The sequence below is a fragment of the Crassostrea angulata genome, chromosome 8, assembly GCF_025612915.1.
Source record: "Crassostrea angulata isolate pt1a10 chromosome 8, ASM2561291v2, whole genome shotgun sequence".
NCBI lineage: Eukaryota > Metazoa > Mollusca > Bivalvia > Ostreida > Ostreidae > Magallana > Magallana angulata.
The window spans coordinates 13,070,655-13,132,574 of NC_069118.1; the positions used below are offsets into that span (position 1 = coordinate 13,070,655).

At 33.4% G+C, this 61,920-nt stretch overlaps 4 protein-coding genes across 5 annotated transcripts; 2 read left to right on the top strand and 2 right to left on the bottom strand.

Moving 5' to 3' along the window:
- Window positions 1-1,308: 1,308 nt before the first annotated feature.
- On the top strand, window positions 1,309-12,037 carry LOC128157850 (protein diaphanous homolog 2-like). Its single transcript, XM_052820509.1, has 4 exons — window positions 1,309-1,456; window positions 5,963-6,044; window positions 10,478-10,656; window positions 11,232-12,037. The coding sequence occupies exons 1-4, from the start codon at window positions 1,417-1,419 to the stop codon at window positions 11,408-11,410; spliced, it is 480 nt and encodes a 159-aa protein (XP_052676469.1). The 5' UTR covers window positions 1,309-1,416; the 3' UTR covers window positions 11,411-12,037.
- A 7,613-nt stretch (window positions 12,038-19,650) lies between these two features.
- LOC128157849 (protein ATP6V1FNB-like) lies at window positions 19,651-21,053 on the bottom strand. Its single transcript, XM_052820508.1, has one exon. The coding sequence runs from the start codon at window positions 20,924-20,926 to the stop codon at window positions 20,345-20,347; it is 582 nt and encodes a 193-aa protein (XP_052676468.1). The 5' UTR covers window positions 20,927-21,053; the 3' UTR covers window positions 19,651-20,344.
- Window positions 21,048-44,556, top strand: LOC128157834 (F-box/LRR-repeat protein 5-like). Of its 2 annotated transcripts, none has more exons than XM_052820490.1 (10): window positions 21,048-21,201; window positions 21,582-21,917; window positions 22,963-23,086; window positions 23,267-23,479; window positions 24,134-24,294; window positions 24,586-24,699; window positions 25,144-25,226; window positions 25,739-26,515; window positions 27,658-27,889; window positions 43,601-44,556. In XM_052820490.1, the coding sequence occupies exons 1-9, from the start codon at window positions 21,115-21,117 to the stop codon at window positions 27,884-27,886; spliced, it is 2,124 nt and encodes a 707-aa protein (XP_052676450.1). In that variant the 5' UTR covers window positions 21,048-21,114; the 3' UTR covers window positions 27,887-27,889; window positions 43,601-44,556. The 2 variants fall into 2 exon arrangements, with proteins under 2 accessions (XP_052676450.1, XP_052676451.1); XM_052820491.1 differs by lacking the exon at window positions 43,601-44,556 and adding an exon at window positions 34,314-34,648.
- An 8,034-nt stretch (window positions 44,557-52,590) lies between these two features.
- LOC128157836 (dual specificity tyrosine-phosphorylation-regulated kinase 2-like) lies at window positions 52,591-56,628 on the bottom strand. Its single transcript, XM_052820496.1, has one exon. The coding sequence runs from the start codon at window positions 56,378-56,380 to the stop codon at window positions 54,662-54,664; it is 1,719 nt and encodes a 572-aa protein (XP_052676456.1). The 5' UTR covers window positions 56,381-56,628; the 3' UTR covers window positions 52,591-54,661.
- Between the last annotated feature and the right edge of the window lie 5,292 nt (window positions 56,629-61,920).

Here is a 61,920-nt window from a genome sequence, read left to right on the forward strand (position 1 = left end):
AACCTCTATATTTATCAGTATAAACATTGAAAATGGGAAAATAAAATTTGAAAATTTTAAGTCAAATCGTGTCCAAGTCCCTTTAAACATAAGAATTTCTATTTAAAGGTTGTTAAGTATTAAAAAAAATTTGTGTAAATAGATGATTTACAAATGCTCTTTTTACATTATATCAGAAAGTACCTTACCTGTACCTGTTTGAGTTATTTCAGTATCTGTAATGAACAAAAAGGTCTCGTGTAAATAGATGTTTTACAAGTGCTCTATTTACATTACATCAGAAATTACCTTACCAGTTTGAATTATTTCAGTATCTGTAATTAACAAAAAGGTCTCGTCAAAATAGGTGATTTACAAGTGCTCTTTTTACATTACATCAGAAATTACCTTAAATTACCAGTTGGAATTTATTTCAGAATCTCTAACGATCAAAAAGGTCCCCTGTACAACTAACAGTACAAACATTTGTAATATCTGAAAAAAAATATCTTATTCGCATAGCAAATTCTAACATTGACTATTTAATTTTTCACTCCACTTAAAGCATATTTAAATTGTAGGTCTGAAGCGATGTGGACAAAAATTGTCAGATCGGATTTTTTTTTCGACATTTAACCTATTTATAGATTTCATTCCAAATAACAAAATATCAAATTTTAGAAAAATAAACTACAGGAAACTTTTAGCATATCTGTTTTGTACTAGATGTACCTGACGTGTCACAGCTTTAATTATTGGGTTCATTTAACCGATTATTCCTTCAATTTTTTAACTTTTTTCGACCATAATGCATCAAATAATTATTTATTGTAAGTCAAAACAAACAAACAAAAATAGTAATGAGACAATTCAAATTAAAAATTTTAAAATCATATTAACAAAACGTTTTCGGGTGTGGACAGGAATACCCTTTAACTATGTTCAAAATTTTAGAAGTGTGCTTTGGTGTGTGTTTTTGTATTCTAGATTTCATAAAAAGTAGGGCTTTTTAGACAATCGAATATCTAAACTTTACAGCGTCATTATGTTTCAACGAGGACAACTTATCAAGCGAACAATTGTTTCTACAAGATAAGATTAGATTTTGTTAATATTTTTGTGGAAATCAATTGATATGCACCAGGGATTTCCTGTCTTTCTTATTCTTTTCGTTTTATCAAATAGTTTCTAGTTATATTAAAGTTCTCAACTTAGGACAAAATATTGATTTGAAATTTTAAGAATGCAGCAATAATCAATTATATATACAAACTTAGGCTACATAAAAGTTGGCTGCTTTCTTTAAACACTGGCGTTCAATGTCATAGACTATAAAAAGTGTTTATTGAAATTAAGTTCTTTTAAGCAAATGGTTAAACTGGTGTTGAGATGTTTTGAAACGGGAAATATTAGCTATTGAAACACTTGGCATCGGAAATGGAAACGGCTTTAATTATTGCTGTAATATTTTATTCTTGTAAGTATTTTAATTTGTTTTTTCAAATACATGTTTTTGAAAGTTAGATAGTTTTAAATCATTCGTATCTGTCATTTTTATATCTTTTTATTGATATAAATGTTTTTGTTGAGTGGGGCCAAAAATAATTTTGTGTCACAAAGCTAATAACAGCTTAGGTACCAATAATTTGTCATTTTATCTAACACAAAATGACAGAATTCCAAGAATATTCGATTATCAAAATATAAATTTTTACATCAAAAAGTGTTGTCAATAAGACACCTCATGCATCATTTTGTTTCCTTTCTGTTACCTGTTTAATTTTTGTTTACTTTCCTTTGGTTTTGTTTTATATCAGTTCGATAAATCTGATTATCAAAATTGAAAAAAAAAATATCTCTTCGGTGAAATCTCTTTATTAAATAACACCATCAAAAAAAGGAAATTTGATGAATAGAAACAGTGGGTTTTATTGGATTTTTAGTAGGACATTAGTAGGATGAAATCAACTTACAAATAACGCTTGTTTTAAGTGAAATATGCACCGATAGTGTAGGCACAGCGTAAAAATAAATGACAAATCTTGTTGATTTCAAAAAGCCATGACTGAGTGACCAGTAACGAAATAGACATGCCTACGTCACGTTTGCTGTTTGATTAACATGGCTCTAGGTTTAAAAGGAACCATTTGTAAATATCTGCCGTAGATTTTCGATACATTGAAGAAAAAAGTGATTCCTTTAGCTTTCGTGACCGGTTCTTCGTTTTAGCATGTTCTTTGCCACAAAATAAAATTTGTTCCCGCGAAAATAAAAATGATTTTAGTCGCCATGAATTTTATTGGTGTAACAAAATGAGAATTGAATCAATTGAAGTACTATAAGTACTACAAATAAATACTACTTCGATATATTTCATAAATTTAGATTGTCAACATATATATATATATATATATATATATATATATATATATATATATATATATATATATATATATATATAAGTTGTTTTCTATGAACCTTCATGATATTTGTTTACTAGTATTAAGATTTGCATTTAATTTGTTACTTTTAGAACTTCCGATAGGAAAATCAATATTTAAAATGACCAGGAAAGCATATCAAAATTCAGTTAATTCTTGTTTACTTTTTAGCTTAATACACTTCAAAGGTAAATAGTATAAGGTAGATGAAAGATTAAAGCTCATTGGTTCCAGTGATTCCATTTTCCCGCTGGTGTTAAATTAGTCTGATTGAATATATCATACATTGGTTTTTAACCATTTTTGTTGAAACAAATGTTTTAGTATCAAATGGTACAAAAGGTTCAAAATCTTAATTGCTAATGAAGTTTTTAGTTAAATATAAAATCACTGCATGTCTTACTCCTATATATGTTTTGAATATTAAATTTGAATATTAAATTTTCTTTTTGATATAAAAATCTAGAAAGTTTTCATTTTCATCGAACAAATCAATTACGCGTCGTAATCCTTTGACATACAAAGATTCACAAAGAGGCCCATGGGTCACAACCTTTACTTGTGGAACAATAGCCAAAATAAAATCAGCTTTGATTTATGAAGTCATACACAAAATATCTGGACAATGTATTAGAAAAGATCCCGTATAAAAGGATTTCCAAATTTTTCTCCGGATGCTCTCTTGTTAAATTTTAAGCCCCTTTTGTAACATGATAATACCATTTATCATATTGGACCGCCAAATGCTGTCCAACCCTACCCCCCAAAAACTATGATTTTGACAAATTCGATTCTACATTACGAGGTTGCTTTTACTAAAGTTAAAGCTTTATTTGCTGATTGGTTTTACAGAAGAAGATTTTTTAAAAAAAATTCTGTATATTCTTGTGTAAAAAATATGGACACCCCGCTGTGGCCTAGCCCTACCCCAGTGAATCATAATTTGAGAAATTTGAATCTACCCTTCTTATGAAAGCTTCCACGCAAATACCCTTTTTTCGGCTAAATGGTTTTTAAGAAGAAGATTTTTAAAGATTTTACTCGATAATAAAATCATTACATTCCTACTAAAAAATTCACCCCTCCCATTGTGGTCTCAAGCTACCCCTTGAGATCATTATTTGAAAGAAAAAAACTAACAATACCTGAGGATGCTCTCGCACAAGTTACAACTTTTCTGGACAAATTGATTTTGATAACATTTTTCAATCTTTCTCTATGTATTCCGATGTTTTGATGTGACTCCCCCAACCCCCACCCCACCTTGTGGCAACACTCTACCCCCAAGTATCATGATTTGAACAAACATGAATCTATACCATATGAGGATGCTTCCACACAAATCACAGAATTGTTGGCCAAATGGTTATTTAGAAGAATTTTTCTCTATATATTCCTAAGTAAAACACCAAATTGTGACCCCGCCTTACCGGGAATCATGATTTGAACAAATTTAAATCTACACCACATGAGGATGCTTCCACACAAGTTACAGCTTTTCTAAACAATTGGTAAATGGTTCTTGAGAAGAAGATTTTTCAAGAATACCAACACATTTTCAAAAACTTGAATGCTCATACTTTTAAGTAAACATTTGTTTTTATATCTTATCACATATTGATTTCCATACGAATGGAATTGATTTCTTTTTATTGTGTTGATGTTTTGCTCTTAGGGTTTGGTAAGTTAAGGCTAACAAGTGTTATTCTTCTAAATGGAGTCAAGTGTCGTTTACTTCATTGATTTATTAATTGATTTATCTTCACAAATGTTTTGTTATATCTAAAGGGACTTGGACACGATTTGACCTAAAAATTTTAAATTTCAAATTTTATTTTCTATTTTTAATGTTTATAATGAAAAATATAGAAGTTTATAATGCTATGTCAAATTTGGAAGTTAAATATCAAGTTATAAGCAAGATACAGAGTTCATAATACAAAGCTCGGATATTGTAATTTTTTACATATGTGTTGCATTGGTGTAAGGTTCAATCAAATGTAACTTTTCTTTGCTGATAATAGTATTTATGAAGATTATGAATTAGTTAAAATTGTTTTTTTACATGTCATTTTGTCTAGGACATGGTAATTCTCTTCATTACATTTTTTGTAAACAACTATAAGACTCCAGCTTTGTTTACATAACAATCAATTCTTACCTCTGTATCTCGCTTGAAACTTGATTTTAACATTCAATATTTTGGTCAATCATTTAAAATGCACCGGTAAACCATTTTATACATAAAAAAGTAAAAATAAAATTGTTGATCTTAAATCGTGTCCAAGTCCCTTTTAAGTTTTACCATTTTATTTAAGTCTAAATCATAATACATGTACATGCCTAAAAGATTGTACTTAGTTGTCCTTTGAAAATTCATTTCTGAACATTTTTTTCTACTGAATATTTTTTGTTTGTTTTTTGTTTTGTTTGTTGTTATTTTTTTGTTTTTTTTTTTTTGGGGGGGGGGGGTTTATTAAGAAAAGTTTTTATCCTGCTTGTTACATGAGATAGGTAACCAAAAGAGAATTTGCTAAATTTTTCTGCTTAGATATACAAGTTCTAATCTCTTGTTTTTGTTTGTTTTGTTTTTTTTTTGGTTTCCTTTTGTTTCGTTTTGGTTTTTTGTTTGTTTTTGGGGGTTTTTTATTGGGGGGGGGGGGGTGACATAATCCTTTATTTTTGACTAGATTATAGTCCTCTTACCTTTAAACAATAATTTAAATACCTAACAACAAAGGAGTCTCTTTTATTAGTTGTGTAAATTGGATAGGGATTTTTTCACTGAAGCTCACGGTAAGAAAACAAACGTGAAATGGTATAAAAAAAATTAGATAATAATAAGTTTATCAGTTGTTTTAATTGTTAAAATGAAAAGAGTTTTAAATTGTTTGACACATATTTCTGTGAGGCTGAGTCTACCTTAAAAGTATTAGTCGCATTTATAAAGTTCATAAGGACCTTGATATCATCAGAAACCAACAGCCAGTCTCGCACACTGAATAACCATTGGCCAACTTGTTGAAGTATTTTCTTGTTCTTATAAATAATTCAAACCCTATTCCAGTTGGCTCCTGCACACTTTCGTTAATCTCTAAATACATATGCATACATTTATTAACAGCTGTGCATTTTCTTTGCTTCCATGCCTCCGAAAAGAGTTTGTCTTTTCAATAGTTGACTTTGAAATAAGATAATTTATTATAGAATAAAATAGAACAATTATTATAGAATAAAATAGAACAATTATTATAGAATAGAACAATTGTTAGTTTCTTAAAGTTTGTTAACTTAATTTTTAACTTAGTTTGCTAACTTTTAATACATTCATTTTAAGTCTAAAACAGGAATTTTACTTCAACATTCAAAATGTGAACTAAAGCAGCGTTTACATAGCAAAGAATTGTAAGCTCTGTAACTCGCTTATAGCTCAACAAATGCCACTAAAATTTTGGTTGCACGATAAAGATGCCTTACTGAAGAATTGTAAATAATTTTAATTGACATTATTACTTACCAATATACTTTCTTTTTTTCCACAGTGACACTAACGGAAGCCAACTACTGCTACTACTCCTATTACTACTCCAATTATTATTGTAGCAATGGAAGCAATGAAGCTTTGTAAGTAACATGTACTTTGTGAATAGCCGAACAAGTATATATACTAAAGCGATAATTCTAATATTAAATTACAAGGCAACGTCACTAATTATAACTATCAAATTTTACCAATGGAAAGCAAAATCCTAACAAGTGAGTGACATTATCTCGAAATTATAAAGATTAAGTTGACGGTCAAACATTAGGGGACTCGTATTAATGATGGATTGATATGATGAAATCCTATCCTATGTTCATATTTTGTAACATATCAAAAGCATTTGATAAGGTCTGGCATAAAGGTCTATAAATTACAAAAATATGGAATCAGAGGAGAAATCCTTGGATGAATAGAAAACTATATTACTGATAGAACACAAAAGGTTGTCATCGAGGGCTATTCCTCAGGAATTGAAACCACTAATGCAGGAGTACCCCCAGGGGTCAGTGTAAGGACCCTTCCTCTTTCTTATTTACATTAATGATATTGTTGAAAATATATGCAACCAAATAAGACTCTTTGCAGATGACACATCACTGTTTGTAGTAGTTGATGATAATGATAATTATTCAGCTAAATCATTAACAGCTGATCTTGAAAAAAATCAAACAGTGGTCTAATCAATGGCTGGTGGATTTTAATCCAAACAAAACAATAAATGTTAACTTTTCTAGAAAAAAAAAACCCATCCCCAGGTCTCTTTTGGTAACACTTTAAACAATATAATCCATAACAATTATCATTGTCACTTAGGACTTACTTTGCAATCAAATGGGGGATGGTCACATCATATATCAAATTTCTACGAAAAAAAGCATGCCAAATATTGAACATGCTTCGCATTCTTAAATATAAAGTAAATAGGGAATCATTGATTAAAATTGACTTTGCATTTATTCGCCCTGTTTTAGAGTCTGGTGATGTAGTCCGGGACAATTGTACAGATGAACAAAGTTATTTATTGGAAAGTATACAGATTGAAGCTGCACGAATAATTACTGGTCTTAGACGAAACTCAGCAAAACAATACCTATATCAGGAATTAGGCTGGGAAACACTAAAGAAACGTAGAAATAACCATAAATTAATATTATTGTTTAAAATATTAAACAATTATACCCCTGAATACTTATCTAATATTGTTGGTGAATGTTTCCCCCCACATAATACCTACAATCTTCGTAACAATTTCATCTATCGCACTCCTGTTGCAAGAACAACATCTTACTTCAATAGTTTTATACCATCTACAATTATATTGTGGAACAATCTACCTCAAAATACAAAAAAATAACTACAGTTTCAGCATTTAAGAACAGCCTTAAAAATATTAATAGTAAAAAACTGAATATGCATAAATTATTTAACCATGGCAAAAGATTAGAAAATATTTGGCATTGTCAGTTGAGAAATAACAGTAGTAACTTAAATTCTGACCTTTACTCACACCACCTTATTGCTTCTCCACTATGTCAGAAGTGCTTTCTTGAAGTGGAAGACTTTAAACATTATTTCTTACACTGTCCATTATATGCCTCCAAAAGAAAATCTCTATTTGATTATATGAACGACAATTCCATACCAATCACAATTAAGAATCTACTTTTTGGAAGTGATAAACTAACATTTCAAAATAACTTACTATTATTTGATAAAATTCATTTTTACATAAAAAGTACAAACAAATTTAAGTAAGTCAATAGGTAAAATGTACACATTGTATAAAAAATGTATCAAAATGGGTACCACTGACTTTCCTTACACTCCCTTCTTTTCATTTTTTTTATTGCTTATTTGTTCTCCCCCTCCCCCTCCCACCCCCTCCCACCCCCCCCCCCCCCCCCAAAAAAAAAAACTTTCCATTTTTTTCTACTTTGTTATCAATTTTTGTTTTGTTTATTTTTTTGCACTGTACCTCCTTCCAATGCTATTTATAATATTAATCTATTATTAATGCACAATTCATTTGCAATATATATGTATATATACCTTATATAAAATTATATAATTACTCATATTATACCTTGACTACAGGAGAGAACATAAATAGGCATTATGCCTGCTGTTCAATCCATTTCAATGTATCTATATACTTGAATAAAATACTTCTTAAATTAAAAATTAAATCTTATCGTGAAATGAAACTGGATAATGGATATTTCATTCGTTTTAGTTCCTTAGTTTAACCGATTAGAACATGATTTACTAGCATGCTTTCTTAAAAATTTTAAAAGTTGAATATGATTAGTTGACATCTCTGAATTAAGATGTAAACCGTAGCTACAATAGACGTATCATCATTTCCGTTATGATAGACGTCTCAGAAGTTAAGACTTCTTATATTAACTGGTTTTCCCTCCTGAAAATTAAAATATTAATAAAGTACATGTAAAGGCCTTATGTTAAATGAAAATATGTAAACGCACTTTAAAAAAAAATAAAAGGGCGTTGAGTTGGTCTCAAATTTAACGCACTTTCAAACAAAAATATGAATCAGCGGAGTAAAGTACACCTCAATGCTTAACCCATGCCTTCAATTATATATTGTTTCTATTTTTTAAGACTTGAATAAAACCAAGCAGAAATATCTAGGAAGATAATGACGTATATATCTTCATCATTATTTATATCCCAAAGTACTAGTTCTGACATTGTGCAAATATAGGTTTCCTCTTCTTTTTAGAAGTGGTAGAACTTTCACAAAATACTTGTTTATACTTTTGCGTTTATTAAGGATAATTATTAAGGATAATTTAATGGATGTCTGAAGGTTAAGATGATTGTAGAATCGTGTATATATCGTACGTTGAGACGGCTTCGAGAAACTATACCTTAAAACTGAGAACTGTCCTATGATGAATCTGAGACATAATTATCCAAGTCTTCGGATAGCTTGACGACCAAGGGGTTGATTGTTGATTTTTTCAGGGACAAACCGAGAAGGAGGGAGGGGCCGTTTCCGAAAGTATATATACATGTACAAGGATATCCTCTCTCGTGCAATATTTATTGTAAAAGATCGATGTCACGAAAGAGAAGGTCAAGCAATGTATCCTATTGTTAAGATATCAAGATGGCATAGAAAAATACATCGTCTGATCTCGCTTCTCCTGCCTTACCTTTGGTATACCTTACCTTTGGTATACCTTACCTTTGGTAAGAGAAGCGAGATCGACCATGGGTTTCCTACGATGAGAAAAATAATGAAACAACAATGTTCTACAATCATATATTAGCATTTTATACTAGTATAGAAATGTATGTTGTTCGGTGTATTAAAAATGAAACTTATTATGTTGGCAGTTTTGTGGCGATTAATTCTGCATTGATCACAAACCTTATTTCTTCTCTTCACAACATGATTGCAAAAGTACATTTTAAAATCATAATATCATCAATCAGTTAACTCATTACATACTGTAATGTATGTGTCTTTTTGAACATATTTGAACAACGCACTTTAATTTTATTAATCTTTTATTTAATATATTTTTTATTATTCTCAAACGTACTTGTATATGTAAATTAAATAAAATGACGTCGTGCTCACGTGGTGTAAGCGTTACATAGTAATAATAAAAAAATATAAGTTGGTGAATTTCTGTTTAAAAAAAAAACAAGTATACATAAGCTAAACACTTAAAATGCATCTGAAAGAAGTTTTTAAAGTTAAGGATTACACATGCCCGTAATTTTATACGCGTACATGTCGTTTTCCTGGATTGCGTAATTTCAGTCCTGTTAGTATAATCGAATTTTCTAATTCAAATACAGGAAAATACAACAAAAGGACTTTAATATATTATTTTCTTTATATAGAAAATAAACATGCTTTAAGTAAGTGATCGATGTCATTCGATAAGAACTGTTACTTTGATAACCCCCGCTCTGGCTAACACACAGTGTGTGACAACTCGTTAACTATTCTCGTTTTGAATTTATAATTATGATTTTTTAAGTCACTAATAAAAAGCGGACTAAAATTTGGTACAATAGCGGAAAAGATGTAAATACCTGTAAAAGGGATACGTTGATATAATGACAAGAGTTTGAAAAATTGACAATTATTGCCAACAAAATAAAAATAAACCTAGTACATGTATGTCGTAAATTCAAAAATATTTTGAAATTGTCGCCCTTGTTTTGGATGGACAGCCTCACTCTGTTTAGAATTATTGTATAGTATTGTATAATGTTTAAAAATAGATTACTTCTGTTATTAGTTACACCTAAATTTGCTAGCTTTGTTTAAGCTATACTTTTAAGTGCCATCACAATAATTCGCTATGTCACAATTCACAAATATATACTGATTAATAATATTGCTTATTTCGCAAACTTGTCAATTTGTACATGATTTATTTGATGTATAGTGATTATTTTAAAGATTATAATTTTTACAGAGACGGTCAAGGTATTAATTGAATTTTTCGTAAACTGGTTGATTTTACAGAGACAGCCGGAGTATCGCCGGGATTGTGGTGGGGTGTGTCATTGCCATGGCAGCCATTGTTATAATGGTCATTTTCTGTAAAAAGAAGGAAAAGGGCACACGTGTGGTGGAAATCCGGAGTAACGGGAATACCCAGGTCCACACCATAACAAGCATGCACCCAGCTCCCGGACCCCCAGGTCAGGCATTTACCGCGGGGCGGGGAATCTCAAAATTTCGGCTGAGATTCGGCTCGACTCGGCCCGGCTCGGTCATCAGTCGGGGAAGGCGTCGGTCAAAATCTAGACCCGAGCCGAGTCTTTGTCGAGACTAATTCTCTAATACTGTAAAATCATGAAATATTTGTGATGGTTAATTTTCGTGGTTTGATAATAAAATTCGACGTTTCAACTGTTCATCTACAATGATGAGCATTATGTCGATTTTCCTCCTCTGTTCATTTAAATTTGTGGTAAATTAGAAAGTCTACAGGACAATATAATTGTACACTTCTTTACTATCTTTCATATGTTGTTTGGGGTTTTTTTTTCAAATTCAGTTTTGAAAAATCAAAACGTGTCTAAAAAAATTTCTTTTTAAATCAATGACGGTCGATATTTACAAATTTTTTATGACTAAGAATCACCGGACAATTTTAAGGTTTCTTTTAAAGAGTACAAGCCTGTAAATTGATTAATTCACTATGTATAAAATCATAATTCTGTTTACTTTGTCTCCACTTATACGTTCATGTAATGCCGCAGTTTTATTTCAGGCGGCTTTCCTGGAATGGCTCGACCCCCGGGATATGCAACTACCAACCCCGCCTACCCTCCCGTGGCTCCGAGTATGTTTCCCCCGCCACCAAGATATCCCGCCCATCAGTACGGGGGACCACCTGGCATTTTTTCCGGTCCACCTCCGGCGACTTTCCCCCCGCCCGTGTCAAGTTAAAACCCAGGAATGATTAGCACTTGCAAACAACTTTACAAACAACTGTTGAATATGTTCTTATTGTTAAAGTTAATTGTTGATGTTGCTATGCAAATACTCATGTAAAAACATGAGAAAATATTCATACGGATGTCTTTATAATAAATGTTTCCTGTGTTTACATCATGAACAATTATAACATTTGTTACGTAAAGTCAAAAGGTTTCTAAAAGTAGTTGAACATTTTTTTTCTTCGGACAAAGAATTAAAATTGACTTGTACATCGAGTTATGCTATTACTTGTGTATTTGAGAAAATATTATAAAAAATCTAAATTAAATTTAGGGGTGTTTGATACTACACAAATTCAAACAATAGTCAATAAAAAAGTCATGTTTCATCAATGAAATTCATATATTATATAATTACATTGTACATGCACATGAACTTGAAATGAAACGGGATGTATACATATATTATCATTGAGAACTAACATGAAAATGTGTTCTATGGACCATAAGAGTAACTCCCCTTTGCACACTTGGATAAATATATAATCGATATTAATAACCAAATGTGTAAATATATTCTAAATTTTGGCCTAAAAAAGAATAAGAATGGTAAAGAATTAAAGTCTTACTCTCAGATGCAGTGCTTCGATTAATTCAGTGCCCATTGCTACGACTGTTGTAACCTGTGTATTTGAATCTTAATAATTTACCCTCTGTCAACCGTCCTGCATACCACAGTGTTGTTCTAACAGGTTCACCCACTCACATCCACCCCACCCAAAAAAAGAATAAAAAAGACACTAAAAAAACCGAAAAAATGGGCCTTATCCAAAAGTGTCGGCCGTATACTGCACAACAGATTAAATTTCAATTACCATATGGAAAACGTGGAGATGAATCGTTGCGTGGGGTTGTTATTGGGGTTGTTTAATTTTATAGATGAAAGAAGAGATATGTTTCATAAAGTACAAAAACATAAAGTTTATACAAGCTTCAATAATTCATAGGTGTATTTCTAACGCAGCTTTTCAATTTAGCAAAGATAGATGAATTATTAGCCTTTTTTCTCAGTTCCCGCAACGCTAGAATTTTCCGGATCGAGAAAGCATTATCGCTGTCCAAAAATATTGACAAGTGGTTTTAATAAATTTGACTGGCAAATAGTTACTTCGGATTCTGTTTTCTGAATATTGCACGGGGGAAGCTAGAATACATCGATACACGATAAAAGAACATGTGAGCAGATTGTTGACGAGTCATTCACAAAGTCTTCGACCCGAAAGAAAATCGGAATTATAAAGCAAATCGCCTCAGTGTGTATATTGAAATCAATTTCCTGCATTACGGGTACAAAACCCCAAGTTACTGGGCTAATGGGATAAAACTTTGGACTTCCTCCCCCTTTAGTTTCTCATTTATTGACAAAGGAAAGAACACTCTAGTCCTAATTCTATGAGGTGGAAATTTATGAATGAAGTTAATATTGCTCTTTAAAGAGCTAATACAGAAATAACCGAAGAGTGCAGGTTGCATGGATGCATGTGATTGGGGTTTTTTATTGTCCATATACTGCAAACAAATTTGAGATATTTTCGCGGAGTTTCGCGAGAGCTTATTCGCTGCAAAATTTTCTCGAAGCAAACGCGAAAATTAGTTGCCGTGAACGAGTTATCTCCTGAATATCGCTAGATAAATTCGTCGCGAGTAAAAGTCGGTTTACAGTATCCCTTGGGCTCAAATCAAAGAAAGGGGTACTTCAATAATTGCATTATATACTGACATCAAATTAATAATTACGGATTATTTTTTCTACTTTTTATAAGCATTTAGCAGTGTTCGGGCTATTTATAATTAGTGGCAATATTTATTCAACTCTTTCTATAATGTTTACGTTGTCTACTATTACCCCCACCCCCCCACCCCCCATCTCCACCCCACTCTATAGTACTATACAGTTATATATAGCTATATGGTGTATTATTTTACATACTCCCTTTTACAGCCAAAAAATATATGCTTTTGAGGCCATATTTAAGATAATGGAATCCAAAACATGTGGTCCGATCGCAAGGTGTGTGTCGTTTACAATACTTCTAAACAAAACCGTGATCAAATTCACAAAATACTGAATAAATTCTCTATACATATTACGTAATGTCTTGTTCCTTGTTTGGGCTGAATCTCCTCTCGTAGGTAAAGTAATTACACGGTAAATTTTACTCTCATTGTTTGGCAGTCGTGCGTGTAGAAAGATAGAATTAATATTCCAATCCACTTACGGGTGATTTTAATGTTTACCAGTTGTTCCATATAATCAGCTTAAGCAAATATGCTTAATGTTGGAAAGCGGAGAGAGAGAGAGAGAGAGAGAGACAGAGAGAGAGAGAGAGAGACAGACAGACAGACAGAGAGAGAGAGAGACAGACAGAGAGAGAGAGAGAGGGAGAGAGAGAGATTTACATAATTATATATTACATATGTAGATTAAAGATCATGCATAAATGTGCAGTTATGGATGTTTTAAAATGAGAAGAAAGCCAAATATATCTAGTACATATACTTACCACTAGGTTTTCCCGGTCATTTCTTTTTTAAATAAATGTTTTGCATAGTACATCAGTGGCGTCGGAAGCAAATTGAAAGTGGGGGGGGGGGGGGCGGCTAGACTTATTCTCTCTTGACAAGCAAAAAAAAAAAAAAAAAAAAAACCTTATTCCCAAAATAATCTCAATATTTCAACCTAAATTTAGGACTAATTATCTTTCCTGCGAAAAAAGTGGGGGACTGGGCCCTCTATGATGCTATGTGCCTAATGGTTAGGTCTAACTTTGCAAAAAAAAAGTGGGGGGGGGGGGGGTTTAGCCCCCCCCCCCCCGTTCCGACGCTTATGTACATTACATGTACATATCTATCTATAATCATACCAAACTATTTTGATTAACTTCAGGCACATATTTAGTCCTTTAATTTCGAAACACTTATATGAGCTATGAGCTTTTCCTGTGTCATCAATATATGGCCATATGATTATCGATATTTCATTACTTTAATTAATGTTGTCCCTCATATCCCGTGATTCTTGATTAAGTTCCTGTCGCTCAATATTCACCATCAAAGTTAATCAAGTAATAGGGGGTAAATTAATTTGCCATAAATCTTCGCATGTGCTCTTGTTATTGAAACAAGACTCCTTCCATCTCGTCTCAGATTATATAGAAATTCATGCTAAAAACCGGAAGAGAAAACCTTAAACGGGAAAAACACAACAGCACACGAATGGTGGGGCGATATCACTTTCACATTTTTTAGTCGAACAGCAAATTAAAGCTGGTTCAATATCAGATATCCTTTCCTTTTACTACTGGGGTTTAGTCGGTTGGACCTCGATCTGTTATTACGTGACAAAAAAAATCTCTTGTGTTAGTAATATTGATCTAATTCTATGGCAGTAATTTCGTAAAAACGATCTGTCTCTTTCAAATTTTAGCAGGGGGAAAAACCTCCATTTTATCTCAGAGAAATTGTGTACTGAGAGATTAGACTTTTAGAATTATAACAGCCTTAATCTTGCAGGGATATTTTAAAGATCCCGAGTCTTTAACTATGTCTGGGTTTTATGAAGGTATACTACTTTGTAGGAAGAAAGAGATCGGGGTGTTTTCGGTAAAATTTTGGAGAGCTCTGCACGTATTGCCATTACAAGAGTTTAAAATTCAATACACAGTATCGGCTCCGCGTAATGATCAAATAGTGTATTCAATATGTTTATTGAGATTGTTTAAACAGAAATCATGTGTATAAAGAGTTGATGTAGGGGAACTCAATTATTTTTATAGCAAGACATACTGCGATTTTAAAAATCTCTAAAACACATTTCTTCAGAGATCGATGTCAGTATATATTTATTTTACTTTCCAGCCAGATATATATACTTGTACAGGTATAAATCCTAGAAACACATATATTCAAATGTGATAGATCCCCCCCCCCTTAGTTCTGATTCCAACTGTGTGCGTGTATATTCGAAATTCTCTTTTTAATCCGCGACCTTTGCTGTGTGTGTGTTGAATTATTCAAAAGGTTTATATCAATAATTCTTTTTTAATGTTTAAATAGGTCCATGTATGAACACATTCTTCGAATTCATGTAGAAGTTTTTTCTGTTATAGTTCTTAAGCAACAACCAGCCTTTGTTAAAATCATTGTTTATGCAGCTCTCGTTGTCGGTTTGTTTGTTTGTGTACAGATGAACAAGTTTGGCTATAAACATTGACAATTTTATGACAGAGACAACAGACTCCCATTGAGATAAGTGAAGGGGGGCTTTCAACCAATAGCCTCTCGTTCAGAACAAATTCATCCCAAATCGGCCCAAATTTATTAGTTTAACTTTTTCCGTTTTATGGCAGTGTAATGTCAACTTTACCTATAAAATTTAGATTTCGTCCAGAGAAAGAAGTTTGAAGAATTTAAATGAAACGGTTTCTTGCTAAATATCGACTTAACTCAGTAGATGTCATACGAAATGTATTGTGTGGTATAGATCGGGCTCAAATTCAATTTAGCAAACACCTTTTAAATCTGTTCGCAAACTTTTATTATCGAGAGTAACAAAAAGTAAACATTGAGAAAGCATTGGCCATTTTTGTTTATAAATCGTTATGATTTTTACTAAGCGGACATGTTTCAGTCACCAATGTGCAGGATACTTGTATTTGTTATATAATATGGTTTATATCGACATGCAATATACGAACATGTAAACAAAAACATTAATAACATATACTTTTATGGTTTTAAAATGATTTGTGTGACTTTGGGTTTAAATACCTACACGAACCAATTTTATATTGTTTTACGATTAGTACTCATCTGAGAACCTAAGAGATCGGATCTATAGTTTTACAGAAGCAGAATCAAAATAAAAAAACCGCTATAAAACAAATCTTTTATTTGGAAAATTCCGCTAACTGAAATATACGCCAACTTGTTTAAAATTCGATTTCCACCAAATATCGTACACGCTATATAGAAATGTAATACTTCTACAGTAAATTACATAACTATGCTGAGATGCAAGCAAAAAGTATATACTACATATATGTACATGTCATGTATATACATGTACTACATATATGTACATGTCGTGTATATACTACATATATGTACATGTCGTGTATATACTACATATATGTACATGTGATGTATATACTACATATATGTACATGCCATGTATATACTACATATATGTACGTGTGATGTATATACTACATATATGTACGTGCCATGTATATACTACATATATGTGCATGTGATGTATATACTACATATATGTACATGCCATGTATATACTACATATATGTACATATGATGTATATACTACATATATGTACATGCCATGTATATACTACATATATGTACATGCCATGTGTATACTACATATATGTACATGTGATGTATATACTACATATCTGTACATGCCATGTATATACTACATATATGTACATGTGATGTATATACTACATATATGTACATGTCACATATATACTACATATATGTACATGTCATGCGTGTTATAATGATCGTCTGAAATTTAAAAAAAAAACTATACCGCTGCATGGTTATCATAAATGCATATTAATTAATAGTACAATTAAATTAGATTGCGTGTTACTCTGTTAACACGCGTTTAAAATGACATATAGCATTGTATTTATAAAATATTTTTGTGTTTTGAGAAATCACAGTTTAAAAACCATTTGTTTCACTGGTTTTACACAGCCGTACAGAGTATGAACATGTACATGTATATGACTAGTAATAATTTTACCGGATTTAAGACCATGCACCTTTTTTTTAAACACAGTGGCGTCCTGCATATGACGGGTTGGCGTCCGTGTCTGACAACAAACTATATACACGTGTGTCGTATAACATTTTTGATGAATTCCAAATCGAGACGAGTCAGCTTATTCTGATAACACGACTATCAATTCGTGGTAAAATTGATGTTTTTGATAAACTCAAATGTCACTAGAGCAAAATGTCATAACAACGAAGGGCATGATGAAGGATGTGGCAACAACGTCAGTTACCTTGACAGGTGCGTGATGGGGGGGGGGGGGGGGGCAAAAACAGGATGTCCGCTTCATGGCCGTTGTGGGGAAGGGAGAGGATTAGTCAATATACTTCAGTCAAAAAAATCATTCGCTGTTTGATTTTTCTTTTTAATTTCATTTACTTATCCCGAAATCAACAAGTGCATGTTTTTTTTTAATTTAATGTTTACATTGATATGATATGAATACCAGTATGCATTTCATGAATCGACTACATACAAACGCTTTGAGTCTGAGTCTAATCCGGGCCCTTTATCGGTCGTTAACTGTTAACCTTGTCTGTGTGTCCCTCTGTGCTTCCCGCGCTTCACATCCTGTATAAGTCTTAAGTACTCGTACTCTGTAGGTTTCTTGTCAATTTTGTTTGATATAAGCTGATAAAGGTGTTGTATTTATCAATGTAGCCCCGTGTACTCCGCTGTGGGACGGGAAGAGTCCTATCAGTAGGGGCAAGATTTCCTTATCTAGAACAAGAAGTGTCACAGATACCCGAACGTCGAATATATAGAATCTCTCTCTCTCTCTCTCTCTCTCTCTCTCTCTCTCTCTCTCTCTCTCTCTCTCTCTCTCTCTCTCTCTCAACCCTTCATTCTTTTTATACGTTGCATCAGCCAAACATCTCTCTCTCATCCTTCATATACTTTGCATCAGCAACCCATCCTTCCTTCCTTTCACGAAAAATAAACCCTTTATTCCTTTTCATCAATACTAAACAAATCACACACAACTTTGAAGTTCACTTTTCTTTGAAAATTTTTCAAAGGGACCAAATGAAATTGGATATATTGATTAGCACATCCAATTAGCGAGAACTACACACTCTTATCAGACGTCACCTATACTACCTGAAACTAGTGGTCTATAAGCTAGGCAAAGTACCTTGAAGCGCTGGTGAACCGAGGCGTTGAACATTATAGAAAGTGAAATCAATTAATACATCATTTCCAACTTCTTTGATGATAGGGGAAAATCGATGAAATATATGTAATACACATCACTTTGGGTCTAAAGAACTGCATTTCAATTCGCAGTAATGAAGATATGTATCGTTAATCAGGATTAAATATAGTGCAAGTTTTAATGGTAATTATAAATTGTACAATATTTATTAAAGCATTTGCTAAACGAATCGAATGTAACTCAATTACGTATGTATGAACTCTATACATTTTTCAATAAGAATGATACACTTTTTGTTATTTTTTTTCAGATTGACTTTCAACCGTTCAACCTATTTCTCCTACTTTGTTCACGTCGGCCTCGCATCAGTGGAAACCCAATCGTTTTCCCATTTACAATAAAATGTACCCAGCCCTATTCTACAGTCGCAATGAAAAGTCTACGTTTATAATTTATTCATAGAGTTCCCTATCAGTTGTAACGTACATGGTACATGGCATAATTTATTCATCATTCCACCTGTCCGTTCATATACATGTCCAAAGACGGCAGCCACGGGAAACTGGTATCGAATTCCGATACCATGTACAAGGGGACCTGCATCTACAAATATTACTGCCTGGTGTTTTTTTTTGTCTCCATGAACGCACAATTCGCGTATTGAGTCTTGGTAAATGTGCATCAACGCACACACAAAAAAATCCCTTGTCTATTCCCTGATCGAATTTAAAGAACGATATCTATTCAAAGGCGTCTTGGTAGGGGACATGTTTAAAGCCTCTAGTCTCAATCGTCTTATCGAATTGTAGAAAAAACAAATATAAAAATCAAATAGGTGTATCGGTGGGTAGGTCTGTTGATTACATATACTTTACAATCATGAGCTGGAGCAAATATACCAGTAATATAAGTCTAAGACCAGTTGAGAGCAACTAATCGACATATATTATTTTTTCTGGAATCCGTGCAAAGGGCACCTGTTACTTTGTATGTGATTACCTAGGGCACCTGTCGTTTCATTAGCAAGTTATTTGGATTGTATGGATGTTGCGACATGACATTTGACGCTTGTCCACGCTCCCGATACATTCAGGAGAGGTATTAATTGGACGCTTTAAAGCATACCAATATCACCTGCTGATCAATATACTATTGTATATATCTACCACCCAACCGCATCCCCATCCATCCAGAAAAAAAAATGAAGGAAAAATCAAGAAGTATACGTAAATAAATTCCAAAATCTTTTTAATTAAAAATCTCTTTTTATCAGAAGGTATAAAATACTTGAAAGGCGCAACTCATTCATAAATATAAACATGCATTTGTTTAAAAATACATTTCATATATATCAAAGATCAATAGCCAATTGGACGGATGGCACTGATAAAAGGGCCTGGAAAAGCAGAAATCTGGCTCACTGTTTCCAGCTCACTCACTCAATATTCACACCATTTACTCATCTCACAAACGCAGCAAAGGGACACAAAAAATTAACAAATAACATCTGTATGCATATACATGGGCTAACAGTTTGAGCAACGACTAACTGCAGGTGCAAAAAACATCGGAAAAGTAATATTTTTAAAAAGGGAACAAAAACATTACAATAACATTATGTCATACAGACGATCACACACATAGCAGACAACAGGTCGTTAATACTTCCATGATTTTGCATAAGGTATTTCACAACACAGCCATATAAATCAAAGAGCATTTATATACGCCATCACAAATGATGACGGGAATTTGCAAGACAATCGGAATACTGATGAAAGAGGTGATAATTGAATCCATAATTTTCCCAGTTAAAGAAAAAAAAAGAATACTGAAGAAACGGTGGTCATAATAAAAACATTAATAAATATACAATACTTCAATTGTCTAGAATACAACGATATATTATGACGTCCTGAGTTTGTTTAAACACTAACCGAGGGATTGGCTGGGATTCCTGTACGGGTGTAGAAAGTGTCCGCTACAATTCGGGTACGACCATACGGAGGCTTTTTAATCTCCTCTTTCTTAATCACATCCCCCAACCTCCATCCGTACTCCCAAGAACTGAGCAAGGGGAAGGCGAATTTTTCCTCGGGTCCCTTCTTGTTCCTGGAACACAGGTACTGGTATCTCCCTTTGCCCTCCTTCGTGAATCCATCGTATAGCTTCTCCTTGGTCCCGGCGGACGCGGGCCGCATCTCTGCTACCAGCTGCTGAAGCTTACCCTCAGCTTTGGAAAGATCGGGGAAGGCATTAAAGTCCGATTTCACTTTGTTAAATTTCGGAGGGGCATAATCTTCAGGAAGCTTCTTGAAAATGTCCTCTGCGGGTTTCGGAGCATTTTGAATTTTTCTCCTGGCAACTTCGGACTGTTTGGAGGTGGCAAGTTGTCCGTTGGAATCTTTTAGTTTGTAGAACCACTGTAAACGGGTATCTCGCTCTTTATTGTAAGATTCCTCCAAAAATTTCTGAATCTGCGTGTTCGCCGGATAGTTCCGAGCCATTCTCAGCAGTCAGTCAATTATCTTTGAGTGAAAATTATCGAGTAGTATCAATAAATACCTGCCTTACGATAGTCCTCTATTACCTGGACGGGACACCGCACGAGCGTATTGACATTTCCCATAGCAACTCGTGTCGTCATGATCGCACGGGATTTCACGAGAGGAAACCATTTCCGATCAAAACAAAAATGGCGCTGAACTGTCCAGAAGAAGTAGACGTCTTCAAAGTTCCACATTCTAGAATGAAGGAACTTGTGGACAAATATTTGGCCATGGTAATTTAGATAAGGACATACCATTCTGTATTTTGGCAATATTGTCATTTGGGAATTCTATTTACTGTTATAACATTGCCGTCTTAAAGTTAAACTCGAAATTTGTGAATATATTCTGGTATCAGCTTCATAAACATGCTGTTCATTTTAAACTTTAGAAAATAAAATAAATGTTATTGAAGGTGTGCCGTCATCGAAGTTCGTAATTAATCTCATTTTAAGTCGTGTGACATCCTTAAAATTACTGATGTAATACTACACAGTGACGACTTACGTGTAGTTTTACGGGGGGGTCTTTGATGACTGAATGTTAACAGTGTTCTCGCATGCAAAACAGATTGCAGTTATCATTTTTAAGTTATGCAATTATTTTGTTGCAGGTGACAGACACAAATTTCGCTAATGTCCACCACATGACAAATCTCCTTGAAAATCTTGTGGACGCTTTCCAAGAGTTCCGGGCCCACGAGCAAATTGAGAACAAGTACATAATGAAGAAACTGAAGGCCAAACTGAATGCTCTTTCCATTCGAAGCTCAGCTGTATGCAACTGTCATTCTGATAATAGACTCACAGAAATGTTAAGGCTTCTACAAGATGGCTACCAGTGTCGAGACAAGAGCGAGGTGGACAGGGAGAATTATGGGATAAAGCTGCGATCGGCTCTGGAAGATTTCACACGGAAGTTCATACCTCACATGGAAGAGGAAGAGGAGGTTCTTTCTTTTTATATATGATTTATCTTTATGAATGAATGAAAGAAAGAAAATTTCAAATCATGATAGATTTTGTGTAGGCTTGTCTGAGTAAATTGTGCCTTCTCTTGAAGAAAAGGGACGGAATGTTTTCAACCTATCCATCAGTACTTAGGCGACTTGTAATCCAATACCTAAAGAGTGCTTTAACAGAATATAGGAAGGCCATTACATGCAGATCAAGGGTCTAACAAAACTGGACATTGACAAATAAAAGCTCAATATCTTGAAAACCTTGACTGACATCTTTCACAGGAATGCACAAAAGGGTAGAAGAATCTTAATTATAAAAAGTTCATGATGTCAAAGGCCAAACTACTCTGAAAATCATAGACTATATCTGACTAAAAGTTGCTCACTCATAGATTTATTTTGAGAAACCTTGCTATAGAAAACTGAATGAAGTTGTACACTGATATCTCTTACTAAGGAGTAAATTACCCTACTGATTATAAGAGCAAGGGTCAAACTACCCTGGACATAGAAAGACATGATCAATATTTTTATAAATCGTATGCTTGTCTGCTCAGTACCTTTTGAAAAAAATTACTCCTTTTTAATATGCCCACATTATGGGTAGGGATGGGGACGTATGCTTTTTAAACATTTCTTGTTTTGAAAAGACTTCTATTATATGCCACTTTTAATTGCAAAACTTGTACAGATACCATTTTGTGTAATTCTTCTAAAATTAACATAGATGATAGTTGTAAGCTCATTGAACAAGTGATAACATATTACCATTTTGATTTACTTCCTCAACATTGTAATACATGTACAATATGATAACAATGCACAAGTCAGCAAATAAGATATATCAACAATTACATTTATTATTTGTAAAACTTCCTGATCCAGTGCTGATAGAATAATGTTAATAATTTTGAACAAGGCTTCTTCTATACTTATATTTGCAGATAGTTTCAATAGATTAAATAATTTAGTGTACACAGTTGATTTGTATATTAAGGCGATTAATGAAATCATTTTTTCGTATCTTTGTCAGGTTTTCCAGCCAATGTTGATGAAGTATTTTACCTTTGAAGAGTTGCGGTCCCTGAAATCCAAAGTCATCAGGAAACATCAACAAACCATTGAAGAAAAATTTGATGAAATTGAAGAATGTGTTTGTAAGTCTATGTTATAATTGATAATCCTAAATATGTTATATTTATTATCAGAACATATAAATTATTAATACATTTTTATATGCATAGATTGCATTCAATTATGCCTCACATGCTAACATTGTTACCTATAATTTTTATCTAATGTATGTAAATGACATTTTATTGTGTGCATTTCTTTAGCATCTTCTTCTGATGAGGATGAAAAATGTTTGCGAGAATCGCGTCGTGAACCTAGAGGCGTTGAATTGCTCCCTGATGAGGTAATGCTGAACATCTTTTCTTACCTTAATCCCAAGGAGTTGTGCTTTACTGCGCAAGTGTCCAAGAGATGGAATGCTATAGCCATGGATGGCTCAAACTGGAAAATCATCAGACCGGTGCAGTGGTTCCGCGGTTAGTAAAAATACTCTGATGTATAAAAAAGAGAGGATTTTTTTTTTTTTTTACAGAGAACTGCAAACCTATGGTAAAAAATTGGGCCTTACTTCTGAACCTACTGTAGAATTTTCTTATTTTGATAAAAAAAAAAAAATGATGATTCAGATTCTTAAACAATTTGTCAAAATCTGACATTTCGCTGTTTATATTTTACTTAAAATTAAATCTTAATTAATACGACATTTTTTAGCGAATCACAAGAACATGAATTCATGAGCATCAAGTATCGTTAAAATAAAGGTAATATTTCAAATGCAGATGCGATCGTTATTACGATTTTCTGTGGATATTAATTCCTCACGCCTTATTACAAATTTATAGTATCCTTTTCAAACATATCTTGAAACGTATTTGGTCTACTTTACCACCCACAATTGACATCTTTAATATGCTCAGTGAAAGCCATTCAATTCTGTCAGATCATTTAATTCCACATCAGTTCAAACTCTTCTCTGTCCCCCCCAAAAACAAAAAAACCAGAACTGGTTTCAAAATATACATTCATCTACCCTATTAGTATTATATGATCCATAAATATTGTGCTAATGAGAGATATTAATATTGTTTATCAATTGCTTTTGACTAAAATCTTGTATGTTTTGACTGCAGGAGTCTGGTCTTGCCAAGACAGGATGGATGTAGATCAAGAGGAGGCCAGCCTGGAGCAGGCAGAGTTCTATCCCTTGGATGTCAAATTTGACGAGGACGCAGATGTTGATGAATCTGAGGAAAGTGATGACATTGATGAAATGTCACAGCAGTGGAAGCTGGTAAATACATACCTGTACTTGGATTCTCTGACAGTATTTATAGAAAATCCATACTATCATTCATGAAATTTATGTAAATTAGTTTAATCTGATTGGGCATTTTGATGTTTCTCCTTGAGTGATGAAATCACACCCTAAAGTGATTCAGCATAGCAACTAGCAACTTTACACATATGTTTAACATTTATTTTTCTGTGAGTTTTTGTTTGATTATCTCTGGGTTAGGACAAATATCCCTGGGGCAAATACATTGGCTTTTCTAAATGGAGGTGACTTTTGATTGGCTTGCAGGTCCAGCGGGAGTCCAGGTTATTGACCTCAATGGTGAAGTACCTTTTCCCCAGGGTGGGAGCCAGTGTATCAGAATTACACCTGGGCTACAGCAGGGGGTTATCTAATGGCGTGGTAAGTGTCCAGATTCTGTGTCAATTCATAGTTAATCATTCATAAGTTTGTTTGCATATTTCTTAAAAGAAACACATTATCTGATTGTTACACAAATACATGTAGGAAGATTTTATATTCTGAGTATTGCATAAAAATAAAGATTTTAAGCGAAGTTTATAAATTGCACATTTCTTTTGCATAAAAAGTAAAATTATAAAAACAAAAATGATAAAACGTTTGCATTTGAAATGTTCACTTCTCAGCAATGAAGAGGAAAATATGCATTTGAAAGCAATGAAGAGGGAAAACATTTATTTTTCTAAAATTTCAGTGTTTTCTCAAGAAATCCAAATTTGAAATATTTACATTTACAAATATGCTTCCTTATATGAACCTATATGAAATGAAGTATTCCTCTTTTGAATTGAAAACTGAAATCAACACAATGTTATATATGAACAGCTGTACAGGATGCTGAGCTGTTGTCCTAACCTAGAAGTGCTGGACCTCACTCAGACCAGGGTGTCAGATATTGGATTTAAAAGGTGGGTATCAGGGGCAGGAGGCTGATGTTAATCATTGGTCAGTTTTTTATGTGCAGCTCATTTATTTGTGTAGAACTTAAGTGTTTTACTGCGATATGCTGTAAATCAACTTTTATTTGCAATAAGTTTTGAACAGAAATATACTGGTTCACCATGACTTACATACGTGTACTTTGCAAAAAAATAAAAAGGGATTATTTTAATTATGTTGAAGATAGCTTACAGAGACATAAAAGGACTGGTTCACATAATTGCAACATTGAGGTTCTGATGAACCATGCAAAAGTTTCTAAAATGCAAAGAAAATTTGGGAAACAGCAATGTGTAATTTAGAAAAAAGTTTCTTGATGGGGCATTTTGTATTAATGATAATTATAATGATATTTGTAAAGATTATTCTTTTACGGTAATTCTCTCATCCAGAATATCATACAATGTGTTTTGTATTAAAGCTGCACTATCTTCAGAATTTATACATACAATACACTGTACTTTGGTTTTTATGTTTACAGTATGGGGAAAAATAAATGTGGTAGAAGACTGAAACATGTTAACCTGTCTGGCTGTGTGAACATCACCGACGTGACTTTACAGAGAATTTCCCTCGCCCTGGGTTCTCTCACAGAGTCCAAGACTACCCCTCAGAACAAGGACTCGGACAACACTGCCTCCATGCCAATCAGTGAAGCGAGAGGCTGTTGTCAACAAGGCATGTGTAGATCCCAGCAGGAGCGCAGAATCGGTGGTCTAGACTTTGATTCAGTGGACCAAACTCTACGCAATGCATGTGATGTTGTTGAGCGGGAGATGATGGCCTATCGGTTGATGGAAATTTTAGAAGGAGAAAGTGTGTTCTCTCCTTTGTTGGAGCTTTCACTTCTGCCATCTTTAATGAGAGATCAGCCAAGAACTATTGATTTTAAAAAATGGACGAAAAAGACATCTGGTCCCTGTGATCAGACTTCAAAATCTGTGGATTCTCGGACATTGAATTCATCTACAAGAGGAAATCAAGAGTTATTTCCCTTTCACTGTGTAACTTCAAACAGATATAATAGTTCTGGGAACACCCATCTAAGGACTAATCTCTCATCAGAGAGGTCTCCCAGACAAAGGACTGTCCCCTCCCTAGAGAGGGTTAGTGGTGGTGACCCTCACAGGACTAACAGCTGCGGGGGGAGGAGTGTGGTACATGAAGTCTGTGATAAGAGTGATAATGACACTCCCCAGAGGGCGCTGACGTTCCTGTCTCTATCTGGCTGCTCACTGGTGACCGATGAAGGCCTCAGGTACTGGAGGGATTTCATTGTGTATCAATTCATTACCTGCATGTACATTTTACTTGGAATCATTGATATTTGGTGTTGGCTGAATATTCAAGGATTTCATGGTGAATAAACATCACCATTGAATTATGAAACAGATTTTGATCGTTGTAATTAGAGACAAGTTCATTAAATTTCATTAATTATTCACTGTATTTAAAGAACAACCCATTCAGTTGCAGTGCATATCTGAGGTATATTCACCTATATACATACATATGTGACAAGTAAACATGCCCCCAGATTCTCTATAGATAATATCACAGTTCCTTTAGTTCGCTATTGTTGCAGTCAACTTATTGCACTACCTATCAATTGGTATGTGGGAGGGAAGATCAAATTAAGCAGTAACATGATGATAGAAACTGCTATTTTATGTACAGTGTTATTTAATTTGAGATAGCTGATGGCAGAAATGTACTAGTATATCAAAGACCCCTGTTTGGATAGCAATCAACATAAAAAACATCAAATTTCAGCAAAGTGAAGCTTAATATACTCATGTCCAGATTTTGATTTTTTACAATTCCGTCTTTGGATATTAATGCATTGTTATGATGTTATCATGGTTAACATCGATCTACAAGAACCACAGTTGACACAAAGTCATGTACCTATGTTTATTGACAAAAGCTTTAAATCAGGCAGTTGCTTTGGATATTAATTAAGCTTGTCCTCTGTTTAGGTGTTAAACAGTTATTAGTTGACACATATGTTTTTATGCCTACAGCTTTGTGTATCAGTTTCAGTGGTGGTGTTGGTTGTATTGTACATATAAGCTAGGTACTTTGAATGGTTATTGAGACCATAAATTTAAACTTGTTTCATGCTATCCTGATAATACTATCCTTGTTAAGAATACATATGCATGATGTTATTTTATTACGGTATAAAGTATATTTGGGGGTGAGTGTGCATGAACAGGTACATATTAAACATTAAATATTAAAGGAAACAGTTGCTACTTAAGTCCTCTGTGTTTTTATGGTGATTAAATACTAAAATGTTACATAGCATTCTAAATGTACTATTGTAATATTTCATCTGTCGTTTACAGATTCCAAGATAAATGGGAATCTAAAGCTGTCTTTTTCTATATTTTCAAGGTTTCTAGCTGGAGAAGGGGGTCTTCCCCATCTGGAACATCTGGATTTATCCGGTTGTATGCAGGTCACTGCAGCCGGATTGACTGAGCTGGTCAGTGCCTGTGGGTCCCTTGACCACGCCCATCTGTTTTACTGTGATAACGTGGTGGACGATCCTTACGCGCTGACGGCCAGTGGATGTCAGAATCTGGAGATCAGCTCCAGGAAATGTTGCAGGTCCGGATTCTAACAGGTATTACAGCTCACAGTATAAAACCAAGCTCATTAACAGATCAAGATATGGACAGGTAAAATAGCTCACAGTGGAAAATGAAGTTCAAAGACAGATTCTCTAAGTAAGCAAGTATAATAGCTTACAGTATCCAAAGAATCTCCCTAACAGATCCAAATTCTTTTATGTATTACAGCTTATAATAGCAAAGAAACTCCCTTTCACATCCAGATTCTAACAGTTATGATAGCTTAGTTTAGTTCAAGAAGTATTTTATTCAGAAATATGCATACAAGTATATACATAAACATGGATGGAACAGCAGCAAAAAATAGCCTATATTAGTTCTCTCCATCAGAGATAAAGGTATCAATATTTATAACACTAATGATGTGCTTGTTTTCAAGCAGTTTTTCTTTAAGAAAACATTTAGTACATGCTTGAACAAACAAATTATTTTAATTACAGATGTATTTAGACAAGACTAATAAGTGACAAAAAAAATTGTCACTGTTCAAAGCTTCGCTCTACATTTCTGATTCAAAAAAAGATAAGAAAAATGTGAATTTTTTACTGATTTTGATTGAATTATAAAAATAGCGTCACTTCTGAGGTCGTGTACTGTCAGTGAGTGCAAATAAATTGGTGAAAAATATATTTTATAACAACTCTTCTAAAGAATAATATATAACAATTTATTGTACCCGAAACACTTTAAAAAATGGCGAATTATGGGGGCCAAATTTAACATATCATATATAGTTCTTTATGGATTTCTAGGTAAGTTACCAGAGTACCTGTAATTTCAAAAGCTTTGGTCTGTTGAATGTTGGAAGCATTTTAATTTTAATGTGATACATATCTAAATTATAAACATCATTATTACATTTTGTCTATGGAAATTGGTAGTGAAAAAATTATGGAACTCATCAATAATTGAATGTTCTAGTTAATAGTGGGAAGATTCCTTTATGCTATGTGGTTGATCAATGAATTAACTATCAATGTTCCTATGTATGTGTTTGTCATGCATACATAAATGTTGCAGATGGATTTAGCATTTTTAAAATCTTTTGGGTTGATTATTTTGCTGTCAGCATTGATGATACAATTGAACTGTCTAATTTTCTGACCTTGAATTTTCCTATGACCTTGATCTTACTATTCCTCAGTTTGTGTTTAGCTTAGATTTAAAGAAATAGTGCAGAGATATTTTATCAACTGCATACAAAGAAGCCTATTGGTTAGAGCAAACAATGAACTTATTTCTAGTTTACATAGATGCTCTCATAAGGGTGAGTCCAATTAATCAATGTTTAATAGGGCTCCATGCTATTCAAATAAGCAATTAAAGTTCACTTTTTAATTTGAGGCTATGCTAATGAGACCCACTTTTTTGGTGCCTTAGTGATCAGATTTTCCATCCGTCTAGTTTTATATGACCATAGTAAGTGAACATTTTCTCTCATATTTATTATTAGTCCCCTACCGGTTTCACCGGAGGGGACTATAGCTTTCCTCTGCGTCTGTCAGTCCGTCCGTACGTCTGTATATCCGTCCGTCAGTCCGTCTGTCTGTCCCACTTCAGTTTTCCACACTTTTTTTCTTTATGCATTTGAGGAATAATATGAAACTTGCTGAACAGCTTCAAAATGTCAAACTACAGATCAAGTTTACACTTTTGTAGCGTCTGATTGACATATTTTCGAGAAAATTAATTTTTTATATTCCAATTTTTTAATGTTCGGGTTCGTTATCGGGTTCGGTGTGTAACTGAATAAACGAGGTCAGTATGTAGTCAGTATACTGTGCGTTACTTGTACCATTCCTTTTCCTGTACCATTCCTTTTATCATTTCTAACAAACAAATGAATTCTTTAAAATAGTGTCAAGCATTGTGTTGTAAATTTAATCGGCAGGGTTTTTTTGTATTATTATTACAATCGGGTTCGTTGTCGGGTTGGGCTGTTTAACTGTTTGGTTTGAATCGGGGTGCAGAAGACGGTAAGAAATGATATTGTGCATGACAGTGCATTGTTTTCACAAATTTTTACCAGCGAATACAGAATAGACTTGGCGAAATTACAGGAGATGAAATAAAGAGTATTATTTTACCTATTTCCTATATAATTTCTATATCAACTATATAGTTTTAATTTCCTCTGTTCTTTTATCTCTGATTAAAGCATGACATCTCGTTTACAATAGCTCTGAAATAGTTGTGTGCTTGGAAGCTTTCATAGAATAATACAAACTGGTAGGGGACGTGTATTGCTTATGCAATACTCTCAGAATGCTTGTTTCTCCCTCTGGCCCATGTGGACTTAAACTGCCTCTTTAGATAGTGTACAATTACCTTAACCCATTTATATCGAATGAAGGTCAAGGATACAAAATCTCAGTTTAAGATAGGTACTTGTTTTGTCGAATGAGAATATCTTCTTGCCCCTTGGTCTAGTTTAAACCCATAATTCACTCACAGAGCCCAAAGGGTAGAGTTTGTTCAATGACATTAAACCCATATCAATCTGTCCATAAAAAAAAAAGGATAAAGAAAGAAAAGAAAAAAATACACAGGCAATTTTTTCCTTAAATTAGGGATGAAAATCAACTACAAAATTGCTAATTAGTTAATTGCAATTCGTTCCGACCGATTAACCAGCTACTTGTATTAAAATACAGAATTTTGTAAAGTATTCTTTTTATGAACTTTCATATGTAGTACAGAAATTATGATAGGAATAATGGAATATTCTATTTATTTGTAAATTAGAATAGTATATGAAATGTTTTTAACAAATCCTAAAACTTAAATTTGGATCAAAATTTATCACCTTGAAGATTTGATTTCGCCATCTATGAAAAAGAGTTAGCTTCCATTGCTAATGATATAACTAAATTTTGAAAATGAATATACATATGTATCAATAAAGTTCATTTTTTGTTTAGATTGAAATTGGAAATGTCTTTTATTTTTACTCATTGAATTCTTTTTATATATGATTGTATAGCATGGAAGTCTTTCCTTTTACTATCGATTAGTTTCATTGATAGAAAACATTATTTTTTTAATGAAAGTTTCCTTCATCAAATATTGAAATATATGGTACAATATAAGATTTTATGTTGATCTTTCTTAAAAGAATTTTGCAGATCCAATGAAATGGAATTCTATGAATGTATGTGTAACGATTTTACAGGAGCCTTGCCAGTCATAGAGCTTTTGAATAATGCAATCAATTTTTTTGTTCTAATGGAAGATCTCAAGATCCAAAGGATTTCCATTCTGATTTGGTTTGCTTGAAAATCAATGATAATGTTTGGAAACAGCAAATGCAGGCTATTGTAACATTTTATGACATCAGTGTACTCATGAAAGCACAGCCAAATAAAAAAAAAGGGGTTTTCTATCTCCAATGAATTCTTTTTTCTTCAAACTAGAGACATTTACACAATAAGGTTAAAGTATAATTCAATATGGTTTTCGGTATTTAGTTGATTGATTTAGGTAAGGTGCACTCTAAATTGCACACAACAAAGTGGTAAATGTTAGAAGTAGTAATAATATTAATTAAATGGACCAGAGATTAAGGGATAAGCGATTACAGTGGTAGCTAAATGTTCGATGATTTGATGATGCATGTTTGAGTACAGTTCAAAGGTTTGAATTAAAACTAGTGTTAATCTAGTCTCTTCTGTGCTTTAGATGGGAAGTTAAGAATTTGTGAATTATCAGGGTGTAGATTCAAAGTACCGATACTTCTCATTGTAGAAAATATTGACTTTGAATGAAATGTCAGAGAAATTGCCACAAAAATGTTTGTATAGGAAGGTTTCTTTGCAAGGATTAAGTAATATTTTTGAATCTGTATTTCCATTTAAAACTTATTTTTTCTCTATTTATTAATCATTTATTTATTTGCACATAAATGAGAAAATTAAAAGTGCTGTAGAAAGCACACTTGAGTGTTATATGACCATGACCAAATTTGTTTATATTTAATTTTCAACATTGTGCCAACATCTAAGACCTGTTCACTGGGTGTACGCATGGAACATTTGATCCCAGTTGTACTACATGTACATGATCTTTTCTCTCATTCATTTGAAAAGTTTTGGGACTCTTTCAAAATTGGGAGTTAATGAAGTAGTTAAAAAGATTATCCATTCGTTAATTCGATCTAAATACTTAAATCTCCATTAGACGATACTTTGCACTAATGCAAAAAAAGATGTTGCACATATAGTACAACTAAGGTTTCTGGGAACTGAAATACAAATGTATAATGAAATGTCTGTTTTAATTAACATGTTTAATAGGAATTATTTTGAATTGTGCATATTTTCTACGGTAATCTTTGTTACAATTTTGCATATAAGAATTTAGAAAATATTAGTCTAGATTGATCAGAATGTAAAGATAACAGAAATTGGAACAAATTTAGAAGATATCTTCATTTGCAAGCATGTTATAGCTTCATGATTGATTTCACAGCGTCAGTAAAAAGTCACTTGTCTGTACTTTATATGATATAGGCCATAACTAACTTTGATGTCATGATCTGTATTCCTTTCGCTGGTTCTCAGGGAATGTATTGTAACGTCAGAAGTTAATTTTATAGATATGGTAATGAAAAACCAATTGATGCTGTCATTAACACTAGTTATACTGAAGTCAATAATATCAATATTGTGTATCAAATAATTAGCACCTTTAAAGCTTTTTATAAAGTACATGCCTATTTAACTAAAGATAATTGCTACATGTAAACAAAGAGATATTTTAATGCATTTAAAACACAGCTTGGTGCACCTGAAAGATCAATGCAATTTTATAATAATTTGAGTAAAATTAGTAGTGAAAAAGTAACCATGTAAGTCAAGCTTGGGAAACCTAAAGATTTACCCCAATTTTATGTACCAGTAAATTGCGTTTGATTTGTAAAAAGTGTTTTATTTAGAGGAAAGAGCAACATATTTTAACAATATCTTAAACAAGATATTAAGCAAAAAATAACAAGGTATAAACTACTGTAAACGTACTACATTTGGCTGTGTATCTATTTAGTGCTTTTGGCAGAATGTGGCTTCCGCTAAATCAAGTACATAGCTAAATGCCATGCATATATGTATTAGAATCGACACATTCAGAAATACGCTAATTCAAATCCACGCAAAATTGTTCAAAAACTATTTTCTGCCAAATATAATGCGTTTACAGTATCTTTTTGAAGCCCAAGCAATAACAGCAAAGTATGTGACAAATCAAAGGATTTTTTCTTTAAAATATATTATAATTAAATGGCATTAATCACCTGCACTGATGCAATTTAATTAGATCTTTCGCAATGTTAGGATATAAGCACGTCACATGATTTAGAATAATCATGACATCACAATGCATCAAAATTAAGATAGTATGTCAAGTCAGATTTTTCTTCCTTCAGTTGAAACGTACACTATTCCAAGCCGTATTTTAGCTTTGAGACTGTGACCTAATGATTTAACACTGTGAACAATGATTTAATGTTCATGTTTATATCAATTAAATGTGATTTTTTTTTTCTGAGAGAAAAATTGTTATGTCCCTTTTCGAAGAAGGGAGGGCATATTGCTTTGTATTGTCTGTCTGTCAGTTGGTCAGTTGGTCCATCATCAGTTTTCGTTCATTTTCTTCGCAGAGATTGCACCTACTGAAATGAAATTTGGTATACACATTGATATATGAATATCTAGGTCAGGTTAGATTTTGGGTATGATCGAGCAAGTTTTGACAGAGTTATGCCCCTTGGACTAGGAAAAATTCCAATTATTTGCAGTTTCTGTTCATTTTCTTCTCATAGGTCTTCAAGGGAGGGGACATAAGTGTTTCACGAACATCTCTTGTTTATTTTTCATTTTAAATTAGCTGAAAAAGTATTTTTTAAAAGACTAGTATATACATCAATAGCATCCACAGAAACACCTTTATGAAAATTTACTGCATTAAAAAATTGTTGTTTCAAAACTTATTCTCCCACAATTATTTTCACCCCTTAATTTTTGTACAGGAGCTTATACATGTACTATAACCTAGGTTATGAAAGATGTGTTGAAATTTGGAATTCACTCAATTGAAATTAAACCCCAACATCTCATTTGTAAGTTCAAATGGGCAGTATTTGGTGATTAAGGTGTCAGTCACATACAAAGGAGATCAAAGAAAGGTTGCAGGTTTTTTTTTCATAATCCGTGCATTATGTGCACTTCTGAATGGAGGAACTTTCTTCCCCTAGTTGAGTGCACTGTTCGTCACAGCTAATCACTATATACTTAAAATGCCCTGAAAAAGAGGCCATGGAAGGAAGTCTATCCATGGCTAAGACATGATTGCAACAATAATCCCATGTACGGTATTAGGTCTCAGATTATACAGAGATTGGTAAAATTACTCTTTTTTTCCAAGGTTGATTGCTGGTAGCTAACGTCAACAGAGAAGCAACGAGTATCCTTGTAATGGCTTTTGGATTTATTGGTAAAACTTTAAAGACCTCGTTATGAAGAGGTTCCTCTGAGATGTAAAGAAAATTGCTACAATTAAAATGCATTACAGGCATTTTAAATCCAAATGAACTGATTCATTATGTACATATTTTCTTGAGATGGGTGCAACGTTCACATGCTTTTAAATCACAGCATGTATATGACGCCCAAATCTTGCTTTACCACTTCCACAAAATAGAACCCTTTGTACAAAAAGACTATCATTCATAGCCATGTACTTGTTCATTAAGACATTGATTGAGGAATGGACATGTTCTTTAAAATTGTTGTCTTATATCATTAAAAAAAAATTCAATCGGTAACTTGTTTCTTTTGATGAGTGCAAGGTATCATGCAAGGTATCAATTCATACAATTGCCAGTAAAATTAATTAGGAAATTATTCATGTTTTAGCTAAGGATTCTCTTTGAGGCAGAAAAACTTATTTAATATCCATCAGCTGTAGGAAATGAGCCGATGTGTAATTTGAGATCCCTATCTTAAAGGTTTCTAATAATAAAGAATTCACTTCATTACAAACAATTAATACTGAATTATTTATCATTTAAAGTGCAGTTAGCTCAAGTAACTTCTGATTTTCTCCAACCAAATTTAATACTGTGCTTGGTAGTCTATCTGATCAGTTTGTATACACATGTATACATTCGATGCCCACTTTCAATAAGAACTGGTTGTCTCTGTTTAAAGTACATGGACCATAAACTAAATTAAACATTTATTCTATTGGCTTGTTTGCTGTTCAGTGTTTTAAAATATTGATTACCGGTAGTTTTTTGTTGTACAGAATATGTTCTATGTATGGACTGAATTTTTTTCTTGGTCTGCTAAACAATTTGTCTCCAAGAGAAACAAATCTATATTTAAATTCAGAACGGATCGTTGGCTATAGATATTACCCCATGTTTGGTTTGATTTCAGATATCATCACAACCTCGAGTCTTAGAATCATCTGATATTATTGTTTTGTTTTTTATTTCTGACAAAGAGAAATCAATAACACTGGTCAAATTTAACATGGCACAGCCCTCCCCCTCCCCTAATTATTGGATACAAATTCAAATGAATTGAATCATAAAGCCCCCTAGTATATAGCATGAATGTCCCAACTCAGGTGTGAGGGAACACCATTGAGATTTTTAAAAGGCTTTTGGATTGTTAAAATTGAATCCCTGTCATTTCAGAATGAGTTTTCAAGGATTTAGAATTCTTTATGGCTATTCAAATAATCAGCCTGATTACTTGTTTTTATACCCTAACTGTGAAGTCCGGTTGGTCTGCATGGATTGGTCTGGATGGCAGAGTAACTGGCCAGCTGTGTCAATTCAATACCGTGTCAAGAATTTCTGTCTCCAGTATAGACACAGCTTAGGTTTGAAATTGAAGAACAAAAATTCTAGGATTCATTTAGATTATGTTATGAAACCTGGTTTAGTGCATGGAAGGTCAAATTGCAAGTCCAAAACGCTTATTGTACCAATGTTAAATAATGGTATCCTGTGGATGCTATTAGCTTTATTCATACCCATATGTCCCATATAGAATCATCAATGGCCAAGATACTTTGTATCATCGTTCTATCCCAAAATTGTATATAGATGACAGACCACAACAGGTAGCAAATAAATAAATATATATATATATATTTAGATTGAATGATGATGGTATGATATTTACTAAAATTCTGAAATAGTGTGAATTAATCCAATGGAGCATTTAGTTTTTAGCCCCAATACCTAGGGCGAGTAATAATTAATTCCCCCTACAAGCATTTTTTTTATTTATACTGTAGGAGTATCATATTGATTCCATTAATATTTAGACATGGAAAAGATTTACATCGCTGACTCTGTAAAGGGGATACTAATTATACAAACTCCCCAGTGACAGTAATTAATGCACCTGAAATACTTGAGTCTTATTATGGAGACTCAGGACTATAAGGTCTGTTAAGAGACTTGCTAGACTAGTTAATAGGTTACAGTAAGCCATTGAGGCCAGCATTTTTTTATTTTTAGATTTACGAAATATTTTTCAAATTATTTGGTGAGGAGGAGGGAAAAAAAATAAAAATAAAATTGAAAAATTTGTCTGTCAAGAAAAAAAATGAAAATAAAACAATTTCTAACAATATTTTTTTTATTTTTAAAATAAGAACATGTCCAGGAGCTGCCATTTTTTTTAAATATCTAAGTAATTTTGGTTGTTGGTGATGTTCTTATCATAACATATTTTATCCATGGGCACTGAAAATTTGTTTTGATATATTGTACATGCATGTATAAAAACGAAGGTGTTTTTTTTTATAAATACAAGTACATACTTTACATATACATTAAGACCAAAAAAATAGGGAGTTTTCACTTCTTCCTTGCAGAAAAATAGGAAGAAGTTTGAGAAATAATTTATTTGATTAAATTAAGAATGCTATTCACAAATTCAAAATTTAAAATATTGTTACTGAAAATAAATTGGATTAGAAGCATGTCCATAAATGTCAGTAAAAAATCAAACAAGTTTTTTTTATTTAAAAAAGACTAAATAACTTTTAAAATTTTATTTATTTATGTAACTATACCTTTAATAAAGGAAATGTTTCGTTATTTTGTTAGCTTTAACCTTAATGACAAATAAAATCATTCTCTTTCCTTCAGTCATAAGACCTGTGTTCAGTGTGTTTAGGGTTATTAGTCCAACCCTATGACCCACTTACAACCGTTATGTAGAGGATCTATTTCCAAACGGTTAAATTATGATTATTTTAGAATTTATTTTGCAAAAATGATTTTTTTTTTAAAGTAACTTATCATTTTCTTGTCAATGAGGTTTTTTTTAATTTACAGAATTGTGATAGAAAAAGACTTCAACTTCTCTTTATTGAGGAAATTCTGGCTAAGTTGCCGATCACAAAACTTAATAGGGTCGTAAATTGTAGGGTTGGACGAAAGCAAACAGGAGTAGGCCCTTTGGTGGTTTTTTGTGACTTCTAGTGCCTGTGACTTGATCGGAAAGAACTTGGTCTTTTTATTAAATCAATGCATGAACAACAATAATTCAGACTACACATACGTGATTGCATCAACATTTATTTTTATTTTTACCAGAAAGAAAATTTCGGGTCGGAGGAAAAAATAAAATTAATAGCTAGTTCAGGTCCTTTTATTTTTATTTGAATTTTTAAAAAAATAGGGTCGGCGGGTTTGTAAATCGAAATTTCAAAAAATGCTGGCCTGATTGTCTGTTATATAAAACCCTAACTTCTTCTCAGGAACTGTCCCTATATGTCAAAGTATCACAGAGGAATTCTGCACTGAATACACATTGATTGCAGCAATTCTAAAATATTAGCTTCAAGCAATCAAAAGTTAATAAGGTTGAAGCTGGGAACAGGTCTTGAATGGCTTGAAAGTAATTATGACATTCAGGGAAATTGGAGTCTGAATTCAAAGAAAAATTGGGGAGAAAATTGAGATGGGAATCACACTGAAGTTAGTTATGTGATGGATTTCAGATAGGCTATAAATTTACAATTATTGGCCAAACAATCTTTTTCTCTCTGCCTAATGAAATAAAGCATCTGATAAATGGTTTGAACTGGAGGGTGAAAACTGTTTCTGCAGGATTTTATGGGTAACTTACGGTGGTTGTTGACTTAAAGGGGAAATGGTTCAAAGAGGACTGCAGTTAAGATTTGCCCAGTTATACATATGTAACCCAGCTATCCTTCCCCATTACAATGATAAAAGTAAGTGCCCTCTTAATAGGAGTAATGGTTTGTGGTTTGTTTTCCTATTGTTACAGTTGCTATCCTACATTTTCTCTAAAGTTCTCTAAAGGCAGCCATTTTCTTCACTGTACTATACATTCTACTACAACTGTTGCAATATCTAAATGTGACCCATAACCAATTTGATGCTTGCAGTTCATTGCAGGAGATTTTTATGCTCATTGCTACTTTATCAATTTGGCAAAAATCTATAGATAGAATGAAGCATTGAATTGTCCTAAATGGCTGTATTCTATTTCATAGAGAACTAGTCATGTTTTTATATAAAATTTGAAATGTAATTGGCAGCAAAATGATTCCATCAAAAGGAAAAGACAGATTTTTTTCCCATACTAATCACAAGGATCTGTGCAATGATTCCACCACTGTTCATTATAATATGTTAATATTTTTACCCCCATCTGTTCCTTTGACCCCTCCTGGGCATATACTAATGCATGGTCAGTTTTCATTTACAAAAGTTACAGCAAATGTCACTCAAATATGTCTTGCTTTTCAGAATCAGGTAGCCCCACCACTTTACATTTGAAATATTTCATTTACTTAAGGCCAGACAACACGTTCCTTGAGAATCTTTTTTGTATCTCCTCATAATAAAGAGTTCCAATAAAAAATATTAATTTTATAATTACTTTAAAAATGATCAAAATTTACTTGAATTTGGTTATATGTGTACATAGTCGAGTGGTTAGAACCGTGGCCACTCATTGCCAAAAGCGTATAGGTTCTAGAGGTCGTGAGTTCAAAGCACCGCCCTGGCGGAGATATACTTCTAATTTAGTGAATTTGCTGTGCTGTAGATGTATTTATTTTATATCAGCAATTCAAGTGTATTTTCAAGAATATTATAAAGGAAATTGCATACTCTAGTTTTTTGCAGAAATGCCTGGTAAGGAACCCTAATTTTTTGCAAGAAAGCTAATTGTCAAAGTAGTAGTAAACCACTAACAAATTCATGGAAAAAGTTATCTAAAATTGAGGAACGTGTCGTCTGACCTTAATCCTTAATCCATGTCTATTAGGTCATCCCAGAAGAGATCGACCTATGCATCAAAATGGGAAATTATATCCGATTGGGCAACCCTTAATCCCAACCAGGTACACTGCATTCTACTCAGATGGTTTATTCAGCCCAACGGGCCCCTTGCATGATCAAGGTCTTTTGGTTAACTTCAATAAAATTTGAATTCAACAGGTCACAGAAAATTAGGGGAACGTGGAGTGCAATCCCTGTGTGTATTTCAGTGTTTGATAAAAACTTTACGTCAAGCTAATCCAGGTATTGTTCTCACTGTTGGTTTTGTTTTAGAAAGTAATTGATTTTACCAAGCAACTGTAAAACTAAGTCTGCAAAATCAATGCAGTTGAAAACGTGGAATAAGAAAATAGATAGCAAGAATCCTATCCCCCACTCACATTATAAATGCATGGAATCTTAATTGATTGATCTGCAGTGTGGTTCTGTCATTTTTTCCTAAATGTGAAAAAAAAATTGTGAATTTAGATCATGATTTTAGACTTTTGGTAATAAATTTTTGAGTGGATATTTGATAATTGTCAATTTGATGAATTCAAGTGTATTGCCTGAGTGAAATCCAATTGATAATGACATTAAATCATGCTCTTTTTCTTTATCACTGAGTAGTTGATTTAATTAACAATTAATTCTACAGACCATTTGATGAAATGGTCCACAAGAACTCTGTCGGTAAAACAAACCATTGCGTATGTGGGAGGTACCACTCGAGTCTCAAGCTTTATTTGGACAATGACATCAATGTTTCCCAGCAGGTACATGTACACAGTCCAACTATTTTCAGTTTTATTTGAACTTTGTTTGGCAAACCTTACAAGGGGAAAGTTTAATAATTTCAAACTTTATCTCAGAGCAGAGAGTTTGTGTTACTTGAAAGACATTACAGTCCTAAGATTTTCACTGGTCATTTGATTTTCAACTAGAATGCTTTTGATTATTCAGTCCCACTCAGGCAGATTATACATAAGAAAGACTAAAAAATACCTGGATCAGAGTATTATTTGAATTTTGAATTATTTTGATTTTTGGAATTTTGGGCTTTTAAGAAAATTGCCCGTGGACTATTCATAAGAAAAATTCATGTTAGTTGACTAAGTTAGTTAAAACTAACACATCAAACGAAAAAAATCCATGTTAGTCTTACTAAGGGCAATTTTCTTAAAAGCCCTAAATTCCAAAAATCAAAATAATTCCAAATTCAAATAATACTCTGTTCTGGCCAAGAGTACTTTATAAAGCTCTATAAACCAGTACTAAAATGTTTGTCTTAGTAGCCCAGTGGGCAGTCAATTATTTAGAGACCTGAAGAAGCTCAGGACTATATAAACAAGATCAGAAGCCTCCAATTGGCCCTGAACAGTAAAACGTTGAAGGGTGCTTTCCATTTACATGTAACTGCCAGGCATCGCCGGATTTGTCTGTGTTGCCTTCGTCGCCGATTGCTGGAACGCGCGTCGCCGGCGAGCGATTGTTGCAACGCAATATACCATTGCCAATTAGGAAACAATATGGCGTTGAGGTTATCATATTCTACAAAACCAGTATTTCCAAAACTACAATTAATCCTACTACATTGAAATACGTTAAAACTGCAAATAGCCAAAATTTCTGGATCAAATTTTAAGATAAGTATCAGTTTTAAGCTGCAATTGTCCTCGTTGGATCATTGTGACGTTGCCAACCGTTCCATTAACGTCACCGTTTCCTGATTACGTTCCGGAGAGGCAATGTTAATGGAAAGCGCCTTATATAACCATGATCAGAAGACTATGGCTCTGAACAATAGAACATTGAAATGAAGGTTGCTTTAAGTGGTAAATAAAGACTCTAAAAAAGTAATAAATTTAGATGATCAAGTGCATGCTGTTGACATAAGCTGAACCATAGAGTGTGGAGATATACTTATCTGAAGACTATTTATTGGGCTAAATTTGTCAGAGAATGTTACATTGGTAGATGAAATGACAATCCTTAGCTTGTATTAGATGTTATTACTGGCATACAATGGCAGAATCTAGTCTTATTATACTTCTTAAGTCGATATTAGAACTTTGTTTTTCTGCCAGAATGCCAGGTTTATTATTTCCGCTGGTCATGAAATGTAAATTCTTATGTTGGGATATATATTAAGCTTTAATCTTCTCTTAATGAATAATATTTGATAGTTGGATTTAGCATTAAAAATCCCATTTCAAGGTCAGGTTTTAAAGTATCTAATTATTTATATCGCATATTATCCCCAACCAAATGATTCCTGTTAAAATGATTGTGCATTCCCAAAATGGAAAGCTCTTGACTTGGTTTCATCTGAATTATAGTCATGCACAACTTAATGAATCAAGAAAAGGGGAAAATTTCGGGAACCATCACTTAGTGACTCCAAAAATTTGCATTATAACTATGGGTACTTTGTGTATTGTGGTTATTACCCATTCAAGTTTAGAGGCCAGTCAAAAAAAAAAATTAAAAATACTAGAATATAAGCAATTGATTGCACTTCAATTTATGGATAAATCAATTAATTTTCACCTGTAGAGTGCAAATTCATCCTCAGAAATTTTCTGTTGAGGTAATAAATGGAACGTTTACTCAGTGGATTGCAAAAATCCCAATATAGACCCAAGCTTGACGTTCACTTTGTATTGATCACCAGGGGAGGGATAGAAGTCATGAATGACGCTGTTTCTGAAAGTTGGGTAATTTTTGTGTTATTGAGTGTGATTGTTTGACGGCTTGACGTCAGTTAAACCTTTTTATGAGGCTGAATTTTACAGATTGCATTAAGCAATGATGGATGTCGGTCATCTTCTATCTTTGATTCAATTCCTCATTACGTTAACTGAGGTCAACAATTGCAAAACTGACTGCATGGCTATTTTCAGGGAAAATATTACTTCTTTCAATAATAATGTCTATAGTATTTGCTAAATCATATTGCTGAGAAACTTCCAAACAAATCAAATCTTAGCTACTTTCTATTTACTATAAAGATGATGAATAAGTCAAGTTATGGAGGTTTAGACCTGAACAATTATATACTATATAGCTATATAACACAATGATATAGTAAGTGATAGTCCATATCACTGGAGGAGAAATGAGAATTTTATTAATATTTTCCTATCCAATATTTGAGTTAGTTTTATTTACTTCCTGTAACCATTTTGTAATTTGTTTTTGTTGTTAAATAGAAACATTACCTATAAACATTCATATATAATACAAATTATATCAATGTTTATAACAGACAAGAAAATGACAATCAGATAAACTGAATGCGAGGGCCAGGATTATGCATTAAATGGGTCAGTAGATAAGCGCTTATAGAGCTGGGGACCCTAAGAACTGCATAAGGAAATATTAACTTTGATGGTCTACATGATAACCATTTAAAATCTCAAAAAGGTCAAATTATACTCGAACCTCTGCCTGAAAACTTTAAATTGTCTCTAATCGCTGGATTTCATAGTTGAAGTGTTACCACTCTATCCTGCATAGCTCCCCTAAAAAGCTTCTTTCTTGGTGTGGGGTAGGAAATAGTTGTTTCGGCCTGGCAGACCTGTTTATTGGTGCATCTGTTGACTAGGTTTCTTTGGTCTGACTATATTGCTTGACACCTCACCCAAACCATTGTCGTAAAATTCCAACAGCTAACTCAGTTACCTGACAGAAACAAATGCACTTCGGTGTGTAGTGAGATGTTTAGTTGGAGTGTTTTTGACAGCGAAAGCATGCTAAAAGAATGGTAGCTTGGATTTTAGGCCTGTATCTGATATAGTTAACAATCAAATAACTAAATGTCACCCATACAGAATAGTCAGATGCATATTGGCAATAAACCTTAGGTCGTTATGGATAATATGCTTTATTTTATTGTTGATCATTTTAAAATGTTCTATGATAATGGTTTCTTAACTAGTATAAATTAAATATCCAACCATGAGACACCAAAAGGAGGGTGTTTGAACAATTTGCAAGGTAACCATTAATCTTTTTTTTTAATAAGGTGCAAAATATCACCAAAAAATGTTCTTATAATCTAGTGATGAACGGAACATAGCTGTAGGACAAAATAAATTATTAACTACATGTAGCTCTCCAAATAAATGATGTCGGCTACTTTGGAAGGTGACTGAGCAATTTCTCTTAAAATATAAAAACAACCTTTGAGACAACAGATTTTTATCATTACTATCATTATAGTAATTAATTTAGTGACCTTGACCTTTTGCCCACCAGACACGACCCAGATGTGTATGTATCAATCTTTTTTGATTACAAGGAAATTCACAATAATTCCTCTGAAGCTTTGTTCTTGTGCTTAATTAGATCATGAATTATTTACAAATATATTATTCTTTGCTTTCAGGTTTTCTACAGAAACTGGTGTGATAGAAATTACATTGCCTTGATGGGTGTCTTTTTTTTCAACATATTTGCAGTGCTATATGATGTATATGTCTGATGTTTTACAGTCAATGGTGATTTAGCATGTTTTTTTCTATTGATACTACAATTACTTGGCTCCCATTTACCCAGTTTTTTGTTTCTGAATCAGTTCTACAAATTAATATACAAGTTTTGTTGTTTTTTTTTTCATGTTTTTTGTAAAACTCATTTGATCATTCTTTTGCAAAGTGAAGTCCCAATGGAGAAATACCATATGATACTAAGATCTCATATGACTAGCCCCTAAACCTAACATGGTTTTGAATTCTGGGTATTGTATTATGTATTGAGTAAAGAGTTCTACATCTCTCATCACTCTTCCATAAAACCATGTACCATTTACAAGATGCCATTTTATGCTTGATGTGCTACTCAAATGCAAAAAAAAAGTTCATTTGCAAAAAAAAAAATGTGTTTATATTATCATCAGTCATCAATTAATTAAGAAATTTAAGACATAATTGTATATATTTTGGAATCAAAATACTAATAAGTCCACCTTCATAAACTACCAAGTATTATCTGCTTTATGGTCAGGAAGGAGCGCACATTGAGATTTGTGTTGTACATTGAGACCTTTAACCATCTAAACATCATTATGATTGCTCATCTGTTAAATTATTTTCTATTATTTCACATTCTCCTATACAATGTGTTTACTAGATAACTATAACTTTATGTTATCCTAGAGTTTGCCCAAGCTGTAGACTTGAGGCCTCCTGCAGTCATTATGTCCCCACTAACTGGATGTCCAAACTGAACAGATAATGCTTTACTTTATACAATAAATTTTTGCTTTGTATTTTCCTTTTTCATTGAGATGTTTTATATATATATAACATGTTTGTACATTATCTGCATGTACATACGTTGCGTATAATTTTTTGAAAGAGAACATTTTGAGGGGTACTAGTTTTCCTTAATTATATATAGAACAGCTGCCATGCGTCATTTATAGGCATGGCATCCTTTAATGAGACTCTCATAAACTTTTCCTGTTGAGTTCCAGTTTAGCCTTTGTCTGCTTATTGTTTCATGGGAAAGTTTTATCATTTAGAAAATTGGTGCCAGTTAGGATAAGGAAGTTCAAGAGTTTATTTATACTTTTATGTTGTTTATTTGTGTTGATTTTACAAAATATATTGTCTATGGAAAATGGTACAAGAATTTTGAAGAATTGTATATAATGTACTGTTTTAATGTCTTTGTGTTTTTTGTTTGTTTTTGTTTTTGCTGATGTAAATATTAATTCAAAAGAAAAGGAGAAGAGAAAATGTTGTGTTGAATGTGAAGATATAATTAAAGAGGCTTTAGACTTGTTAGTTTAATCACATGGTGGTCATTGCTGTCGTAGTTGATGATTTGGGGTTCATGTTTGATACATCTACATACATGTATATCTGATTCAGAATTTCACTATTTTGAGGGTCACATAGTAAATAATATACATGTATATTAATTTCTCTTTATTTTTCAACTGTGTTTACTAAAGTGATCATGTTTCCATTTTTTTCTACCCCCAAATCTAATCAATGGTGGTTATGTTTAACTGTTGAAACTATCTTGAATTGAGTACATGTTTTTTTCACAGGTATTGACGGCTAAGGAAAGAAGTGCCAAAAATATGCATTGCAATGGGATTGTAATTGGTTGAAATATCAGTCTGTAAAATGTACATTTTTCTTCTGTTATTTTGTTTTTGTTATATTTTGTTGATTTACATCTTTTTCCCATTTATTAAACAAAAAGCTACATTATAGATGTCTTCATTGTCTTCTTTTGTTATCCATCAAAATGTTGAGGCCCTTTTCTTTGTCTAAAGAGATTTAAAAAACTCTTGAGACTTGCACATCAAGACTGTATTCGTATTCTTTAAATTTTACAGAAATGTATGAACTTTTAAAATTAAAGCTATAATTATAAATAAATAAATTTCATCTGAAGTGGATTGGATCTTTAAATAAATATAATGAAAGTAATTTAATAAACCAAGGAGTCAACATTTTATTATCCCTTTGATTGGGCAATTTTAAAATAAGGTACAGTTTGAAGAATTAGGCCTAATGATACCATGAGAAGTTTTTCGTAGAGTAAAATCACGCTTGCGTTTTACCCTATGCTGCGTTCGTACTGAGAAAGGTTCCTTTTGAAGTGGCGCAGTCGATACTGAAACATAAGCAAAGTAAACAAAGATAGATATGCAGAGAGATAGGTCATACTAATGTGTATTGGTATTACCTCAGATCCTTAAAGAACAGAAAAGTTGTATTTTCACAATTATCATGGTAACATTCAACTGAACGAGAGAAGACGAGAATATGCATAAGAATAGTCGTATGTTAAATGTTTGGATCTACTGGATTGCGCTATTGGTAGAATATCAGCGGAATGTAGTACAATTATTCACATAAGATGATGTAGATTTAAAAGAATAGGTAGAGAAATTTATAATTATCCATATGCTTGGTCGAACCGGTACATGTACTTATTATTAGTAGATTTTTGTAATTGACTAGTGTCGGGCATTGCGACACAAACAATTTGAATTTCGGCACATGTTAACCTGAACATAAAAATCCAATTCATTTCAGGAAAATAGAAAGTGTCTAGAAATAAGGATAAAGAGAGATTTTTCTCGCTCTTATTAATACTGATTACTGTTGAAAGAGTGCAGTGTATCTGACATCGGTGTTGAAAGCTTTTCTCTGTTGTCACGTCCTTGTAGAACCAGACAATTCCAAACAGAACCTGCACTTATGGCCGCGCGGTCTCCTAATGAATTAATTATGGAAAGAAAAGCGCCTACTCGCACAAAAGAAATGACGTTCTTCAGTCTGCTCAATATCAGGCAATGGGAAGGGATCGATTATCGATCAGTTGAGGAGAAATTTACCAGTACCCTTTGCAAAAAGGTCTGCAGAGTTGAGTACTCCAAGTGAAATCGCGGACAATGCCCCATTTTGCAAATACATTGATTTCGAACGAAATTTGAAGTTATCTATATAAAATGTATAATAGTCTTTGGTACCCAACGAATAGAACTTTCGTGCATTTTTCATTAACTCTCATTCGATTGATAAAAAAGATTAGAATGATGCTTTGCATTTTTTATTATTTGATGTCATTGTGATCGTTTAATGACAGTGACAATGATTTTCATACCGATTCAAACGACTAGTCTTGAGATTTTACATCGCATCCATGCTGCTGTTATTCAGTCCTGGGTCAAGGTCAAATGTATGAGAGAGAAGAGGACATTCAATGTCAGAATTAAAGCAATCATACTGCTGATACGTAGTTAAGGTTTGTTTAATCCCCGTGCAACATGACCTTCGTATTTACTTTTAATGTTGCATTTCCCCATCATTTTATTTTTTAAAAGCAAAACACACGCCTAAAGAAAATCGGGACACTCCCATTTTGTAAATTCCTTTTTGAACTAAAAGTGAAATTAATCCCCACTTTGTCTATCTGTTTATAAACACACGCATTTATAGTAGGCAATGCATGTCTGTATCTACTCGTGGTCAAGTCTCTGCAAAATTAGTAGGCAATTCGTAGTCCAATCTCTGTATATATGCATGTACTGAGTTTGCAATTCATGCAATCAACCGCGCGCTTCATGGGAGCCGTTGTAATTCTTAAAAGGACTTACACACGATTTGACTTAAAATTTTCAAATTTTATTTTTCCATTTTCAATGTTTATAATGATAAATATAGAAGTTTATCATGGTATGTCAAAATTTGAAAGTCAAATATCAAGTTATAAGCAAGATACAGAGTTCATAATTCTTTGTTTTGTAAACAAAGCTCGAATATTGTCATTTTTACATATGTGTTGTATTGGTGTAAGTTTTAATCACATGTATCTTTCTTTTGTTGATAATAGTATTTATGAAGATATTGAATTAGTTTAAATTGTTTTTTACATGTCATTTTGTCTTAGAAATGGCAATTCTCTACATTACATTTTTTGTAAACAACTATAAGACTCGAGCTTTGTTTACATAATAATCAATTCGTACCTCTGTATCTCAATTGTAACTTGACTTTAACATTCAATATTTTGGTCAATCATTAAAATGCACCAGTAAACCATTTTATACAAAAGAAATAAAAATAAAATTTTTGATCTCAAATCATGTCCAAGTTCCTTCTAAAGATTGACAAATATAATAATTATTATGGTTACTAAACTTTGAAGACGTACGTGTACGTGCCAGATTGTAACCTACAGTAAATACTAAGGATAACCAGAGCTGGGAGTGTTAATTAATGCTTTAATACTCGTGTTTATATCTAATGGTACTGCAGACCAATAAAACCACGATGATCTTTCAAATGAGCTAGAAATAAATACTAAAATGCTTTTGTTTTACAATCACGTCTATCAAAACAAGCTAATATAACTGAAAAAAAAATGTACATGTATACCCGTCGCATTTCGCTCTTGCGAACGACGCTCTCAAATTCATCAAAGCATGCTCTGCTGTAAAGTTCGGTATAGACAATGTATTACCTCCAAAGTGTAGTAATATTTACTAGATCATTATTAACGCTGTACTAAGGCATGTCTTACTATTAGAATGATCTACTAGACCTCGCATTACATAATCTCTTAGCACCAATTTTCACTAGACCACGTCCTTTCATTGTGCTTCATTTTGTTTTTCCTAGACCATATATTACTTTTGTACTACAATATCATCTACTAAACCATGCATGTGTTACCTCTGTACTACACCATGACTACTGTAACTATGTTTTACTCTGTACGCAGCATGATTTACTGTAGACCATGTCCCGCCGTATTATCCTTGTACTAGCTTCAGCATGATTTCCTGAACTACGCACCGCATCTGTTCTACAGCATGGTCTACTTGATCGTGTTTTTATCTCTGAACACATCGATATTTACAAGATCATGCATTGCCTTTGTACTACATCATATTTACTAGATCGTCATTACCTTTGTACTACATCAGTATTTATTAGATCATGCATTGCCTTTGTACTACATCAATATACAATGCATTGCCCTTGTACTACATCAATATTTACTAGATCATGCATTGCCTTTGTACTACATCATATTTACTAGATCATGCATTGCCTTTGTACTACATCATATTTACTAGATCATGCATTGCCTTTGTACTACATCAGTATTTACTAGATCATGCATTGCCTTTGTACTACATCATATTTACTAGATCATGCATTGCCTTTGTACTACATCAGTATTTACTAGATCATGCATTGCCTTTGTACTACATCAATATTTACTAGACCATGCATTGCCTTTGTACTACATCAGTATTTACTAGATCATGCATTACCTTTGTACTCCATCAATATTTACTAGATCATGCAGTTTCCTTGTACACCAGCATGATCTATTAGACCATGTGTTACTTCTGTACTACATCATGGTTTACTAGATATGAATTATCCTTGTACTTCAGCATGATTTACTAAATGTATCTCTGTACCAACAACAATTTTTACTAGACCATGCTTAACCTCTGCACTACAGCATGATATAGTACCTCTTTAATTACTCAAAAAGTAAAAACTACACTTTGCCATGAATCAAGGAATCTCGTCATGCACAAAAGTGGTCCGGAGTTAACTCGTTCTTTGCAGCTCATTGAAAACTCTGCATGGCCGCCGGCACGTTCCACTGTTGCAATGATCCCTCTTACGAAAAATGAGGTAAATCCATCGTGCACATCTACAGATTAAATTTTCCAATAAACAAACAATATGATCCTGTGGTATAAAATGTGTCATATGTTTTGCTTGATCATGATAAACCGACGTCATCTATTTATTAATATTATACGGTATAGAGAACTATTTTGGTTTGTGATTAGCAAGAATGCTAGGGCTAACAGTTTCTATGATAAATCCAAATGTTTCTGTATCCAGATCGATTCAAAAACTGATAAACTGTTTGCATGTTCTTTGGATTATTCTTAATCGGATATGACCTATATTCAACCAATATTTCATAAAAAGGAAGCTACTAGATTTATTTAGCAATTTGGACTATTATTTGGTACCCTTTGTAAACAAAGTTATCGGTCATGACTGCAGACACAAAACTGCAGCTGTTGATTATTTACATCGCCATCGTTTGATGTCTGCCGCATCCTTGTAAATGGTGATGCAATTAATGGCCTTCTTCTTTCAGGAAGAGACCAGCAGTTTTCGCAGAGAGATTCTGGTCCACTACGTCTTTGAACGACTGGAATACCGTGCCGAACACTCCTTTGCTGTGAAGTGGTGCAATGATTGGACGACGTTAATGGGCGAGGATCAAGTACTGTGTGCATTAACGAGTTTGTCCTACTTTAGAAAATGTTCCAATTAGGTCAAACATCTGAACCATCTACGTACAAAATATCATGCAGCGTTGCAAGGTGGCAAGGCAGAGAAAATTCAAGATCATGATGTACTTGGTGGATATCGTACAATTACATCAAGCTGTTTCCATAGCGAATAGTACATGTAATTCTGTTAAACTTAGAGACAAAACATACAAAACTTGACTGATTCTTTATCGTCGTCAAAATACGACCAATATTTGCCTCTAATGTCGATATTTGCTAAATGTAGTTTCAGCACATAAGAAATACAAGAATATCGAATTTGGATAAATTTAAATAAAAAATGGAAAATCTCTCAACTGTTTTTCTTGTCAATGCATCGATTATGTACACGTTGTGTTGAGGTTTCGATATGCCTGCATGTTTGGATTGAACTGTTTCTTAATCACTTGAGCTAACCTATAGACACCAGTTTAAATCCCCCAAACCTCGTCTAATCCTTGTCTATAAATCAGCTTTTAATTTTGAAACTGGAGATCTTGTTCTTTTGTGAAAGACATAAACCTTGGCGTGTAGTAACTATCAACATATCAACGAATATGAACGCCGGTGTGGTTACATATACGGCAAGTATAGCAACCTTTTGGCGCAACCTGCCTTCAAAGTCAACTTTCAACTCGCTATAAAAAAAGGGGGGGGGAGGGGTCTTAAACCACCATGATATATACCGGTACATATACATGTATCAAAATATTTGCAAACGATTTGTTTCCTTTACAAGTTATTTAAAATTTACGATCGACGTCCAAACAGTATTTAAAGATATCTGATGATTATACGCGATTCATTTTAATTTCATTCAAAACCTTTTGGCAACTGATTGTATATTTTAATTATTTTGAAGACGTATCAACCAGCCATGCGTAAATCCCCAGGATTTAATTAGTTACAGCCAAACATTAACTAATCCTGCATTAACAGAATTTTGAAACACGTGTATTAAAGGTAGTAATACTTTACAGAGATACGTGATCTTATGTACTTTGTATATGTATCCCCACTATGCTATATGAATCCCCACTACGCTATATGCTTACATTTTGCTATCCCTCTATAAAAATTAAAAGTATAAAAATATTTTTTTAAAGTAAATTAGAATTTATAAATATAAAATCCGTTGGATTTTTCAGTTTAAAAAAAATCTTTCCCAACTATGTTTGGTCAAAATAATTTCATGCAAATCCTATACCGATTTCAAGGGATTCCTTAATTTTCGTTCATTACAAAATACTGATAAAAAATTAAACGTCGTTCAATCACTGCATATCGCAGTCAAGATAAACACGATCGTAATGTATGCTTTTGAGTCCAAATTATCTATTTAGTTACAATCCCGGATGTAAAATGTTGGGTCCCCCAGAAGTGTTTCGGGAGAGTTGTCGCCAAGACAGCAAGAGTCAACTCCTAATTGCTAAAAGATGTTCGCGGAGAGATACTTTTGACTTGACTTCGAATAATAAGGAGCAAATGGACATAAGAACGCGTGAAATAGTATACGTACTGAAAGAATCGAACCCTAAACATTTTTGGTCGAACATTGCTATTGGTCCACTTTAAAAAAGTACCAATAAAAATCTGGACCATTAAAAGACGGAGGCGGGGTTTCTAGAATTAAATGTTTCAAAATCACTTTTGGTAAATGTAGCCATGATACAACCGTGCCCCCTGTGTTTACTAACCACAAGAATCATTGATTACGGGTGACTCACGGTAGGAAGTCTCCACTGGAGTCCCGATCACAGGCTACGATTCTTACGTGTGGTGCTATGCTTGCAGATTATTTCGCAGTAATTTCCAATAACTTTAATACAGCTGTACAATTTGTAAGAGATCAATCCTAACAATGAATGTACAGATCATAACAACTGAACATTTGTAGCAGTTTTGTGTAGGTGCTCTGATATATTCAGGCGGACGTTTCAGAGGTTTCCATGTTAGCTAGCTGGTTAATATACGAACAGTCCACGTATTACAATGCAAGATCATGACTATAGCCTGGTAAGAATTAGCTTCTCTGTAGAATAACTCCATTTCTACAAAGATAGAGTCCTGAAAAATTACCATACAAATCATGCAGGCATTCCAAATGTGACAAGTTACAGTGTACATGTACATGTACCATAGTTGCTGGTTTACTTAGACGCATTCTACCTTAGAACACGAAAAACCTTTAAATATCTGTGCAATGTTTGGACTGTTCCAGAAAATGAACTTATCGTCTTTAAATCCAATTTTTGATTACAATGTCCATAATAATCCCTTGTATGAATAACAAATACATACTTTTGGTCCTTTTGAATAAACCTCAAGATGGCTCAAACGATATGTCAAGTATAAAATAGTCATCCATTGCTGTCCAAGATAAACTATGCGATGATAAAACTTGTGATGTTATGTAATACACACTTAATCTACATAAACTGCAGAATTGAAAATGTATAAATTCATTCACTTCAAAGAAATAAATTATAATTCACATTTGCCCCTTTTCACCTAAATGCACAATAACAATGGCGTAGCTTTCATGTGTGTTTTAATATACATAATTGTCAAGTACAATTTTGTAAAAGGACATCTCAACAGGCGTGAAGGTACTGTTTTATATTGAGAACAAACAAGGAGGCATATTATGCATTTTTCAAACACAAAATACACCACTTTAAAATAAGGAGTGAAAGCCCCTTCAATGTCAAAAGGGGATCATTGCTAAGTTTGATGAAGTTCACTTAGGAACAGCTATACATACAGACAAACAGACACTCCACAGTGAATCTTAGAAAAAGAGGGAGAAGATGAAATCATAGAAACTGTATAAACCATTAAAACAAGGCTTTGACTGTTGGGGAGATGATATTTATAATGTTAGTTTGTTCTATATACAATAATGTATGGACAGGCAATCTCAGACCAATGGTTGGTCAAATTTCCACTATTTACAAAATTCATCAAAATGATACAAAACTAATAAAAAATAAACAGTGGAAATATATATAAAACACATCAGATTAAACACAAAAATAAAAAAAAAAGATTTTAATAAAAAGAGACTTATAATTAACAGATCACACTTCAAAAACATTTCTTTAATCTGCAGAAATAACAGTACATAAATGATTTGAAATGTTTCATTCAACAAAATTTTTAAAAAACAAATCAACAATCACGTAGATCACTACCTCAATTATCATAAACTCACAACATGCAATGTAGTAGAGATAAAAAGCTGTGAAGAGTAAAATGGACGACATTGTTTTTCCGTTTTTAAAAGAGTAATTAGGATAAATGGCAGTAAAAAGTTGTAGTTTCACACATTATAGAGCAATATAAAGGATGAAGATTACAGTCAATGCAATACAATATATTCACAGAGGCTCCATTTATTTGGCACTTGGGCACTAAAATTCCTGCTGAAATATTCATGGCAATTTGTACGTAAAGAACTTTGTTCTTATAGACTCTTCAACAATATAAAAATTCTGCAGGCAAAATATAAATTGTGTATACAGGATATTTTTTTCTGTATTGTTTAAAAATATTTCATAATTTAATAATGTTGAAAAGATATTTCCTTCAACAAATAATTTCCTTTAAACTCTTGAAAATAAAGAAAACCATATAACCAACACTGAACAAATAACAATTACCTAAGTGTTTTGAAGTTATTTAACTATAGAAAAAACCTAAAACAATCGATGACCCATGTTAAAAAAATATCCATTAAAGTAAAAGTGTTATTGTTTACATTTTGAAGCTGATCACAGACAGTAGTTCTATTGTCTAAAGAAAGAGAGAAAATAAACTGAAATAAAATTTCTTTTGTGCTAAAGCAAGATTAACTAAATTTGATTTAAAACTCCTGAGGTGAAATCAATACTGCCTCATTATACATGGGAATGTCGGTAATGAAAAATCAATACAACCTCCAGGCAGCTAGCCCCTAGACTAGGTGATACATAGGTGTATTGCATATTTAATTAAGCAAAGAAAAAGGACAGATTCCTTATCAGTAATTGACTTTGCTCATTTCATCTGATATCTGACAGAAAATCATCCTGAGATTGTAAATTGCTTCTTTTTTTTAACATAGTTGATATTAAGCTTTTGGCCAAAAGATTATGGAGTGGAGATTCTGTGCTCAAAATGTTCTTTAAAAAAGATCTTAAAATGAAACATTTTCTTTATAAAATTAAATCTACAAAATGTAAAACAACAAAGTGCAGTATTTTTTGTTTGTAAAGAATGTAAAAACATTGGGCTGATTCTCAGTACTTTTAAATAATGCATCACACAAAATGCATATACACTTCATTCTCTTGTACAGGAAATACTGATAGATTGGATTGCAATACATATTACACTGACAACTTACTCCCTAAAAGGTTTTGTATGTTAATTCATGATTACACATGCAATCCGTCACAAAACATGCTCCAAGTAATCAGATAAGAAGGCCAGATAGTATATTATAAACACAAAAACAAGATTGTAACTTCTTGTAAAACCATGCACAGTCATTGACTAAAAATCAGTTTTTGTGGACGGCTTAAAAAAATATCACAAGAACACTATATCACAAGTAAATTGCTCCTATAATGTGGAACCGATTTGTGGCAGTCGGGTTCGATTGTGCATCGGCGCAGACATGTCATCTGTTATGATGTTATTTCTCCCTTTTCCACTCGATGTGCCACTTGCAAGTTTGGGTATCACTGCGCTCGCGGTGTTGGCGGTTGATTTTCGGCGCGACGCAGAATCTGCACGGCTATCCATTGTAGGGGGTTTTGGCAATCTTCGTCTTAGCCACGGGTGACGCAAAGCCTGCCCTGGTGTCATCCTTGTAGATGGATCCCAATCCAAGCAGCGCTTCATGAAGTCCAGGAAAAGTGGATCTTCACATCCTTTCAGGGCGGTGACCATTTCCTTACTACTTGGTGGCCCCCTTGGTTTGCCTCGTCTTGAGCGGCATCCATTCAGCACGGTGCTGCCATCTGGCAGGGTGGTAACAGTGCAGTACCTGGGGAAGCCTTTGGAACTGATGAAATTCCTCGCTCGTTTGGACTGATCAAGCAACTTCTGAGGTGGCATGCCTTGTAACTCTATTATACAAGCTAATTGGTCCCCTTCATCTTCTCCAGGGAACAAAGGATACCCTGTTAAAAGTTCAGCTAATATGCATCCTAAACTCCACATATCTATCGGCATGCCATATTTGGCTCCCAAAATTACTTCAGGAGCTCTGTAGAAGCGGGACTGAATATATGTATATATACGCTGGTGTTCGTAACAACTGGATCCAAAATCAATGACTTTGATGCCACTTCTTCCCTGCTGTTTAAGGAGAATGTTTTCAGGCTTGAGATCACAGTGAATGATCCTATTTTTGTACAAAGCATCCAAACATTGCAAAATGGAATGTGCAAATTTCCTCACTAGCTGTAAGCTAAATCCTTGGAATTTGTTTTTCTTGATCAGTTCATACAAATTCATGCTCAAGAGTTCAAATGTAATACATATATGGTTACGGAATGTAAAATGCTCAAGCATATGAACGATGTTCATAGCATTGTCCTTATCTTGTTTTTTCAGATGTTCCAAGATACGAATCTCTTCTTGAGCTTGTCGATGAAAGCGTTTCTCGTTTCTCACCATTTTTAATGCTATATGTGAATTAATCTTATGATCATAAGCTTTAACAACTTGTCCAAAACTTCCTTTACCAATGACTTTGAGCACTTCATACCGGTATCCAATATGATCATGAGGTACGTGAATATACGATCCATTTTCATCATCGTATCCATTGTTATTGGCCCCACCGACGACACCCTGACGTTTCTTTGCATTCTGTCCCACAAAGAAGATAGACGGATAGTTAAAAATTTCATGATGCTCAAACGAAGTCAGCTTATGCATGTACTGTTTCATTGCAGACTCAGGACTCATTGAGTTATTCCGGCGAGCTGCAGCTGAGCCTGTCTTACTTCCCTGACTCCCTGCACTTGAGCTGGGTCGCATGTTTTGGGGTACGACTTCCTGTTCACTGGTTCCTCCATGCTGGATGGTGACATGCTTGTCGTGGTGGTGTTTATGGTCCTCGTAGAGTTGCTGGACTTTGACGCCGTGTCCAGAATGGCCAGTAGTTGTGGTAACGTGAGCGCTGTGCGCTCCCCCAACGGTCTGGCTAGCTATAGGTGGGAGGTGGTGGCTGGTGCCTTCTAGAGTATTATGAGTATACATATCTCCGGTGGTTAACATTGATCGTGTTCTCTGCACCTGTACTGGCAGAGGTTTTACCCGGGTAGTCATGTCCCCCGGTTTTCGCTATTGATTTCACAAATTTCTGTTCCTAAAGTCCACATTTGATATTCAGAAACAGATCACATAATATTCTTTTTATCCATAATCGTTAAAATCTACCTGATCTGCTGTAAACTTCTATCTAAATAACGTTATTTCCACCACAGTCTGTTGCTATTTTCCACCATAAGTATGGAGGACTGGTTGCCAAGCACGACCTCTGTCGGTGAACGTCACAGTGTTCCCGTGTGAAGTACGTCATGGATACTGTGGTCACATGATTAGAATTGTTCACAACGTAGAACACAAATAAAAACAAACTACACGTGAACCAAGGGTTTCATATGTGAAAAAAAAATAATTATATGTTTAGTAAATCTAGAGACGTTCCGGGTTATTCGGGGACATGAGTAATTTCCCAGTTGAATAACATTAACTGAACAACATTTTATTATATATTATTCAGTTAGTCTATATGTTATTGATGACTATGCATATGTAGAGATATACGGACCATAATTATATCTAATAAACAATGTAATATACATTGTTTTTTAATGAATGTTTAGTTCTTTCGTTACCACAATCAACAATTTATTTCGGTCACAAAAAATATAAGTAGTGTATGCGTATTATTAAGATTTTAATTTAGTATTTGACCGTAATTGTTTTAATATCATTTTAATTTTTAATTCTAATTATGAAGTATAAACTTTAATTTAATTTTTAAAGTTTTTCTTCACTTCAAATTGCCAGTTTTTCAATATGTGCATCGACTAAACTTGGACTCATTATAAATATATATCGCATGTATGCTGTAGGTTTAAAGCTGTATATAGACTAAAGAACTCGATCACAAGTATATATAGGGACAGCATATTTTTTGTTTGATTTAAATTTAAACCACACAGAGAGACACAAAATATGTAACACCTTCCTCCAAAAAGGTTAGCCGATATTTTAGACAAGAAATTATTCTGCCGTCATACATGTATATATATGCAGCCGTGTCTCATGCATGTAATCTTTTTTAAAACTTCGCGCTATTTCATTATGCAAGCGATTACAAGGCTGAGAAAATGAACTATGATATTTAAAAAGTAAGGAGTACATGTAAATTAATAAGCACGCATATACACGTATTACCTGTACAATACGTACCAGTTGTATATTTCCTTTTAGAGACAGTCACGACCTCTGTTTTAACACTGACCATATAATATAGACTTTATGATTCAACACAAAATTTTTGTTGAAAAAATAATGTATCAATTATGTCATTTCTATAGTGTCGATTGAGTTAGCACTTGCACGCTTAGTAGCTTATATATAGATGGCTGTATGCTCTGAACGTGTAACTGTAGGCAGGATCTAGAGGGAAGGTGGAAAGGGCGGTAGTCCGGACCCCACCCCCTGGAAAATTCAAACTTCTTAAATTCACATTATAAAATTACAAAAAATAGTTATATATAAGAATTGAACATCAAACAAAATTATATCCGCAATCTCCCCTTTGGAAAATATTTAAGGTCAGACGACACGTTCCTCAATTTTATATAACATTTTCCAGGAATTTGTTAATGGTTTACAACTACTCTGACAAGCTTTCTTGCAAAAAATTAGGATACCTTACCAGGCATTTCTGCAAAATACTAGAGAATGCAATTTATTATATAATCATCTTGAAAATATACTTGAATTGCTGATATAAAAATAAATAAGTAATACAGCACAGCGAAATTCACTATATTGGGCCGGGCTTTGAACTCACAACCTCTAGAACCTACGCTCCTGGCAGAGAGCGGCCATGCACGGCTTTAACCACTCGGCCATCTAGGTATATATCCATATCCAAGTAAATCTTAATCATTTTAAAAATCATATTAAAAATTATAATTTTTATTGGAACTCTTTATTACGAGGAGATACAAAAAAGATGCTCGAGGAACGTGTCGTCTGACCTTAAACAACATCGTACATTTTGATAGAGTAATTGTGATCAATGCGTCACAATAGCTGTGCAGACAACATACATTCTTGCTGCTTTTAAAAAAAAATTTTTTTACTTTTCAAGATCATAATGTGTATAAGTACATTTATATTTTAATTGCTATATTAATTAATTAGCCATAAATTTTCATTACAATACATATTTTAGCCTCTGATTCAGCTCTGTTGAATGCACGCATATATTCCTGACTTCTTTCGCAATTTCATGTGACTTTTGCATATCTAATTTATCATAATTCAAGATTCCGTTCTCTCTATCACGGTTTCACCTTTGACCCATTTTCTCCATGCAGGCGGCCTCTATAACCACACATCTAGTTTGGGTTTTTTTTTATAGCTACGCCAAAGGTCGGGGATATATGTAATATATATATATGTTTCGTATGATAAACATTTCAAGAATAACTATTAAAGAGGCTGAAGTTTTTTACGTGTGTAAAAAGAACAAAAAAATCTAATTCAACGAGTGCATGAGCATCTATTATCAATGGTTACATGTATAATAATTCTAACCAGAATGTTTAGATGAAAAAATAGCGCAGTTTATGACAACATGCAGCTGTACGGTGTTCACTTTGAATTGTATGAAGGAGAATGCATCCTTATTCAATACAAGAGGCCAGTTGGCCTTAACGGTCACCTGAGTAGCATATAACGCATACATAAACTTGTCGAGGAGTCTCATATATGCATATGATTAATTAGGTTTCATTCCAGAGTTGAAAAATTATAAATTTGTAATGACGACCACTTCCCTGCCTGAAATATTTCAAAAAGAACTGTGAAACCTATAATTTTTGCGACCTTTCAGGTGTGTGGGAGTAAAGAGGATAATTTTTTAACATTATATGCATTAACATCTATGCATCCATTTTGGCCGTGCCCTAGAGTAAAAACCCATACTCCAGGGGACATGAAAATTCAAATTTCAGTAGAGGACTTCCTGGTAAACATGATTGTAAGTCAGTTTTTTATACAGAAGTGTGAGAATAGAGAAGAAAATTTGTTAACATTATATGCATTAGCACTATACATGTATTGCCATATTGCCCCCCCCCCATGTCCTGAACCCCTGACCCAGGGGCCATGAATTTCACCATTTAGGTAGAGGAGTTAGTGGGCATCATAACAATGATTGAGTTTTTTGCCCAATGTGTGGGAGTAGAAAAGAAGATTTTTTAAGATTTAAAACATTTTTACTATATGACCATATTGCCCCACCCTAGAGCCTGAACCCCTGACCCAGAGGTCATGAATTTCACAATTTTGGTAGAGGGCTTCATGGACATCATAATCATTTAGTTTTTAACAAATATATATGGGAGTAGAGAAGAAGATTTTCTTAGATTTAACACATTTTAACTATATGGCCATATTGGCCCCACCCTAGAGCCTGAACCCATAACAAAGGGGTCATGAATTTCACAATTTTGGTAAAGGGCTTCATGGACATCTTAATCATGCATTTAGTTTTTAACAAATATATATGGGAGTAGAGAAGAAGATTTTCTAAGATTTAATACATTTTTACCATATGGCCATAGTGGCCCTGCCCTAGAGCATGAACCCCTGACCCAGGGGTCACGAATTTCACAATTTTGGCCTCATGGACATCATTATCATGCATTTAGTTTTTAACAAATATATATGGGAGTAGAGAAGGATATTTTTAAAGATTTAATACATTTTTGGGAGTTGATTTTAATCAACTCTCCTATGCACTTACTTGGGCAAACCAAAAGTGAAACAGAGTTTGGACCTAAGCACAAATCAATACCGCTGACAACACATAGTCCCTGAAAATAATCGATAAATTCGATGCAATGTATTCTGAAGCATTGTTTTTCAAGAAAACCTATTTATCTATACCATGAAAATAGTAAGATTTTAAATGGTACAAAGAGTTTAGATATTTTTTTAAGTCGTATCATGTATTCATACGCTAGACTTCAATGTACTAGTCTCTTTCAACAAGACGCTCTGCTGTCTCTGTTAATATCCGACAAAACAGAGAGTCTCTCTTGCTTGTCGGAGATAAACAGAAACAGTCGAGCGTTTGGTTGAACAAAACTAGAGTTCAATCTTGCCTGGATCCATACAATTTCTTAGAAATATTTCGATTACTGATACTACTTGCCATACAAAATCACATATCGCTGATTTTAAAATAAATGATAATCGATAAAATCAACTCCTGTCAGTACTTCAGTACTTTGATTACTATATGGCCATATTGGCCCCACCCTAGAGCCTGAACCCCTGACCCAGAGGTCATTAATTTCACAATTTTGGTAGAGGCTTCATGGACATCATAATCATGCATTTAGTTTTTAACAAATATATATGGGAGTAGAGAAGATTTTCTTAGATTTAACACATTTTAACTATATGGCCATATTGGCCCCACCCTAGAGCCTGAACCCATAACAAAGGGGTCATGAATTTCACAATTTTGGTAAAGGGCTTCATGGACATCTTAATCGTGCATTTAGTTTTTAACAAATATATATGGTAATAGAGAAGAAGATTTTCTAAGATGAAATACTTTTTTACTATATGCCCATATTGGCCCCACCCTAGAGCCAGAACCCCTGACCTAGGGGCCATGAATTTCACATTTTTGGTAGAGGACATCATAACTATGCAACCAGTTTTTTCCTCACAAGTGTGGGAGTAGAGAAGAAGATTTTTGAAAATTTGTTTTTTGTTGTTGCATATTTTGCCCCACATGTGGCACCCCGGGGCTGGTAGAGCCATGAATTTCACAATTTAGATTCCTCTCACCATAGAGATGCCGTACACCAAAAATGGTAACAATTGGACTTGTAGTTATTAAGAAGAAGTTAAAAATGTTAATGCACAGCGGACGAAAACAGATAGCAATAGGTCACCTGAGTTTACTCAGGTGACCTAAAAATATATAAATACGTCTGTTGCATTGACGTTATGCTGCTACATCATAAATATACGTAGAAAATGTTTCGTCACTACGCAAAGTGAATACACTGAACTTCATTCCTCTTACCCTGATTTTACGGGGTTTCCTTTTCTTTTGTTTTCTGCTTTTGTAATATATCAAATTCATTTCTATAATAAACAAAAATCTACGCAATATTTTGGTCATTGGAATTTATTTGATGCAAATGAGTCCATAAAATATGCCATAATTTACATACAGAGCAACAAAACATTAATTATGATTTAAGATTTCTAAGATGAAATATATATAGTTACATGTACTGTTTATCAGATCAAGGTTTTATCTTAAAAAAATAATAGTACATGTACATGTACCTTTTTAAAGGGTGAAAATTTTGATTTTTTTTCTCAGTGTTAACCTAAGGTGTTGGGGGGGGGGGGGGGGTAAGGCACTAGGGGTGGTGGAGGGGGTGGGGAGAAAATCTAGTAGAAATATAAATTTGCTGTAGTACAAATAATGCTATTGATGGTTTTTGGTGTAAAAGAAAGGCACACCTGAGAAATGGGGAACAGAAACTGATAATCAGTTTAGATCTATTAATGCTGAATGTACACATGTA

What these genes read in the sequence shown, in the direction of transcription:
- LOC128157834 (XM_052820490.1), top strand. Translation starts at nt 21,115, where the DNA reads ATGGCGCTGAACTGTCCAGAAGAAGTAGACGTCTTCAAAGTTCCACAT. An exon ending in ACATGGAAGAGGAAGAGGAG is followed by an intron (nt 21,918 to 22,962) that starts GTTCTTTCTTTT and finishes TATCTTTGTCAG; the next exon opens with GTTTTCCAGCCAATGTTGAT. An exon ending in GGGGGTTATCTAATGGCGTG is followed by an intron (nt 24,700 to 25,143) that starts GTAAGTGTCCAG and finishes ATATATGAACAG; the next exon opens with CTGTACAGGATGCTGAGCTG.
- LOC128157836 (XM_052820496.1), bottom strand. Translation starts at nt 56,380, where the DNA reads ATGACTACCCGGGTAAAACCTCTGCCAGTACAGGTGCAGAGAACACGA.
- LOC128157850 (XM_052820509.1), top strand. Translation starts at nt 1,417, where the DNA reads ATGGAAACGGCTTTAATTATTGCTGTAATATTTTATTCTT. An exon ending in AATGGAAGCAATGAAGCTTT is followed by an intron (nt 6,045 to 10,477) that starts GTAAGTAACATG and finishes TTGATTTTACAG; the next exon opens with AGACAGCCGGAGTATCGCCG. An exon ending in CCCAGCTCCCGGACCCCCAG is followed by an intron (nt 10,657 to 11,231) that starts GTCAGGCATTTA and finishes GTTTTATTTCAG; the next exon opens with GCGGCTTTCCTGGAATGGCT.
- LOC128157849 (XM_052820508.1), bottom strand. Translation starts at nt 20,926, where the DNA reads ATGGCTCGGAACTATCCGGCGAACACGCAGATTCAGAAATTTTTGGAG.